Below are 72,089 nucleotides of genomic sequence, written 5' to 3'. Positions count from 1 at the left end.
TGTACCCCAATCTCGACCCTAGGCCTCACCGGGAACCGAACGCTAACGCTAGCTCCAACCCTGACCCTGAACCCTAAGCCTCACAGGAAGACTGAACCCTGAGGCCTACACTAACGATAAGCCGCGCCCTGCAATGCACACGCCCCCGAACACGTATCTGTACCCCAATCTCGACCCTAGGCCTCACCGGGAGCCTAACCCTAATCCGAGATCCAACCCTGAACTTGAAACCTAAGCCTCATCCGCAGCCTGAACCCTGAGGCATACTCTAACGATAAGACGAACCATGCAACTCACACGCCCCCTTACACGTATGCGTACCCCAATCTCGACCCTACGCCTCACCGGGAGCCTAACGCTAACCCTAGCTCCAACACTGACCCTGAACCCTAAGCCTAACCGGAAGACTGAACCCTGAGGCCTACCCTAATGATAAGCTGCGCCCTGCAACCCACACGCCCCCTAACACGAATCCGTACCCCAATCTCGACCGTAAACCTCACCGGGCGCCGAACGCTGAAGCTAGCTCCAACCCAGACACTAAACACTAAGCCTCACAGGAAAACTGAACCCTGAGACCTACACTAACTATAAGCCACGCCCTGCAACGCAAACGCCCCCTAACACGTATCCGCACCCCATTCTCGAACCTAGGCCTCACCGGGAGCCAAATCCCAAGCCTAGCTCCAACCTTGACCGTGAACCCTAAGCCGCATCCGCAGCCTTAACCCTGAGGCCAACCCTAACGATAATACGTGCCCTGCAACGCACACGCCCCCTAACACTTACCCGTACCCCAATCTCGACCCTAGGCCTCACTGGGAGCCTAACACTAACCCTAGCTGCAACCCAGACCCTGAACGCTAAGCCTCACCTGCAGCCTGAACCCTGAGGCCTATGCTAAGGATAAGCCACGCCGTGCAACGACAACGCCCCCTAACACATATCTGTACCCCAATCTCAAACCTAGGCCTCACTGGGAGCCTAACCCATACCCTAAGTCAAACCGTTACCCTGAAAACTAAGTCTCACCCGCAGCCTGAAACCTGAGGCCTACCCGAACGATAAGCCACGCCCTCCAACACACAAGCCCCCGAACAGGTATCCGTACCCCAGTCTCGACCATAAGCCTCACCGGGAAGCTAACCCTAACCGTAGCTCCAACCCTGACCCTGAAACGTAAGCCTCACCAGCAGCCTGAACCCTGAGGCCTACCCTAACAATAAGCCGCGCCCTGCAACTCACACACCCCCAAACACGTATCTGTACCCCAATCTCGACCCTAGGCCTCACCAGGAACCGAACGCTAACGCTAGCTCCAACCCTGACCCTGAACCCTAAGCCTCACAGAAAGACTGAACCCTGAGGCCTACCCTAACAATAAACCGCGCCCTGCAACAACAACGCCCCCTAACACATATCCGTACCCCAATCTCGACACTAGGCCTCAACGGGAGCCTAACCCTAACCCTAACTCCAACCCTTATCCTGAACATTAAGCCTCACCCGCAGCCACAACCCTGAGCCCTACCCTAACGATAAGCTGTGCCCTGCAACTCACACTCCCACTAACACGTATCCGTACCCCAATCTCGAACCTAGGCCTCAGAGGGAGCCTAAGCCTAACCCTAGTTCCAACCCTGACCCTGAAACCTAAACCTCATCCGCAGCCTGAACCCTGAGGCGTACCCTAACGATAAGCTGCGCCCTGCTTCGCACACGCCCCCTAACACGTATCAGCACCCCATTCTCAAACCTAGGCCTCACCGGGAACCAAATCCCAAGCCTAGCTCCAACCTTGACCCTGAACCCTAAGCCTCATCCGCAGCCTTAACCCTGAGGCCAACCCGAACGATAATACGTGCCCTGCAACGCACACGCCCCCTAACACTTACTCGTACCCCAATCTCGACCCTAGGCCTCACCGGGAGCCTGACACAAACCCTAGCTGCAACCCAGACCCTGAACGCTAAGCCTCACCCGCAGCCTGAAACCTGAGGCCTACCTGAACGATAAGCCGCGCCCTCCAACGCACACGCCCCCTAACACGTATCCGTACCCCAGTCTCGACCGTAAGCCTCACCGGGAAGCTAACCCTAACCGTAGCTCCAACCCTGACCCTGAAACGTAAGCCTCACCAACAGCCTGAACCCTGAGGCCTACACTAACAACAAGCCGCGCCCTGCACATCTCACGCCCCTAAACAAGTATCTGTACCCCAATCTCGACCTTAGGCCTCACCGGGAACCGAACGCTAACGCTAGCTCCAACCCTGACCCTGAACCCTAAGCCTCACAGGAAGACTGAACCCTGAGGCCTACACTAACGATAAGCCGCGCCCTGCAATGCACACGCCCCCGAACACGTATCCGTACCCCAATCTCGACCCTAGGCCTCACCGGGAGCCTAACCCTAATCCGAGATCCAACCCTGACCTTGAAACCTAAGCCTCATCCGCAGCCTGAACCCTGAGGCCTACTCTAACGATAAGACGCACCATGCAACTAACACGCCCCCTTACACGTATGCATACCCCAATCTCGACCCTACGCCTCACCGGGAGCCTAACGCTAACCCTAGCTCCAACACTGACCCTGAAGCCTAAGCCTAACCGGAAGACTGAACCCTGAGGCCTACCCTAACTATAAGCCACGCCCTGCAACGCACACGCCCCCCTAACACGTATCCGTACCCCAATCTCGACCCTAAGCCTCATCAGGAGCCTAACCATAACCCTAGGTCCAACCCTGACCCTGAACACTAAGCCTAACCCGCAGCCTGAACCCTGAGGCCTACCCTAACGATTATCCGCGCCCTGCAACGCACACGCCCCCTAACACGTATCTGTACCCCAATCTCTACCTTAAGCCTCAGCGGGAGCCTAACCCTAACCCTAGCTCCAACCCTGACCCTGAACCCTAAGCCTCACCCGCAGCCTGAACCCTGAGGCCTACCCTAACGATTATCCGCGCCCTGCAACGCACACGGCCCCTAACACGTATCTGTACCCCAATCTCTACCTTAAGCCTCAGCGGGAGCCTAACCCTAACCCTAGCTCCAACCCTGACCCTGAAATCTAAGACTCACACACAGCCTGAACCCTGAGGCCTACCCTAATGATCAGACGAACCCTGCAATGCACATGTGCCCTAAAACGTATCCGTATCCCAATCTCGATCCGAAGAGTCAACGGGAGCCTAAACCTAACCCTAGCTCCAACCCTGACCCTGAATCCTAAGCCTCACCCGCAGCCCGATACCTGAGGCCTAACTTAACGTCGGCCATGCCCTGCAACTCAAACGCCCCCTAACACTTCTCCGTACCCCAATCTCGACCCAAAGCCTCATGGGGAGCCTAAAGCTACACCTAGCTCCAAACCTGACCCTGAACCCTAAGTCTCAATCGCAGCCTGAACCCTGAGGACTACCCTAACGTTAAGCCGCGCCCTGCAAGGCACACGCCCCTAAACACGTATCCGTACCCCAAACTCGACCAAAAGCCTCACCGGGAGGCTAACCCTAACCCTAGCTCCAACCCTGACCGTGAACAATAAACCTCACCTGCAGCCTGAACCCTGAGGCCTACCCTAACGATAAACCGCACCCTGCAACAACAACGCCCCCTAACACATATCCGTACCACAATCTCGACACTAGGCCTCAACGGGAGCCTAACCCTAACCCTAAATCCAACCCTTATCTTGAACATTAAGCCTCACTCGCAGCCACAACCCTGAGCCCTACCCTACCGATAAGCTTTGCCCTGCAACTCACACTCCCACTAACACGTATCCGTACCCCAATCTCGAACCTAGGCCTCAGAGGGAGCCTAAGCCTAACCCTAGTTCCAACCCTGACCCTGAAACCTAAACCTCATCCACAGCCTGAACCCTGAGGCCTACCCTAACGATAAGCTACGCCCTGCAACGCACATGCCCCCTAACACGAATCCGTATCCCAATCTCGACCCTAAGCCTCACCAGGCGCTGAATGGTAAAGCTAGCTCCAACCCTGACCCTAAACACTAAGCTTCACAGGAAAACTGAACCCTGAGACCTACACTAACTATAAGACACGCCCTGCAACGCACACGCCCCCTAACACGTATCCGTACCCCAATCTTGACCCGAAGCCTCACCGGGAGCCTAAACCTAACCTTACCTTCAACTCTGACCCTGAACCCTAACCGTCACCCACAGCCTGAACCCTGAGGCCTCCCCGAAGGATAAGTCGCACCCTGCAACGCAAACGCCCCCTAACACGTATCCGCACCCCATTCTCGAACCTAGACCTCACCGGGAACCAAATCCCAAGCCTAGCTCCAACCTTGACCCTTAACCCTAAGCCTCATCCGCAGCCTTAACCCTGAGGCCAACCCTAACGATAATACGTGCCCTGCAACGCACATGCCCCCTAACACTTACCCGTACCCCAATCTCGACCCTAGGCCTCACCGGGAGCCCAACCCTAACCCTAGCTGCAACCCAGACCCTGAACGCTAAGCCTCACCCGCAGCCTGAAACCTGAGGCCTTCCCGAACGATAAGCCGCGCCCTCCAACGCACACGCCCCCTAACACGTATCCGTACCCCAGTCTCGACCGTAAGCCTCACCGGGAAGCTAACCCTAACCGTAGCTCCAACCCTGACCCTGAAACGTAAGCCTCACCAGCAGCCTGAACCCTGAGGCCTACCCTAACAATAAGCCGCGTCCTGCAACTCACACGCCCCCAAACACGTATCTGTACCCCAATCTCGACCCTAGGCCTCACCGGGAACCGAACGCTAACGCTAGCTCCAACCCTGACCCTGAACCCTAAGCCTCACAGGAAGACTGAACCCTGAGGCCTACACTAACGATAAGCCGCGCCCTGCAATGCACACGCCCCCGAACACGTATCTGTACCCCAATCTCGACCCTAGGCCTCACCGGGAGCCTAACCCTAATCCGAGATCCAACCCTGAACTTGAAACCTAAGCCTCATCCGCAGCCTGAACCCTGAGGCATACTCTAACGATAAGACGAACCATGCAACTCACACGCCCCCTTACACGTATGCGTACCCCAATCTCGACCCTACGCCTCACCGGGAGCCTAACGCTAACCCTAGCTCCAACACTGACCCTGAACCCTAAGCCTAACCGGAAGACTGAACCCTGAGGCCTACCCTAATGATAAGCTGCGCCCTGCAACCCACACGCCCCCTAACACGAATCCGTACCCCAATCTCGACCGTAAACCTCACCGGGCGCCGAACGCTGAAGCTAGCTCCAACCCAGACACTAAACACTAAGCCTCACAGGAAAACTGAACCCTGAGACCTACACTAACTATAAGCCACGCCCTGCAACGCAAACGCCCCCTAACACGTATCCGTACCCCAATCTCGAACCTAGGCCTCAGAGGGAGCCTAAGCCTTACCCTAGTTCCAACCCTGACCCTGAAACCTAAACCTCATCCGCAGCCAGAACCCTGAGGCCTACCCTAACGATAAGCTGCGCCCTGCTACGCACACGCCCCCTAACAAGTATCCGCACCCCATTCTCGAACGTAGGCCTCACCGGGAGCCAAATCCCAAGCCTAGCTCCAACCTTGACCCTTAACCCTAAGCCTCATTCGCAGCCTTAACCCTGAGGCCAACCCTAACGATAATACGTGCCCTGCAACGCGCACGCCCCCTAACACTTACCCGTACCCCAATCTCGACCCTAGGCCTCACCGGGAGCCAAACACTAACCCTAGCTGCAACCCAGACACTGAACGCTAAGCCTCACCTGCAGCCTGAACCCTGAGGCCTACGCTAAGGATAAGCCACGCCCTGCAACGACAACGCCCCCTAACACATATCCGTACCCCAATCTCAAACCTAGGCCGCACTGGGAGACTAACCCATACCCTAAGTCAAACCGTTACCCTGAAAACTAAGCCTCACTCGCAGCCTGAAACCTGAGGCCTACCCGAACGATAAGCCGCACCCTCCAACACACACGCCCCCGAACAGGTATCCGTACCCCAGTCTCGACCGTAAGCCTCACCGGGAAGCTAACCCTAACCGTAGCTCCAACCCTGACCCTGAAACGTAAGCCTCACCAGTAGCCTGAACCCTGAGGCCTACCCTAACAATAAGCCGCGCCCTGCAACTCACACACCCCCAAACACGTATCTGTACCCCAATCTCGACCCTAGGCCTCACCGGGAACCGAACGCTAACGCTAGCTCCAACCCTGACCCTGAACCCTAAGCCTCACAGGAAGACTGCAACATGAGGACTACACTAACGATAAGCCGCGCCCTGCAATGCACACGCCCCCGAACACGTATCCGTACCCCAATCTCGACCCTAGGCCTCACCGGGAGACTAACCCTAATCCGAGATCCAAAGCTGACCTTGAAACCTAAGCCTCATCCGCAGCCTGAACCCTGAGTCCTACTCTAACGATAAGACGCACCATGCAACTCACACGCCCCCTTACACGTATGCGTGCCCCAATCTCGAACCTACGCCTCAAGGGGAGCCTAAAGCTAACCCTAGCTCCAACACTGACCCTGAACCCTAAGCCTAACCGGAAGACTGAACCCTGAGGCCTACCCTAACTATAAGCCGCGCCCTGCAACGCACCCCCCCCTAACATGTATCCGTACCCCAATCTCGACCAGAAGCCTCACCGGGAGCCTAACCATAAACCTAGCTCCAACCCTGACCCTGAACCCTAAGCCTAACCCGCACCCTGAACCCTGAGGCCTACCCTAACGATTATCTGCGCCCTGCAATGCACACGCTCCCTAACACGTATCTGTACCCCAATCTCTACCTTAAGCCTCAGCGGGAGCCTAACCCTAACCCTAGCTCCAACACTGACCCTGAAATCTAAGACTCACACACAGCCTGAACCCTGAGGCCTACCCTAATGATCAGACGAGGCCTGCAATGCACACGCGCCCTAAAACGTATCCGTATCCCAATCTCGATCCGAAGAGTCAACGGGAGCCTAAACCTAACCCTAGCTCCAACCCTGACCCTGAATCCTAAGCCTCACCCGCAGCCCGATACCTGAGGCCTAACCTAACGTAGGCCGTGCCCTGCAACTCACATGCCCCCTAACACTTATCCGTACCCCAATCTCGACCCAAAGCCTCATGGGGAGCCTAAAGCTACACCTAGCTCCAAACCTGACCCTGAACCCTAAGTCTCACTCGCAGCCTGAACCCTGAGGACTACCCTAACGTTAAGCCGCGCCCTGCAAGGCACACGCCCCTTAACACGTATCCGTACCCCAATCTCGACCAAAAGCCGCACCGGGAGGCTAACCCTAACCCTAGCTCCAACCCTGACCGTGAACAATAAACCTCACCTGCAGCCTGAACCCTGAGGCCTACCCTAACGATAAACCGCGCCCTGCAACAACAACGCCCCCTAACACATATCCGTACCCCAATCTCGACACTAGGCCTCAACGGGAGCCTAACCCTAACCCTAACTCCAACCCTTATCCTGAACATTAAGCCTCACCCGCAGCCACAACCCTGAGCCCTACCCTAACGATAAGCTGTGCCCTGCAACTCACACTCCCACTAACACGTATCCGTACCCCAATCTCGAACCTAGGCCTCAGAGGGAGCCTAAGCCTAACCCTAGTTCCAACCCTGACCCTGAAACCTAAACCTCACCCGCAACCTGAACCCTGAGGCCTACCCTAACGATAAGCTGCGCCCTGCAACGCACACGCCCCCTAACACGTATCCGTACCCCAATCTCGACCGAAGCCTCACCGGGAGCCTAAACCTTACCCTAGCTTCAACTCTGACTACGAACCCTAACCGTCACCCACAGCCTAAACCATGAGGCCTCCCCTAAGGATAAGTCGCGCCCTGCAACGCAAACGCCCCCTAACACGTATCCGCACCCCATTCTCGAACCTAGGCCTCAACGGGAACCAAATCCCAAGCCTAGCTCCAACCTTGACCCTGAACCCTAAGCCTCATCCGCAGCCTTAACCCTGAGGCCAACCCTAACGATAATACGTGCCCTGCAACGCACACGCCCCCTAAAACTTACCCGTACCCCAATGTCGACCCTAGGCCTCACCGGGAGCCTAACACTAACCCTAGCTGCAACCCAGACCCTGAACGCTAAGCCTCACCCGCAGCCTTAAACCTGATGCCTACCCGAACGATAAGCGGCGCCCTCCAACGCACACGCCCCCTAACACGTATCCGTACCCCAGTCTCGACCGGCAGCCTCACCGGGAAGCTAACCCTAACCGTAGCTCCAACCCTGACGCTGAAATGTAAGCCTCACCAACAGCCTGAACCCTGAGGCCTACACTAACAACAAGCCGCGCCCTGCACATCACACGTCCCCAAACAAGTATCTGTACCCCAATCTCGACCTTAGGCCTCACCGGGAACCGAACGCTAACGCTAGCTCCAACCCTTACCCTGAACCCTAAGCCTCACAGGAAGACTGAACCCTGAGGCCTACACTAACGATAAGCCGCGCCCTGCAATGCACACGCCCCCGAACACGTATCCGTACCCCAATCTCGACCCTAGGCCTCACCGGGAGCCTAACCCTAATCCGAGATCCAACCCTGACCTGGAACCCTAAGCGTCATCCGCAGCCTGAACCCTGAGGCTTACTCTAACGATAAGACGCACCATGCAACTCACACGCCCCCTTACACGTATCCGTAACCCAATCTCGACCCTAGGCCTCACCGGGAGCCTAACCCTAATCCGAGATCCAACCCTGACCTTGAAACCTAAGCCTCATCCGCAGCCTGAACCCTGAGGCCTACTCTAACGATAAGACGCACCATGCAACTCACACGCCCCCTTACACGTATGCGTACCCCAATCTCGACCCTAAGCCTCACCCGGAGCCTAACCATAACCCTAGCTCCAACCCTGACCCTGAACCCTAAGCCTCACCCGCAGCCTGAACCCTGAGGCCTACCCTAACGATTATCTGTGCCCTGCAACGCACACGACCCCTAACACCTATCTGTACCCCAATCTCTACCTTAAGCCTCAGCGGGAGCCTAACCCTAACCCTAGCTCCAACCCTGACCCTGAAATCTAAGACTCACACACAGCCTGAACCCTGAGGCCTACCCTAATGATCAGACGAGCCCTGCAATGCACACGCGCCCTAAAACATATCCCTATCCCAATCTCGATCCGAAGAGTCAACGGGAGCCTAAACCTAACCCTAGATCCAACCCTGACCCTGAATCCTAAGCCTCACCCGCAGCCCGATACCTGAGGCCTAACCTAACGTAGGCCATGCCCTGCAACTCACACGCCCCCTAACAATTATCCAAACCACAATCTCGACCCAAAGCCTCATGGGGAGCCTAAAGCTACACCTAGCTCCAAACCTGACCCTGAACACTAAGTCTCACTCGCAGCCTGAACCCTGAGGACTACCCTAACGTTAAGCCACGCCCTGCAAGGCACACGCCCGTTATCACGTGTCCGTACCCCAATCTCGACCAAAAGCCTCACCGGGAGGCTAACCCTAACCCTAGCTCCAACCCTGACCGTGAACAATAAAACTCACCTGCAGCCTGAACCCTGAGGCCTACCCTAACGATAAACCGCGCCCTGTAACAACAACGCCCCCTAACACATATCCGTACCCCTATCTCGACACTAGGCCTCAACGGGAGCCGAAACCTAACCCTAAATCCAACCCTTATCCTGAACATTAAGCCTCACCCGCAGCCACAACCCTGAGCCCTACCCTAACGATAAGCTGTGCCCTGCAACTCACACTCCCACTAACACGTATCCGTACCCCAATCTCGAACCTAGGCCTCAGAGGGAGCCTAAGCCTAACCCTAGTTCCAACCCTGACCCTGAAACCTAAACCTCATCCGCAGCCTGAACCCTGAGGCCTACCCTAACGATAAGCTGCGCCCTGCTACGCACACGCCCCCTAACACGAATCCGTACCCCAATCTCGACCCTAAGCCTCACCGGGCGCCGAACGCTAAAGCTAGCTCCAACCCTGACCCTAAACACTAAGCCTCACAGGAAAACTGAACCCTGAGACCTGCACTAACTATAAGCCACGCCCTGCAATGCACACGCCCCCTAACACGTATCCGTACCCCAATCTCGACCCGAAGCCTCACCAGGAGCCTAAACCTAACCCTAGCTTCAACTCTGACCCTGAACCCTAACCGTCACCCACAGCCTGAACCCTGAGGCCTCCCCTAAGGATAAGTCACGCCCTCCAACGCACACGCCCCCTAACACGTATCCGCACCCCATTCTCGAACCTAGGCCTCACCGGGAGCCAAATCCCAAGCCTAGCTCCAACCTTGACCCTGAACGCTAAGCCTCATCTGCAGCCTTAACCCTGAGGCCAACCCTAACGATAATACGTGCCCTGCAACGCACACGACCCCTAACATTTACCCGTACCCCAATCTCGACCCTAGGCCTCACCGCGAGCCTAACACTAACCCTAGCTGCAACCCAGACCCTGAACGCTAAGCCTCACCTGCAGCCTGAACCCTGAGGCCTACGCTAAGGATAAGCCACGCCCTGCAACGAAAACGCCCCCTAACACATATCTGTACCCCAATCTCAAACCTAGGCCTCACTGGGAGCCTAACCCATACCCTAAGTCAAACCGTTACCCTGAAAACTAAGTCTCACCCGCAGCCTGAAACCTGAGGCCTACCCGAACGATAAGACGCGCCCTCCAACGCACAAGCCCCCGAACAGGTATCCGTACCCCAGTCTCAACCATAAGCCTCACCGGGAAGCTAACCCTAACCGTAGCTCCAACCCTGACCCTGAAACGTAAGCCTCACCAGCAGCCTGAACCCTGAGGCTGACCCTAACAATAAGCCGCGCCCTGCACCTCACACGCCCCCAAACACGTATCTGTACCCCAATCTCGACACTAGGCCTCACCGGGAACCGAACGCTAACGCTAGCTCCAACCCTGACCCTGAACCCTAAGCCTCACAGGAAGACTGAACCCTGAGGCCTACACTAACGATAAGCCGCTCCCTGCAATGCACACGCCCCCGAACACGTATCCGTAACCCAATCTCGACCCTAGGCCTCACCGGGAGCCTAACCCTAATCCGAGATCCAACCCTGACCTTGAAACCTAAGCCTCATCTGCAGCCTGAACCCTGAGGCCTACTCTAACGATAAGACTCACCATGCAACTCACACGCCCCCTTACACGTATGCGTACCCCAATCTCGACCCTACACCTCACCGGGAGCCTAACGCTAACCATAGCTCCAACACTGACACTGAACCCTAAGCCTAACCGGAAGACTGAACCCTGAGGCCTACCCTAAATATAAGCCGCGCCCTGCAACGCACACGCCCCCCTAACACGTATCCGTACCCCAATCTCGACCCTAAGCCTCACCCGGAGCCTAACCATAACCCTAGCTCCAACCCTGATCCTGAACCCTAAGCCTCACCCACAGCCTGAACCCTGAGGCCTACCCTAACGATTATCCACGCCCTGCAACCCACACGCCGCCTAACAAGTATCTGTACCCCAATCTCTACCTTAAGCCTCAGCGGGAGCCTAACCCTAACGCTAGCTCCAACCCTGATCCTGAAATCTAAGACTCACACACAGCCTGAACCCTGAGGCCTACCCTAATGATCAGACGAGCCCTGCAATGCACACGCGCCCTAAAACGTAACCGTATCCCAATCTCGATCCGAAGAGTCAACGGGAGCCTAAACTTAACCCTAGCTCCAACCCTGACCCTGAATCCTAAGCCTCACCCGCAGCCCGATACCTGAGGCCTAACCTAACGTAGGCCGTGCCCTGCAACTCACACGCCCCCTAACACTTATCCGTACCCCAATCTCGACCCAAAGCCTCATGGGGAGCCTAGAGCTACACCTAGCTACCAAACCTGACCCTGAACCCTAAGTCTCACTCACAGCCTGAACCCTGAGGACTACCCTAACGTTAAGCCGCGCCCTGCAAGGCACACGCCCGTTAACACGTATCCGTACCCCAATCTCGACCAAAAGCCTCACCGGGAGGCTAACACTAACCCTAGCTCTAACCCTGACCGTGAACAATAAACCTCACCTGCAGCCTGAACCCTGAGGCCTACCCTAACGATAAACCGCGCCCTGCAACAACAACGCCCCCTAACACATATCCTTACCCCAATCTCGACACTAGGCCTCAACGGGAGCCTAACCCTAACCCTACCTCCAACCCTTATCCTGAATATTAAGCCTCACCCGCAGCCACAACCCTGAGCCCTACCCTAACGATAAGCTGTGCCCTGCAACTCCCACTCCCACTAACACATATCCGTACCCCAATCTCGAACCTAGGCCTCAGAGGAAGCCTAAGCCTAACCCTAGTTCCAACCCTGACCCTGAAACCTAAACCTCATCCGCAGCCTGAACCCTGAGGCCTACCCTAAAGATAAGCTGCGCCCTGCTACGCACACGCCCCCTAACACGAATCCGTTCCCCAATCTCGACCCTAAGCCTCACCGGGCACCGAACGCTAAAGCTTGCTCCAACCCTGACCCTAAACAGTAAGCTTCACAGGAAAACTGAACCCTGAGACCTACACTAACTATAAGCCACGCCCTGCAACGCACACGCCCCCTAACACGAATCAATACCCCAATCTCGACCCTAAGCCTCACCGGGCGCCGAACGCTAAAGCTAGCTCCAACCCTGACCCTAAACACTAAGCCTCACAGGAAAACTGAACCCTGAGACCTACACTAACTATAAGCCACGCCCTGCAATGCACACGCCCCCTAACACGTATCCGTACCACAATCTCGACCCGAAGCCTAACAGGGAGCCTAAACCTAACCCTAGCTTCAACTCTGACCCTGAACGCTAACCGTCACCCACAGCCTGAACCCTGAGGCTTCCCCTAAGGATAAGTCGCGCCCTGCAACGCAAACGCCCCCTAACACGTATCCGCACCCCATTCTCGAACCTAGGCCTCACCGGGAGCCAAATCCCAAGCCTAGCTCCAACCTTGACCCTGAACCCTAAGCCTCATCCGCAGCCTTAACCCTGAGGCCAACCCTAACGATAATACGTGCCCTGCAACGCACACGCCCCCTAACACTTATCCGTACCCCAATCTCGACCCTAGGCCTCACCGGGAAACTAACACTAACCCTAGCTGCAACCCAGACCCGGAACGCTAAGCCTCACCTGCAGCCTGAACCCTGAGCCCTATGCTAAGGATAAGCCACGGCCTGCAACGACAACGCCCCCTAACACATATCCGTACCCCAATCTCGAACCTAGGCCTCAGAGGGAGCCTAAGCCTAACCCTAGTTCCAACCCTGACCCTGAAACCTAAACCTCATCCGCAACCTGAACCCTGAGGCCTACCCTAACGATAAGCTGCGCCCTGCAACGCACACGCCCTCTAACACGAATCCGTACCCCAATCTCGACCCTAAGCCTCACCGGGCGCCGAACGCTAAAGCTAGCTCGAACCCTGACCCTAAACACAAAGCCTCACAGGAAAACTGAACCCTGAGACCTACACTAACTATAAGCCACGCCCTGCAACGCACACGCCCCCTAACACGTATCCGTACCCCAATCTCGACCCGAAGCCTCACCGGGAGCCTAAACCTAACCCTAGCTTCAACTCTGACCCTGAACCCTAACCGTCACCCACAGCCTGAACCCTGAGGCCTCCCCGAAGGATAAGTCGCGCCCTGCAACGCAAACGCCCCCTAACACGTATCCGCACCCCATTCTCGAACCTAGGCCTCACCGGGAGCCAAATCCCAAGCCTAGCTCCAACCTTGACCCTGAACCCTAAGCCTCATCCGCAGACTTAACCCTGAGGCCAACCCTAACGATAATACGTGCCCTGCAATGCACACGCCCCCTAACACTTACCCGTACCCCAATCTCGACCCTAGGCCTCATCGGGAGCCTAACACTAACCCTAGCTGCAACCCAGACCCTGAACGCTAAGCCTCACGTGCAGCCTGAACCCTGAGGCCTACGCTAAGGATAAGCCACGCCCTGCAACGACAATGCCCCCTAACACGTATCCGTACCCCAGTCTCGACCGTAAGCCTCACCGGGAAGCTAACCCTAACCGTAGCTCCAACCCTGACCCTGAAATGTAAGCCTCACCAGCAGCCTGAACCCTGAGGCCTACGCTAACAATAAGCCGCGCCCTGCAACTCACACGCCCCCAAACACGTATCTGTAACCCAATCTCGACCCTAGGCCTCACTGGGAACCGAACGCTAACGCTAGCTCCAACCCTGACCCTGAACCCTAAGCCTCACAGGAAGACTTAACCCTGAGGCCTACACTAACGATAAGCCGCGCCCTGCAATGCACATGCCCCCGAACACGTATCCGTACCCCAATCTCGACCCTAGGCCTCACCGGGAGCCTAACTCTAATCCGAGATCCAACCCTGACCTTAAAACCTAAGCCTCATCCGCAGCCTGAACCCTGAGGCCTACTCTAACGATAAGACGCACCATGCAACTCACACGCCCCCTTACACGTATGCGTACCCCAATCTCGACCCTATGCCTCACCGGGAGCCTACCGCTAACCGTAGCTCCAACACTGACCCTGAACCCTAAGCCTAACTGGAAGACTGAACCCTGAGGCCTACCCTAACTGTAAGCCGCGCCCTGCAACGCACACGCCACCCTAACACGTATCCGTACCCCAATCTCGACCCTAAGCCTCAACCGGAGCCTAACCATAACTCTAGCTCCAACCCTGACCCTGAACCTAAGCCTCACCCGCAGCCTGAACCCTGAGGCCTACCCTAACGATTATCCGCGTCCTGCAACGCACACGCCCCCTAACACGTATCTGTACCCCAATCTCTACCTTAAGCCTCAGCGGGAGCCTAACCCTAACCCTAGCTCCAACCCTGACCCTGAAATCTAAGACTCACACACAGCCTGAACCCTGAGGCCTACCCTAATGATCAGACGAGCCCTGCAATGCACACGCGCCCTAAAACGTATCCATATCCCAATCTCGATCCGAAGAGTCAACGGGAGCCGAAACCTAACCCTAGCTCCAACCCTGACCCTGAATCCGAAGCCTCACCCGCAGCCCGACACCTGAGGCCTAACCTAACGTAGGCCGTGCCCTGCAACTCACACGCCCCCTAACACTTATCCGTACCCCAATCTCGACCCAAAGCCTCATGGGGAGCCTAAAGCTACACCTAGCTCCAAACCTGACCCTGAACCCTAAGTCTCACTCGCAGCCTGAACCCTGAGGACTACCCTAACGTTAAGCCACGCCCTGCAAGGCACACGCCCCTTAACACGTATCCGTACCCCAATCTCGACCAAAAGCCTCACCGGGAGGCTAACGCTAACCCTAGCTCCAACCCTGACCGTGAACAATAAACCTCACCTGCAGCCTGAACCCTGAGGCCTACCCTAACGATAAACCGCGCTCTGCAACAACAACGCCCCCAAACACATATCCGTACCCCAATCTCGACACTAGGCCTCAACGGGAGCCTAACCCTAACCCTAAATCCAACCCTTATCTTGAACATTAAGCCTCACCCGCAGCCACAACCCTGAGCCCTACCCTAACGATAAGCTGTGCCCTGCAACTCACACTCCCACTAACACGTATCCGTACCCCAATCTCGAACCTAGGCCTCAGAGGGAGCCTAAGCCTAACCCTAGTTCCAACCCTGACCCTGAAACCTAAACCTCATCTGCAGCCTGAACCCTGAGGCCTACCCTAACGATAAGCTGCGCCCTGCAATGCACACGCCCCCTAACACGAATCCGTACCCCAATCTCGACCCTAAGCCTCACCGGGCGCCGAACGCTAAAGATAGCTCCAACCCTGACTCTAAACACTAAGCCTCACAGGACAACTGAACCCTGAGACCTACACTAACTATAAGCCACGCCCTGCAACGCACACGCCCTCTAACACGTATCCGTACCCCAATCTCGACCCGAAGCCTCACCGGGAGCCTAAACCTAACCCTAGCTTCAACTCTGACCCTGAACCCTAACCGTCACCCACAGCCTGAACCCTGAGGCCTCCCCTAAGTATAAGTCGCGCCCTGCAACGCAAACGCCCCCGAACACGTATCCGCACCCCATTCTCGAACCTAGGCCTCACCTGGTGCCAAATCCCAAGCCTAGCTCCAACCTTGACCCTGAACCCTAAGCCTCATCCGCAGCCTTAACCCTGAGGCCAACCCTAACGATAATACGTGCCCTGCAACGCACACGCCCCCTAACACTTATCCGTACCCCAATCTCGACCCTAGGCCTCACCGGGAGACTAACACTAACCCTAGCTGCAACCCAGACCCTGAACGCTAAGCCTCACCTGCAGCCTGAACCCTGAGGCCTACCCTAAGGATAGGCCACGCCCTGCAACGACAACGCCCCCTAACATATCCGTACCCCAATCTCAAACCTAGGCCTCACTGGGAGCCTAACCCATACCCTAAGTCAAACCGTTACCCTGAAAACTAAGCCTCACCCGCAGCCTGAAACCTGAGGCTTACCCGAACGATAAGCCGCGCCCTCCAACGCACACGCCCCCGAACAGGTATCCGTACCCCAGTCTCGACCGTAAGCCTCACTGGGAAGCTAACCATAACCGTAGTTCCAACCCTGACCCTGAAACGTAAGCCTCACCAGCAGCCTGAACCCTGAGGCCTACCCTAACAATAAGCCGCGCCCTGCACCTCACACGCCCCCAAACACGTATCTGTACCCCAATCTCGACCCTAGGCCTCACCGGGAACCGAACGCTAACGCTAGCTCCAACCCTGACCCTGAACCCTAAGCCTCACAGGAAGACTGAACCCTGAGGCCTACACTAACGATAAGCTGCGCCCTGCAATGCACACGCCCCCGAACACGTATCCGAACCCAAATCTGGACCCTAGGCCTCACCGGGAGCCTAACCATAATCCGAGATCCAACCCTGACCTTGAAACCTAAGCCTCATCCGCAGCCTGAACCCTGAGGCCTACACTAACGATAAGCCGCGCCCTGCAACGCACACGCCCCCTAACACGTATCTGTACCCCAATCTCTACCTTAAGCCTCAGCGGGAGCCTAACCCTAACCCTAGCTCCAACCCTGACCCTGAAATCTAAGACTCACACACAGCCTGAACCCTGAGGCCTACCCTAATGATCAGACGAGCCCTGCAATGCACACGCGCCCTAAAACGTATCCGTATCCCAATCTCGATCCGAAGAGTCAACGGGAGCCTAAACCTAACCCTAGCTCCAACCCTGACCCTGAATCCTAAGCCTCACCCGCAGCCCGATACCTGAGGCCTAACCTAACGTAGGCCGTGCCCTGCAACTCACACGCCCCCTAACACTTATCCGTACCCCAATCTCGACCCAAAGCCTCATGGGGAGCCTAAAGCTACACCTAGCTCCAAACCTGACCCTGAACCCTAAGTCTCACTCGCAGCCTGAACCCTGAGGACTACCCTAACGTTAAGCCGCGCCCTGCAAGGCACACGCCCCTTAACACGTATCCGTACCCCAATCTCGAACAAAAGCCGCACCGGGAGGCTAACCCTAACCCTAGCTCCAACCCTGACCGTGAACAATAAACCTCACCTGCAGCCTGAACCCTGAGGCCTACCCTAACGATAAACCGCGCCCTGCAACAACAACGCCCCCTAACACATATCCGTACCCCAATCTCGACACTAGGCCTCAACGGGAGCCTAACCCTAACCCTAACTCCAACCCTTATCCTGAACATTAAGCCTCACCCGCAGCCACAACCCTGAGCCCTACCCTAACGATAAGCTGTGCCCTGCAACTCACACTCCCACTAACACGTATCCGTACCCCAATCTCGAACCTAGGCCTCAGAGGGAGCCTAAGCCTAACCCTAGTTCCAACCCTGACCCTGAAACCTAAACCTCATCCGCAGCCTGAACCCTGAGGCCTACCCTAACGATAAGCTGCGCCCTGCAACGCACATGCCCCCTAACACGAATCCGTACCCCAATCTCGACCCTAAGCCTCACCGGGCGCTGAATGGTAAAGCTAGCTCCAACCCTGACCCTAAACACTAAGCTTCACAGGAAAACTGAACCCTGAGACCTACACTAACTATAAGCCACGCCCTGCAACGCACACGCCCCCTAACACGTATCCGTACCCCAATCTTGACCCGAAGCCTCACCGGGAGCCTAAACCTAAACTTACCTTCAACTCTGACCCTGAACCCTAACCGTCACCCACAGCCTGAACCCTGAGGCCTCCCCTAAGGATAAGTCGCGCCCTGCAACGCAAACGCCCCCTAACACGTATCCGCACCCCATTCTCGAACCTAGACCTCACCGGGAACCAAATCCCAAGCCTAGCTCCAACCTTGACCCTTAACCCTAAGCCTCATCCGCAGCCTTAACCCTGAGGCCAACCCTAACGATAATACGTGCCCTGCAACGCACATGCCCCGTAACACTTACCCGTACCCCAATCTCGACCCTAGGCCTCACCGGGAGCCTAACCCTAACCCTAGCTGCAACCCAGACCCTGAACTCTAAGCCTCACCCGCAGCCTGAAACCTGAGGCCTTCCCGAACGATAAGCCGCGCCCTCCAACGCACACGCCCCCAAACATGTATCCGTACCCCAGTCTCGACCGTAAGCCTCACCGGGAAGCTAACCCTAACCGTAGCTCCAACCCTGACCCTGAAACATAAGCCTCACCAGCAGCCTGAACCCTGAGGCCTACCCTAACAATAAGCCGCGTCCTGCAACTCACACGCCCCCTAACAATTATCCATACCACAATCTCGACCCAAAGCCTCATGGGGAGCCTAAAGCTACACCTAGCTCCAAACCTGACCCTGAACCCTAAGTCTCACTCGCAGCCTGAACCCTGAGGACTACCCTAACGTTAAGCCACGCCCTGCAAGGCACACGCCCCTTAACACGTATCCGTACCCCAATCTCGACCAAAAGCCACACCGGGAGGCTAACCCTAACCCTAGCTCCAACCCTGACCGTGAACAATAAACCTCACCTGCAGCCTGAACCCTGAGGCCTACCCTAACGATAAACCGCGCCCTGCAACAACAACGCCCCCTAACACATATCCGTACCCCAATCTCGACACTAGGCCTCAACGGGAGCCTAACCCTAACCCTAACTCCAAACCTTATCCTGAACATTAAGCCTCACCCGCAGCCACAACCCTGAGCCCTACCCTAACGATAAGCTGTGCCCTGCAACTCACACTCCCACTAACACGTATCCGTACCCCAATCTCGAACCTAGGCCTCAGAGGGAGCCTAAGCCTAACCCTAGTTCCAACCCTGACCCTGAAACCTAAACCTCATCCGCAGCCAGAACCCTGAGGCCTACCCTAACGATAAGCTGCGCCCTGCTACGCACACGCCCCCTAACAAGTATCCGCACCCCATTCTCGAACCTAGGCCTCACCGGGAGCCAGATCCCAAGCCTAGCTCCAACCTTGACCCTTAACCCTAAGCCTCATCCGCAGCCTTAACCCTGAGGCCAACCCTAACGATAATACGTGCCCTGCAACGCGCACGCCCCCTAACACTTACCCGTACCCCAATCTCGACCCTAGGCCTCACCGGGAGCCAAACACTAACCCTAGCTGCAACCCAGACCCTGAACGCTAAGCCTCACCTGCAGCCTGAACCCTGAGGCCTACGCTAAGGATAAGCCACGCCCTGCAACGACAACGCCCCCTAACACATATCCGTACCCCAATCTCAAACCTAGGCCGCACTGGGAGACTAACCCATACCCTAAGTCAAACCGTTACCCTGAAAACTAAGCCTCACTCGCAGCCTGAAACCTGAGGCCTACCCGAACGATAAGCCGCACCCTCCAACACACACGCCTCCGAACAGGTATCCGTACCCCAGTCTCGACCGTAAGCCTCACCGGGAAGCTAACCCTAACAGTAGCTCCAACCCTGACCCTGAAATGTAAGCCTCACCAGTAGCCTGAACCCTGAGGCCTACCCTAACAATAAGCCGCGCCCTGCAACTCACACGCCCCCAAACACGTATCTGTACCCCAATCTCGACCCTAGGCCTCACCGGGAACCGAACGCTAACGCTAGCTCCAACCCTGACCCTGAACCCTAAGCCTCACAGGAAGACTGCAACCTGAGGACTACACTAACGATAAGCCGCGCCCTGCAATGCACACGCCCCCGAACACGTATCCGTACCCCAATCTCGACCCTAGGCCTCACCGGGAGACTAACCCTAATCCGAGATCCAACCCTGACCTTGAAACCTAAGCCTCATCCGCAGCCTGAACCCTGAGTCCTACTCTAACGATAAGACGCACCATGCAACTCACACGCCCCCTTACACGTATGCGTGCCCCAATCTCGACCCTACGCCTCACCGGGAGCCTAAAGCTAACCCTAGCTCCAACACTGACCCTAAACCCTAAGCCAAACCGGAAGACTGAACCCTGAGGCCTACCCTAACTATAAGCCGCGCCCTGCAACGCACACGCCCCCCTAACACGTATCCGTACCCCAATCTCGACCAGAAGCCTCACCCGGAGCCTAACCATAACCCTAGCTCCAACCCTGACCCTGAACACTAAGCCTAACCCGCAGCCTGAACCCTGAGGCCCACCCTAACGATTATCCGCGCCCTGCAACGCACACGCCCCCTAACACGTATCTGTACCCCAATCTCTACCTTAAGCCTTAGATGGAGCCTAACCCTAACCCTAGCTCCAGCCCTGACACTGAACCCTAAACCTCACCCACAGCCTGAACCCTGAAGCCTACCCTAACGATTATCTGTGCCCTGCAACGCACACGCCCCCTAACACGTATCTGTACCCCAATCTCTACCTTAAGCCTCAGCGGGAGCCTAAACCTCACCCTAGCTCCAACCCTGACCCTGAAATCTAAGACTCACACACAGCCTGAACCCTGAGGCCTACCCTAATGATCAAACGAGGCCTGCAATGCACACGCGCCCTAAAACGTATCCGTATCCCAATCTCGATCCGAAGAGTCAACGGGAGCCTAAACCTAACCCTAGCTCCAACCCTGACCCTGAATCCTAAGCCTCACCCGCAGCCCGATACCTGAGGCCTAACCTAACGTAGGCCGTGCCCTGCAACTCACATGCCCCCTAACACTTATCCGTACCCCAATCTCGACCCAAAGCCTCATGGGGAGCCTAAAGCTACACCTAGCTCCAAACCTGACCCTGAACCCTAAGTCTCACTCGCAGCCTGAACCCTGAGGACTACCCTAACGTTAAGCCGCGCCCTGCAAGGCACACGCCCCTTAACACGTATCCGTACCCCAATCTCGACCAAAAGCCGCACCGGGAGGCTAACCCTAACCCTAGCTCCAACCCTGACCGTGAACAATAAACCTCACCTGCAGCCTGAACCCTGAGGCCTACCCTAACGATAAACCGCGCCCTGCAACAACAACGCCCCCTAACACATATCCGTACCCCAATCTCGACACTAGGCCTCAACGGGAGCCTAACCCTAACCCTAACTCCAACCCTTATCCTGAACATTAAGGCTCACCCGAAGCCACAACCCTGAGCCCTACCCTAACGATAAGCTGTGCCCTGCAACTCACACTCCCATTAACACGTATCAGTACCCCAATATCGAACCTAGGCCTCAGAGGGAGCCTAAGCCTAACCCTAGTTCCAACCCTGAGCCTGAAACCTAAACCTCATCCACAACCTGAACACTGAGGCCTAACCTAACGATAAGCTGCGCCCTGCAACGCACACGCCCCCTAACACGTATCCGTACCCCAATGTCGACCGAAGCCTCACCGGTAGCCTAAACCTTACCCTAGCTTCAACTCTGACTATGAACCCTAACCGTCACCCACAGCCTGAACCCTGAGGCCTCCCCTAAGGATAAGTCGCGCCCTGCAACGCAAACGCCCCCTAACACGTATCCGCACCCCATTCTCGAACCTAGGCCTCAACGGGAACCAAATCCCAAGCCTAGCTCCAACCTTGACCCTGAACCCTAAGCCTCATCCGCAGCCTTAACCCTGAGGCCAACCCTAACGATAATACGTGCCCTGCAACGCACACGCCCCCTAAAACTTACCCGTACCCCAATGTCGACCCTAGGCCTCACCGGGAGCCTAACACTAACCCTAGCTGCAACCCAGACCCTGAACGCTAAGCCTCACCCGCAGCCTTAAACCTGAGGCCTACCCGAACGATAAGCCGCGCCCTCCAACGCACACGCCCCCTAACACGTATCCATACCACAGTCTCGACCGTAAGCCTCACCGGGAAGCTAACCCTAACCGTAGCTCCAACCCTGACCCTGAAACGTAAGCCTCACCAGCAGCCTGAACCCTGAGCCCTACCCTACCGATAAGCTGTGCCCTGCAACTCACACTCCCACTAACACGTATCCGTACCCCAATCTCGAACCTAGGCCTCAGAGGGAGCCTAAGCCTAACCCTAGTTCCAACCCTGACCCTGAAACCTAAACCTCATCCGTAGCCTGAACCCTGAGGCCTACCCTAACGATAAGCTGCGCCCTGCAACGCACATGCCCCCTAACACGAATCCGTACCCCAATCTCGACCCTAAGCCTCACCGGGCGCTGAACGGTAAAGCTAGCTCCAACCCTGACCCTAAACACTAAGCTTCACAGGAAAACTGAACCCTGAGACCTACACTAACTATAAGCCACGCCCTGCAACGCACACGCCCCCTAACACGTATCCGTACCCCAATCTTGACCCGAAGCCTCACCGGGAGCCTAAACCTAACCTTAGCTTCAACTCTGACCCTGAACCCTAACCGTCACCCACAGCCTGAACCCTGAGGCCTCCCCTAAGGATAAGTCACGCCCTGCAACGCAAACGCCCCCTAACACGTATCCGCACCCCATTCTCGAACCTAGACCTCACCGGGAACCAAATCCAAAGCCTAGCTCCAACCTTGACCCTTAACCCTAAGCCTCACCCGCAGCCTGAAACCTGAGGCCTACCCGAACGATAAGCCGCGCCCTCCAACGCACACGCCCCCTAACACGTATCCGTACCCCAGTCTCGACCGTAAGCCTCACCGGGAAGCTAACCCTAACCGTAGCTCCAACCCTGAACCTGAAACGTAAGCCTCACCAACAGCCTGAACCCTGAGGCCTACCCTAACAATACGCCGCGTCCTGCAACTCACACGCCCCCAAACACGTATCTGTACCCCAATCTCGACCCTAGGCCTCACCGGGAACCGAAGGCTAACGCTAGCTCCAACCCTGACCCTGAACCCTAAGCCTCACAGGAAGACTGAACCCTGAGGCCTACACTAACGATAAGCCGCGCCCTGCAATGCACACGCCCACGAACACGTATCTGTACCCCAATCTCGACCCTAGGCCTCACCGGGAGCCTAACCCTAATCCGAGATCCAACCCTGAACTTGAAACCTAAGCCTCATCCGCAGCCTGAACCCTGAGGCATACTCTAACGATAAGACGCACCATGCAACTCACACGCCCCCTTACACGTATGCGTACCCCAATCTCGACCCTACGCCTCACCGGGAGCCTAACGCTAACCCTAGCTCCAACACTGACCCTGAACCCTAAGCCTAACCGGAACACTGAACCCTGAGGCCTACCCTAATGATAAGGTTCGCCCTGCAACCCACACGCCCCCTAACACGAATCCGTACACCAATGTCGACCGTAAACCTCACCGGGCGCCGAACGCTGAAGCTAGCTCCAACCCTGACCCTAAACACTAAGCCTCACAGGAAAACTGAACCCTGAGACCTACACTAACTATAAGCCACGCCCTGCAACGCAAACGCCCCCTAACACGTATCCGCACCCCATTCTCGAATCTAAGCCTCACCGGGAGCCAAATCCCAAGCCTAGCTCCAACCTTGACCGTGAACACTAAGCCTCATCCGCAGCCTTAACCCTGAGGCCAACCCTAACGATAATACGTGCCCTGCAACGCACACGTCCCCTAACACTTACCAGTACACCAATCTCGACCCTAGGCCTCACCGGGAGCCTAACACTAACCCTAGCTGCAACCCAGACCCTAAACGCTAAGCCTCACCTGCAGCCTGAACCCTGAGGCCTACGCTAAGGATAAGCCACGCCCTGCAACGACAACGCCCCCTAACACATATCTGTACCCCAATCTCAAACCTAGGCCTCACTGGGAGCCTAACCCATACCCTAAGTCAAACCGTTACCCTGAAAACTAAGTCTCACCCGCAGCCTGAAACCTGAGGCCTACCCGAACGATAAGCCGCGCCCTCCTACGCACAAGCCCCCGATTAGGTATCCGTACCCCAGTCTCGACCATAAGCCTCACCGGGAAGCTAACCCTAACCGTAGCTCCAACCCTGACCCTGAAAAGTAAGCCTCACCAGCAGCCTGAACGCTGAGGCATACCCTAACAATAGGCCGCGCCCTGCAACTCACACGCCCCCAAACACGTATCTGTACCCCAATCTCGATCCTAGGCCTCACCGGGAACCGAACGCTAACGCTAGCTCCAACCCTGACCCTGAACCCTAAGCCTCACAGGAAGACTGAACCCTGAGGCCTACCCTAAGTATAAGCCGCGCCCTGCAACACACACGCCACCCTAACACGTTTCCGTACCCAAATCTCGACCCTAAGCGTCACCCGGAACCTAAACATAACCCTAGCTCCAACCCTGACCCTGAAAGCTAAGCCTCACCCGCAGCCTGAAACCTGAGGCCAACCCGAACGATAATACGTGCCCTGCAACGCACACGCCCCTAACACTTACCCGTACCCCAATCTCGACCCTAGGCCTCACCGGGAGCCTGACACTAACCCTAGCTGCAACCCAGACCCTGAACGCTAAGCCTCACCCGCAGCCTGAAACCTGAGGCCTACCCGAACGATAAGCCGCGCCCTCCAACGCACACGCCCCCTAACACGTATCCGTACCCCAGTCTCGACAGTAAGCCTCACCGGGAAGCTAACCCTAACCGTAGCTCCAACCCTGACCCTGAAACGTAAGCCTCACCAACAGCCTGAACCCTGAGGCCTACCCTAACAATACGCCGCATCCTGCAACTCACACGCCCCCAAACACGTATCTGTACCCCAATCTCGACCCTAGGCCTCACCGGGAACCGAAGGCTAACGCTAGCTCCAACACTGACCCTGAACCCTAAGCCTCTCAGGAAGACTGAACCCTGAGGCCTACACTAACGATAAGCCGCGCCCTGCAATGCACACGCCCCCGAACACGTGTCTGTACCCCAATCTCGACCCTAGGCCTCACCGGGAGCCTAACCCTAATCCGAGATCCAACCCTGAACTTGAAACCTAAGCCTCATCCGCAGCCTGAACCCTGAGGCATACTCTAACGATAAGACGCACCATGCAACTCACAAGCCCCCTTACACGTATGCGTACCCCAATCTCGACCGTACGCCTCACCGGGAGCCTAACGCTAACCCTAGCTCCAACCCTGACCCTGAATCCTAAGCATCACTTGCAGCCCGATACCTGAGACCTAACCTAACGTAGGCCGTGCCCTGCAACTCACACGCCCCCTAACACTTATCCGTACCCCAATCTCGACCCAAAGCCTCATGGGGAGCGTAAAGCTACACCTAGCTCCAAACCTGACCCTGAACCCTAAGTCTCACTCGCAGCCTGAACCCTGAGGTCTACCCTAACGTTAAGCCGCGCCCTGCAAGGCACACGCCCCTTAACACGTATCCGTACCCCAATCTCGTCCAAAAGCCTCACCGGGAGGCTAACCCTAACCCTAGCTCCAACCCTGACCGTGAACAATAAACCTCACCTGCAGCCTGAACCCTGAGGCCTACCCTAACGATAAACCGCGCCCTGCAAAAACAACGCCCCCTAACACATATCCGTACCCCAATCTCGACACTAGGCCTCAACGGGAGCCTAACCCTAACCCTAACTCCAACCCTTATCCTGAACATTAAGCATCACCCGCGGCCACAACCCTGATCCCTACCCTATCGATAAGCTGTGCCCTGCAACTCACACTCCCACTAACACGTATCCGTACCCCAATCTTGAATCTAGGCCTCAGAGGGAGCCTAAGCCTAACCCTAGTTCCAACCCTGACCCTGAAACCTAAACCTCATCCGCAGCCTGAACCCTGAGGCCTACCCTAACGATAAGATGCACCATGCAACTCACACGCCCCCTTACACGTATGCATACCCCAATCTCGACCCTACGCCTCACCGGGAGGCTAACCCTAACCCTAGCTCCAACCCTGACCGTGAACAATAAACCTCACCTGCAGCCTGAATCCTGAGGCCTACCCTAACGATAAACCGCGCCCTGCAACGCACACGCCCCCTAACACGAATCCGTACCCCAATCTCCACCGTAAACCTCACCGGGCGCCGAACGCTAAAGCTAGCTCCAACCCTGACCCTAAACACTAAGCCTCACAGGAAAACTGAACCCTGAGACCTACACTAACTATAAGCCACGCCCTGCAACGCAAACGCCCCCTAACACGTACCCGCCCACCATTCTCGAACCTAGGCCTCACCGGGAGCCAAATCCCAAGCCTAGCTCCAACCTTGACCCTGAACCCTAAGCCTCATCCGCAGCCTTAACCCTGAGGCCAACCCTAACGATAATACGTGCCCTGCAATGCGCACGCCCCCTAACACTTACCCGTACCCCAATCTCGACCCTAGGCCTCACCGGGAGCCAAACACTAACCCTAGCTGCAACCCAGACCCTGAACGCTAAGCCTCACCTGCAGCCTGAACCCTGAGGCCTACGCTAAGGATAAGCCACGCCCTGCAACGACAACGCCCCCTAACACATATCCGTACCCCAATCTCAAACCTAGGCCTCACTGGGAGCCTAACCCATGCCCTAAGTCAAACCGTTACCCTGAAAAGTAAGCCTCACCCGCAGCCTGAAACCTGAGGCCTACCCGAACGATAAGCCGTGCCCTCCAACACACACGCCCCCAAACAGGTATCCGTACCCCAGTCTCGACCGTAAGCCTCACCGGGAAGCTAACTCTAACCGTAGCTCCAACCCGACCCTGAAACGTAAGCCTCACCAGCAGGCTGAACCCTGAGGCCTACCCTAACAATAAGCCGCGCCCTGCAACGCACACTCCTCCAAACACGTATCTGTACCCCAATCTCTACCTTAAGCCTCAGCGGGAGCCTAACCCTAACCCTAGCTCCAACCCTGACCCTGAAATCTAAGACTCACACACAGCCTGAACCCTGAGGCCTACCCTAATGATCAAACGAGCCCTGCAATGCACACGCGCCCTAAAACGTATCCCTATCCCAATCTCGATCCGAAGAGTCAACGGGAGCCTAAACCTAACCCTAGCTCCAAACCTGACCCTGAATCCTAAGCCTCACCCGCAGCCCGATACCTGAGGCCTAACCTAACGTAGGCCGTGCCCTGCAACTCACACGCCCCCTAACACTTATCCGTACCCCAATCTCGACCCAAAGCCTCATGGGGAGCCTAAAGCTACACCTAGCTCCAAACCTGACCCTGAACCGTAAGTCTCACTCGCAGCCTGAACCCTGAGGACTACCCTAACGTTAAGCCGCGCCCTGCAAGGCACACGCCCCTTAACACGTATCCGTACCCCAATCTCGACCAAAAGCCTCACCAGGAGGCTAACCCTAAACCTAGCTCCAACCCTGACCGTGAACAATAAACCTCACCTGCAGCCTGAACCCTGAGGCCTACCCTAACGATAAACCGCACCCTGCAACAACAACGCCCCCTAACACATATCCGTACCCCAATCTCGACAATAGGCCTCAACGGGAGCCTAACACTAACCCTAACTCCAACCCTTATCCTGAACATTAAGCCTCACCCGCAGCCACAACCCTGAGCCCTACCCTAACGATAAGCTGTGCCCTGCAACTCACACTCCCACTAACACGTATCCGTACCCCAATCTCGAACCTAGGCCTCAGAGGGAGCCTAAGCCTAACCCTATTTCCAACCCTGACCCTGAAACCTAAACCACATCCGCAGCCTGAACCCTGAGGCCTACCCTAACGATAAGCTGCGCCCTGCAACGCACACGCCCCCTAACACGAATCCGTACCGCTTTCTCGACCCTAAGCCTCAACGGGCGCCGAACGCTAAAGCTAGCTCCAACCCTGAACCTAAACACTAAGCCTCACAGGAAAACTGAACCCTGAGACCTACACTAAGTATAAGCCACGCCCTGCAACGCACACGCCCCCTAACACGTATCCGTACCCCAATCTCCACCCGAAGCCTCACCGGGAGCCTAAACCTAACCCTAGCTTCAACTCTGACCCTGAACCCTAACCGTCACCCACAGCCTGAACCCTGAGGCCTCCCCTAAGGATAAGTCGCGCCCTGCAATGCAAACGCCCCCTAACACGTATCCGCACCCCATTCTCGAACCTAGGCCTCACCAGGGGCCCAATCCCAAGCCTAGCTCCAACCTTGACCCTGAACCCTAAGCCTCATCCGCAGCCTTAACCCTGAGGCCAACCCTAACGATAATACATGCCCTGCAACGCAGACGCCCCCTAACACTTACCCGTACCCCAATCTCGACCCTAGGCCTCACTGGGAGCCTAACACTAACCATAGCTGCAACCCAGACCCTGAACGCTAAGCCTCACCTGCAGCCTGAACCCTGAGGCCTACGCTATAGATAAGCCACGCCATGCAACGACAACGCCCCCTAACACATATCCGTACACCAATCTCAAACCTAGGCCTCACTGGGAGCCTAACCCATACCCTAAGTCAAACCGTTACCCTGAAAACTAAGCCTCACCTGCAGTCTGAAACCTGAGGCCTACCGGAACGATAAGCCGCGCCCTCCAACGCACACGCCCCCTAACACGTATCCGTACCCCAGTCTCGACCGTAAGCCTCACCGGGAAGCTAACCCTAACCGTAGCTCCAACCCTGAACCTGAAACGTAAGCCTCACCAGCAGCCTGAGTCCTGAGGCCTACCCTAGCAATAAGCCTCGCCCTGCAACTCACACGCCCCCAAACACGTATCTGTAACCCAATCTCGACCCTAGGCCTCACCGGGAACTGAACGCTAACGCTACTCCAACCCTGACCCTGAACACTAAGCCTCACAGGAAGACTGAACCCTGAGGCCTACACTAACGATAAGCCGCGCCCTGCAATGCACACGCCCCCGAACACGTATCCATACGCCAATCTCGACCCTAGGCCTCACCGGGAGCCTAACCCTAATCCGAGTTCCAACCCTGACCTTGAAACCTAAGCCTCATCCGCAGCCTGAACCCTGAGGCCTACTCTAACGATAAGACGCACCATGCAACTCGCACGCCCCCTAACACTTACCCGTACCCCAATCTCGACCCTAGGCCTCACCGGGAGCCTAACGCTAACCCTAGCTCCAAAACTGACCCTGAACCCTAAGCCTAACCGGAAGACTGATCCCTGAGGCCTACCCTAACTATAAGCCGCGCCCTGAAACGCACACGCCCCCTAACACGTATCTGTACCCCAATCTCTACCTGAAGCCTCAGCGGGAGCCTAACCCTCACCCTAGCTCCAACCCTGACCCTGAAATCTAAGACTCACACACAGCCTGAACCCTGAGGCCTACCCTAACGATCAGACAAGCCCTGCAATGCACACGCGCCCTAAAACGTATCCGTATGCCAATCTCGATCCGAAGAGTCAACGGGAGCCTAAACCTAACCCTAGCTCCAAACCTGACCCTGAATCCTAAGCCTCACCCACAGCCCGATACCTGAGGCCTAACCTAACGTAGGCCGTGCCCTGCAGCTCACACGCCCCCTAACACGTATCCGTACCCCAATCTCGACCCAAAGCCTCATGGGGAGCCTAAAGCTACACCTAGCTCCAAACCTGACCCTGAACCGTAAGTCTCACTCGCAGCCTGAACCCTGAGGACTACCCTAACGTTAAGCCGCGCACTGCAAGGCACACGCCCCTTAACACGTATCCATACCCCAATCTCGACCAAAAGCCTCACCGGGAGGCTCACCCTAACCCTAGCTCCAACCCTGACCGTGAACAATAAACCTCACCTGCAGCCTGAACCCTGAGGCCTACCCTAACGATAAACCGCGCCCTGCAACAACAACGCCCCCTAACACATATCCGTACCCCAATCTCGACACTAGGCCTCAACGGGATTCTAACCCTAACCATAACTCCAACCCTTACCCTGAACATTAAGCCTCACCCGCAGCCACAACCCTGAGCCCTACCCTAACGATAAGCTGTGCCCTGCAACTCACACTCCCACTAACACGTATCCGTACCCCAATCTCGAACCTAGGCCTCAGAGGGAGCCTAAGCCTAACCCTAGTTCCAACCCTGACCCTGAAACCTAAACCTCATCCGCAGCCTGAACCCTGAGGCCTACCCTAACGATAAGCTGCGCCCTGCAACGCACACGCCCCCTAACACGAATCCGTACACCAATCTCGACCCGAAGCCTCACCGGGAGCCTAACCATAACCCTAGCTCCCACCCTGACCCTGAACCCTACGCCTCACCCGCAACCTGAACCCTGAAGCCTACCCTAAGAGTAAGTCATGAAATGCAACGCAAACGTCCCCTAACTCGTATCCGTACAACATTCTCGAACCAAAGCCTCACCGGGAGCCTAACCCTAACCCTAGCTCCAACCCTGACCCTGAACAATAAACCTCACCTGCAGCCTGAACCCTGAGGCCTACCCTAACGATACCCCACGCCCTGCAACGAACACGCCCCCTAACACGTATCTGTACCCCAATCTCGGCCCAAAGCCTCACCGGAAGCCTAACCATAACCCTAGCTCCAACTCTCACCCTGAACACTAATCCTCACCCACAGCCTGAACCCTGAGGACTATCCTAACTATAAACCATGGCCTGCAGCAACAACGCCCCCTAACACATATCCGTACCCCAATCTCGACCCTAGGCCTCACCGGTAGCCGAACGCTAACGCTATCTCCAACCCTGACCCTGAACCCTAAGCGTCACAGGAAGACTGAACCCTGAAGCCTACGCTAACGATAAGATGCGCACTGCAACGCACACGCCCCCTAACACGTATCTGTACCCTTATCTCGACCCAATGCCTCACCGGGAGCCTAACCCTAACCCTAGCTCCAACCCTGACCCTGAACAATAAACCTAACCTGCAGCCTGAACCCTGAGGCCTACCCTAATGATAAACCGCGCCCTGCAACAACAACGCCCCCTAACACATATCCGTACCCCAATCTCGACCCTAGACCTCGCCGGGAGCCTAACACTAACCCTAGTTCCAACCCTGACCCTGAACCCTAAGCCTAACCGGAAGACTGAACCCTGAGGCCTACCCAAACTATAAGCAGCGCCCTGCAACCCACACGCCCCCTAACACGTATCCGTACCCCAATCTCGACCCTAAGCCTCACCGGGAGCCTAACCATAACCCGAACTCCAACCCTGACCCTGAACACTAAGCCTCACCCGCAGCCTGAACCCTGAGGCCTACCCTAAGGATAAGTCGCGCCCTGCAATGCAAACGCCCCCTAACACGTATCCGAAACCCATTCTCGAACCTAGGCCTCACCGGGAGCCTAAACCTAAACGTAGCTCCAACCCTGACCCTGCACCATAAGCCTCATCCGCAGCCTTAACCCTGAGGCCTACCCTAACGGTTATACGCGCCCTGCAACTCACACGCCCCCTAACACGTATCTGTACCCAAATCTCGACCGTAAGCCTCAGCGGGAGCCTAACCCTAACCCTAGCTCCAACTCTTTTTTTTTTAACATCTTTATTTGAGTATAACTGTTTTACAATAGTGTGTTAGTTTCTCTTTTACAACATAGTGAATCAGTTATACATATACATATGTTCCCATAACTCTTCCCTCTTTTGTCACCCTCCCTCCCACCCTCCCTATCCCACCGCTCTAGGAGGTCACTAAGTACAGAGTTGCACTCCCTGTGCTATGCTGTAGCTTCCCACTAGCTATCTAATTTACATTTGGTATTATGTATATGTCCCTGCCACTCTCTCACATCGTCACAGCTTACCCTTCCCCCTCCCCATATCCTCAAGTCCATGCTCTAGTAGGTCTGTGTTTTATTCCCATCCTACCCCTAATCTCTTCATGACTTTTTTTTTTTTTAGATTCCATATATATGTGTTAGCATACGGTATTTGTTTTTATCCTTCTGACTTACTTCACTCTTTATGACAGATTCCAGGTCTATCCACCTCATTACAAATAACTCAGTTTCATTTCTTTTTATGGCTGAGTAATATTCCATTGTATATATGTGCCACATCTTCCTTATCCATTCATCTGTTGATGGACACTTAGGTTGCTTCCATGTCCTGGTTATCGTAAATAGAGCTGCAATTAACATTTTGGTACATGACTCTTTTTGAATTATGGTTTTCTCAGGGTATATGCCCAGTAGTGGGATTGCTGGGTCATATGGTAGTTCTATTTGTAGTTTTTTAAGGAACCTCCATACTGTTCTCCATAGTGGCTGTATCATTTTACATTCCCACCAGCAGTGCAAGAGTGTTCCCTTTTCTCCACACCCTCTCCAGCATTTATTGTTTCTAGAGTTTTTGATGATGGCCAATCTGGCCGGTGTGAGATGATATCTCATTGTAGTTTTGATTTGCATTTCTCTAATGATTAATGATGTTGAGCATTCTTTCATGTGTTTGTTGGCTATCTGTATATCTTCTTTGGAGAAATGTCTATTTAGTTCTTCTGCCCATTTTTGGATTGGGCTGTTTGTTTTTTTGTTATTGAGCTGCATGAGTTGCTTATAAATTTTGGATATTAATCCTTTGTCAGTTGCTTCATTTGCAAATATTTTCTCCCATTCTGAGGGTTGCCTTTTGGTCTTGTTTATGGTATCCTTTGCTGTGCAAAAGCTTTTAAGTTTCATTAGATCCCATTTGTTTATTTTTTTTTATTTCCATTTCTCTAGGAGATGGGTCAAAAAGGATCTTGCTGTAATTGATGTCATAGAGTGTTCTGCCTATGTTTTCCTCTAAGAGTTTGATAGTGTCTGGCCTTACATTTAGGTCTTTAACCCATTTTGAGTTTATTTTTGTGTATGGTGTTAGGGAGTGTTCTAATTTCATACTTCTACAGGTAGCTGTCCAGTTTTCCCAGCACCACTTATTGAAGAGGCTGTCTTTTCTCCAATGTATATTCTTGCCTCCTTTATCAAAGATAAGATGACCATATGTGTGTGGGTTTATCTCTGGGCTTTCTATCCTGTTCCATTGATCTATATTTCTGTTTTTGTGCCAGTACCATACTGTCTTGATTACTGTGGCCTTGTAGTATAGTCTGAAGTCAGGGAGCCTGATTCCTCCAGCTCCATTTTTCGTTCTCAAGATTGCTTTGGCTATTCGGGGTCTTTTGTGTTTCCATACAAATTGTGAAATTCTTTTTTCTAGTTCTGTAAAAAATGCCAGTGGTAATTTGATAGGGATTGCATTGAATCTGTAGATTGCTTTGGGTAATACAGTCATTTTCACTATGTTGATTCTTCCAATCCAAGAACATGGTATATTTCTCCACCTATTTGTATCATCTTTAATTTCTTTCATCAGTGTCTTATAGTTTTCTGCATACAAGTCTTTTGTCTCCTTAGGTAGGTTTATTCCTAGATATTTTATTCTTTTTGTTGCGATGGTAAATGGGAGTGTTTTCTTAATTTCATTCTCAGATTTTTCATCATTAGTGTATAAGAATGCCAGAGATTTCTGTGCATTAACTTTGTATCCTGCTACTTTACCAAATTCATTGATTAGTTCTAGTAGTTTTCTGGTAGCATCCTTAGTATTCTCTATGTATAGTATCATGTCATCTGCAAACAGTGACAGCTTTACTTCTTCTTTTCCTATTTGGATTCCTTTTATTTCTTTATTTTCTCTAATTGCTGTGGCTAGAACTTCCAAAACTAGGTTGAATAAGAGTGGTGAGAGTGGGCAACCTTGTCTTGTTCCTGATCTTAGTGGAAATGGTTTCAGTTTTTCACCATTGAGAACAATGCTGGCTGTGGGTTTGTCGTATATTGCCTTTATTATATTGAGGAAAGTTCCCTCTATGCCTACTTTCTGCAGGGTTTTTATCATAAATGGGTGTTGAATTTTGTCAAAAGCTTTCTCTGCATCTATTGAGATGATCATATGGTTTTTCTCCTTCAGTTTGTTGATATGGTGTATCACGTTGATTGATTTGCGTATATTGAAGAATCCTTGCATTCCTGGAATAAACCCCACTTGATCATGGTGTATGATCCTTTTAATGTGCTGTTGGATTCTGTTTGCTAGTATTTTGTTGAGGATTTTTGCATCTATGTTCATCAGTGATATTGGCCTATAGTTTTCTTTCTTTGTGACGTCTTTGTCTGGTTTTGGTATCAGGGTGATGGTGGCCTCATAGAATGAGTTTGGGAGTGTTCCTTCCTCTGCTATCTGTTGGAAGAGTTTGAGAAGGATAGGAGTTAGCTCTTCTCTAAATGTTTGATAGAATTCACCTGTGAAGCCATCTGGTCCTGGGCTTTTGTTTGTTGGAAGATTTTTAATCACAGTTTCAATTTCAGTGCTTGTGATTGGTCTGTTCATGTTTTCTATTTCTTCCTGGTTCAGTCTTGGCAGGTTGTGCATTTCTAAGAATTTGTCCATTTCTTCCAGGTTGTCCATTTTATTGGCATAGAGTTGCTTGTAGTAGTCTCTTAGGATGCTTTGTATTTCTGTGGTGTCCGTTGTAACTTCTCCTTTTTCATTTCGAATTTTATTGATTTGAGTCCTCTCCCTCTTTTTCTTGATGAGTCTGGCTAATGGTTTATCAATTTTATTTATCTTCTCAAAGAACCAACTTTTACTTTTATTGATCTTTGCTATTGTTTCCTTCATTTCTTTTTCATTAATTTCTGATCTGATCTTTATGATTTCTTTCCTTCTGCTAAATTTGGGGTTTTTTTGTTCTTCCTTCTCTAATTGCTTTAGGTGCAAAGTTAAGTTGTTTATTCGAGATGCTTCCTGTTTCTTAAGGTATGATTGTATTGCTATAAACTTCCCTCTTAGAACTGCTTTTGCTGTATCCCATAGGTTTTGGGTCGTTGTGTCTCCATTGTCATTTGTTTCTAAGTACTTTTTGATTTCCTCTTTGATTTCTTCAGTGATCACTTCGTTATTAAGTAGTGTATTGTTTAGCCTCCATGTGTTTGTATTTTTTACAGGTCTTTTCCTGTAATTGATATCTAGTCTCATAGCGTTGTGGTCAGAAAAGATACTTGATACGATTTCAATTTTCTTAAATTTACCAAGGCTAGATTTGTGACCCAAGATATGATCTATCCTGGAGAATGTTCCATGGGCACTTGAGAAAAATGTGTATTCTGTTGTTTTTGGATGGAATGTCCTATAAATATCAAGTAAATCCATCTTGTATAATGTTTCATTTAAAGCTTGTGTTTCCTTATTTATTTTCATTTTGGATGATCTGTCCATTGGTGACAGGGGGTTGTTAAAGTCCCCTGCTATGATTGTGTTACTGTCGATTTCCCCTTTTATGGCTGTTAGTATTTGCCTTATGTATTGAGGTGCGCCTATGTTGGGTGCATAAATATTTACAATTGTTATATCTTCTTCATGGATCGATCCCTTGATCATTATATAGTGTCCCTCTTTGTCTCTTGTAATAGTTTTTATTTTAAAGTCTATTTTGTCTGATATGAGAATTGCTACTCCAGCTTTCTTCTGATTTCCATTTGCATGGAATATCTTTTCCCATCCCCTCACTTTCAGCCTGTAAGTGTCCCTAGGTCTGAAGTGGGTCTCTTGTAGACAGCATATATATGGGTCCTGTTTTTGTATTCATTCAGCCAGTCTGTGTCTTTTGGTGGGAGCATTTAATCCATTTACATTTAAGGTAATTATTGATATGTGCGTTCCTATTACCATTTACTTAATTGTTTCAGGTTGTTCTTGTAGGTCTTTTCCTTCTCTTATGTTTCTTGCTTAGAGAAGTTCCTTTAGCATTTGTTGTAAAGCTGGTTTGGTGGTGCTGTACTCTCTCAGCTTTTGCTTGTCTGTAAAGGTTTTAATCTCTCCATCAAATCTGAATGAGATCCTTGCTGGGTAGAGTAGTCTTGGTTGTAGGTTTTTTTCCTTCATCACTTTAAATATGTCCTGCCACTCCCTTCTGGCTTGTAGAGTTTCTGCTGAAAGATCAGATGTTAGCCTTATGGGGATTCCCTTGTGTGTTATTTGTTGTTTTTCCCTTGCTACTTTTAATATGTTTTCTTTGTATTTAATTTTTGACAGTTTGATTATTATGTGTCTTGGCATGTTTATCCTTGGGTTTATCCTGTATGGGACTCTCTGTGCTTCCTGGACTTGGTTGACTATTTCCTTTCCTATATTAGGGAAGTTTTCAACTATAATCTCTTCAAATATTTTCTCAGTCCCTTTCTTTTTCTCTTCTTCTTCTGGGACCCCTATGATTCGAATGTTGGTGCGTTTAATGTTGTCCCAGAGATCTCTGAGACTGTCCTCAGTTCTTTTCATTCTTTTATCTTTCTTCTGCTCTGCAGTAGTTATTTCCACTATTTTATCTTCCAGGTCACTTATCCGTCCTTCTGCCTCAGTTATTCTGCTACTGATCCCGTCTAGAGTATTTTTCATTTCATTTATTGTGTTGCTCATCGTTACTTGCTTCCTCTTTATTTCTTCTAGGTCCTTGTTAACTGTTTCTTGCAATTTGTCTATTCTATTTCCAAGATTTTGCATCATCTTCACCATCATTATTCTAAATTCTCTTTCAGGTAGATTGGCTATTACCTCTTCATCTGTTAGGTCTGGTGTGTTTTTATCTTGTTCCTTCATCTGCTGTGTGTTTTTCTGTCTTCTCATTTTGCTTATCTTACTGTGTTTGGGGTCTCCCTTTTGCAGGCTGCAGGTTCGTATTTCTATCTATTTTTGGTGGCTGTCCCCAGTGGCTGGGGTTGGTTCAGTGGGTTGAGCAGGTTTCCTGGTTGGGGGGACCAGTTCCCCTGTTCTGGTGGATGAGGCTGGATCCCGTCTCCCTGGTGGGTAGGTCCACGTCTGGGGGCGTGTATGGGGATGTCGGTAGCCTTACTGTGATTCTAGGCAGCCTCTCTGCTAATGGATGGGGACGTAGACCTGTCTCGCTCTTTGTTGGGTATAGGGTGTCCAGCACTGTTCGTTGCTGGTCCTTGAGTGAATCTGGGTCTTGGTGTTGAGATGGAGATCTCTGGGAGATTTTTGCCGTTTGATATTACGTGGAGCTGAGAGGTCTCTTGTGGACCAGTGTCCTGAGGTTAGTTCTCCCACCTCAGAGACACAGCCTTGACACCTGGCTGGAGTGCCAAGAGCCTTTAATCCACACGGCTCAAAACAAAAGGGAGAAAAAAGTAGAAAGTCAAGAAAGGAGGAAGGGAGGGAAGGAAGGAAGAAAGGAAGGGAGGGAGGAAGAAAGGAAGGGAGGAAGGAAGGAGGGAATAAAGAAAGGAAGGGAGGGAGGAAGAAAGGAAGGGAGGAAGGAAGGAGGGAATAAAAGGAAGGGAGGGAGGAAGAAAGGAAGGGAGGAAGGAAGGAGGGAATAAAGAAAGGAAGGGAGGGAGGAAGAAAGGAAGGGAGGAAGGAAGGAGGGAATAAAGAATGGAAGGGAGGGAGGAAGAAAGGAAGAGAGGGAGAAAGAAAGGAAGGGAGGAAGGAAGGAGGGAATAAAGAAAGGAAGGGAGGGAGGAAGGAAGGAGGGAATAAAGAAAGGAAGGGAGGGAGGAAGAAAGGAAGGGAGGAAGGAAGGAGGGAATAAAGGAAGGAAGGGAGGGAGGAAGAAAGGAAGGGAGGAAGGAAGGAGGGAATAAAGAATGGAAGGGAGGGAGGAAGAAAGGAAGAGAGGGAGGAAGAAAGGAAGGGAGGAAGGAAGGAGGGAATAAAGAAAGGAAGGGAGGGAGGAAGAAAGGAAGGGAGGAAGGAAGGAGGGAATAAAGAAAGGAAGGGAGGGAGGAAGAAAGGGAGGAAGAAAGGAAGGGAGGAAGGAAGGAGGGAATAAAGGAAGGAAGGGAGGAAGGAAGGAAGGAGGGAAATAAGAAAGAAAGGAGGGAAGAAAGGAAGAAAGAAAGGGGAGAAGACAAAATAAAGTAGGGTAAAATACAGTTATTAAAATAACAAAATAATTATTAAGAAGAAAAATTTCTATTAAAGAAAAAAAAAAGACCAAAAAAAAAGGTCGGTCTAACCCCAGGACAAATGGTGAAAACAAAGCTACACAGACAAAATCTCACACAGCAGCACCCACATACACACTCACAAAAAGAAAAAAGGGGAAAATAATAGTATATCTTGCTCCCAAAGTCCACTTCCTCAACCTGGGATATTTCGCTGTCTATTCAGGTTTTCCACAGATGCAGGGCACTTCAAGCTGACTGTGGAGCTTTAACCCGCTGTTTCTGAGGCTGCTGGGAGGGACCACCCCCTCTGTTTGTTCGCACAGCTCCTGGGGCTCAGCCCTGGACCTGGCCCCGCCTCTGTGCGCAGGTCATCCGAGGGCGTCTGCCCTTCGCTCAGAGAGGGCGGGGTCAAAGGAGCAGCATTAACGGGGCAGCTGATTCGTGGTCTCTGGCTCACTCAGGCGGTGGGTGGGGGGGCACGGATGTGGGGCGAGTCCGCGGCGGCAGAGGCCGGCGTGACGCTGCACCGGCCCGAGGCGCGCCACGCGTTTTCCCGGGGAAGCAGTCCCAGGATCCCGGGACCCCAGCACTGGCGGGCTGCACAGGCTCCCGGGAGGGGCGGTGTGGGGAGTGACCTGCGCTCGCACACAGGCCTCTTGGTGGCGGCAGTAGCAACCCTAGCGTCCCACACCCGTCTCTGTTGTCCGTGCCCGTTTCTGGAGCTCCTTTATGTGGTGCCCTTAATTCCCTTTCCTCGCGCCCCAGGAAGCGAAGAGGCAAGAAAAAGTCTCTTGTCTCTTCGGGAGCTCCGCGCCCCTTTCTGGAGCTCCTTTAAGCGGCGCGCTTAAACCCCTCTCCTCGCGCAGCAGGAGGTAAAGAGGGAAGAAAAGGTCTCTTGCCTCTTCGGCAGCTCCAGACTTCTCCCGAACTCCCTCCCGGCCAGCCTTGGTGCCCTAACCCCTTCAGGCTGTTTTCGCTCTGCCAACTCCAGACCTTTCCCTGGGATCCGCCCGAGGCTCAGTTCCCAGCCCCGCCCGCCGCGGCGGGTGAGCAGACAAGCCTCTCGGGCTGGTGAGTGCTGATCGGCACCGATCCTCCGTGCGGGAATCTCTCCACTTTGCCCTCCACACCCTGTTGGCTGAGGTCTCCTCCGCGGCTCTGAAGCTTCCCCCTCCGCCACCCACAGTCTCCGCCCGCGAAGGGGCTTCTAGTGTGTGGGAACCTTTCCTCCCTCTCGGCTCCCTCCCACTGGTGCAGGTCCCATCCCTATTCTTTTGTCTCTGTTTATTCTTTTTTCTTTTGCCCTACCCAGGTACGTGGGGGGGTTTCTTGCCTGAGATCTGAAGTCTGAGGTCTTCTGCCAGCATTCGGTGGGTGTTCTATAGGAGAAGTTCCACGTGTAGATGTATTTCTGATGTATCTGTGAGGAGGAAGAGTGATCCCCGCGTCTTACTCTTCCGCCATCTTCTCGCTCCCCCCCCCAGCTCCAACTTTTATCCTGAACACTAAGCCTCACCCGCAGCCACAACCCTGAGCCCTAACTTAACGATAAGCCGCGCCGTGCAACGGACACACCCCCTAACATGTATCTGTACTCCAATATCGAACCTATGCCTCAGAGGGAGCCTAACCCTAACCCTAGCTCCAACCATGACCCTGATACCTAAGCATCACCCGCAGCCTGAACCCTGAGGGCCACCCTAACAATAAGCCGCGCCCTCCAACGCACACGCCCCCAAACACGTATCTGTACCCCAATCTCGAACCTAGGCCTCACCGGGAGCCGAACGCTAACGCTAGCTCCAACCCTGACTCTGAACCCTAAGTCTCACTCGCAGCCTGAACCCTGAGGACTACCCTAACGTTAAGCCGCGCCCTGCAAGGCACACGCCCGTTATCACGTATCCGTACCCCAATCTCAACCAAAAGCCTCAACGGGAGCCTAAGCATAACCCGAACTCCAACCCTGACCCTGAACACTAAGCCTCACCCGCAACCTGAACCCTGAGGACTACCCTAACGATAAACCGCGCCCTGCAGCAACAACGCCCCCTAACACATATCCGTACCCAAATCTCGACCCTAGGCCTCACCGGGAGCCGAACGCTAACGCTAGCTCCAACCCTGACCCTGAACCCTAAGCGTCACAGGAAGACTGAACCCTGAGGCCTACGCTAATGATAAGCCACGCCCTGCAATGCACACGCCATCTAACACGCATCCGTACCCTACTGTCGACCCAATGCCTCACCGGGAGCCTAACACTAACCCTACCTCCAACCCTGACCCTGAACAATAAACCTAACCTGCAGCGTGAACCCTGAGGCCTAGCCTTACGATAAATCGCGCCCTGCAACAACAACGCCCCCAAACACATATCCGTACCCCAATCTCGACCCTAGGCCACACCAGGAGCCTAACACTAACCCTAGTTCCAACCCTGACCCTGAACCCTAAGCCTAACTGGAAGACTGAACCCTGAGGCCTACGCTAACTATAAGCACCGCCCTGCAACCCACACGCCCCCTAACATGTATCCGTACCGCAATCTCGACCCGAAGCCTCACCGGGAACCTAAACCTAACCCTAGCTCCAACTCTGACCATGAACCCTAAGCCTCACACACAGCCTGAACACTGAGGCCTACCCTAACGATTATCCGCGCCCTGCAACGCACACGACCCCTAACACGTATCTGTACACAATCTCGACCGTAAGCCTCAGCGAGAGCCTAACCCTACCCCTAGCTCCAAACCTGACCCTGAACACTAATTCTCACCCGCAGCCTGAACCCTGAGGCCTAAGCTAACGATAAGCAGCGCCCTGCAACGCACACACCCCCTAACAAGTGTCCGTACCCCAATTTCGACCCTAGGCCACACCGGGAACCTAATCCTAACCCTAACTCCAACCCTTATCCTGAAACCTAAGCCTCTCACGCAGCCAAAACCCTGAGCCCTACCCCAACGATAAGCCACGCCCTGCAATGCACACTCCCCCTAACACGTATCCGTACCCCAATCTCGAACCTAGGCCTCAGAGGGAGCCTAAGCCTAACCCTAGCTCCAACCATGACCCTGAAGCCTAATCCTCACCCACAGCCTGAACCGTGAGGCCTACCGTAACGATAACCTGCACCCGGCAACGCACATGCCCCCTAAAACGTATCCGAACCCCAATCTCGACCCTAAACCTCACCGGGAGCCGAACGCTAAAGCTAGCTCCAACCCTGACCCTAAACACTAAGCCTCACAGGAAGACTGAACCCTGAGGCCTACACTAACTATAAGCCATGCCCTGCAACGCACACGCCCCCTAACACGTATCCATACCCCAATCTCGACCCGAAGTCTCACCGGGAGCCTAAACCTAACCCTAGCTTCAACTCTGACCCTGAACGCTAAGCCTCACCCACAGCCTGATCCCTGAGGCTCACCCTAACGATAACCCACGCCCTGAAATGAACACGCCCCCTAACTCGTGTCCGTAACCCAATCTCGATCCAAAGCCTCACCAGAAGCCTAACCCTAATCCTAGCTCCAACTCTCACCCTGAACACTAAGCCACACCCGCAGCCTGAACCCTGAGGCCTAAGCTAACGATAAGTGGCGCCCTGCAATGCACACGCCCACTAACAAGTATCCGTACCCCAATCTCGACCCTAAGCCTCACCGGGAGCCTAACCATAACCCTAACTCCAACCCTTATCCTGAACACTAAGACTCACCCGCAGCCGCAACCCTGTGCCCTACCCTAACGATAAGCTGCGCCCTGCAACGCACATGCCCCCTAACAGGTATCCGTACACCAATATCGACCCTAGGCCTCACAGGGAGCTGAACGCTAACGCTAGTTCCAACCCTGACCCTGAACACTAAGCCTCACAGGAAGACTGAACCCTGAGGCCTACACAAACGATAAGCCACACCCTGCAACGGACACGCCCCCTAACACGTATCCGTACCCCAATCTCGACCCGATGCCTCACCGGGAACCTAAACCTAACCCTAGCTCCAACTCTGACACTGAACCCTAAGCCTCACCCGCAGCCGGAACCCTGAGGCCTACCCTAACGATAACCCACGCCCTGCAAAGAATACGCCCCCTAACATGTATCCGTACACCAATCTCGGCCCTTAGCCTCACCGGAAGCCCAACCCTAACCCTAGCTCCAAATCTCACCCTGAACACTAATCCTCAACCGCAGCCTGAACCCTGAGGCCAAACCTAATGATAAGCGGCGCCCTGCAACGCAAACGCCCCCTAACAAGTATCCGTCCCCAAATGTCGACCCTAGGCCTCACCGGGAGCTTAACCCTATCCCTAGCTCCAACCCTGACCCTGAACCCTAAGCTTCACCCGCAGCCTGAACCCTGAGGCCTACCCTAACGATTATCCGCGCCCTGCAACGCACACACCCCCTAACACGTATCTGTAACCCAATCTCGACCGTGAGCCTCAGCGGGGGCCAAACGCTAACCCTAGCTCCAACCCTGACCCTGAAACCTAAGCCTCACCCTCAGCCTGAACCCTGAGGCCTACCCTAACAATAAGCCATGCACTGCAAAGCACACGTCCCCTAACAGGTATCTGTACCCCAATCTCGACCCTAGGAATCATCAGGAGCCTAACCCTAAGTCCAAACGTTACCCTGAAGCCTAAACCTCACCCACAGCCTGAAAACTGAGTCCTTCCCTAACGATAAGCCGCGCCCTGCAAAAACAACGCCCCCTAACACATATCCGTTCCCCAATCTCGTGCCTAGGCCTCACCGGGGGCCTAACACTTACCGTAACCCCAACCTTTATCCTGAAACCTAAGCCTCACGCGCAGCCTGAACCCTGAGGCCTACCCTAACAATAAGCCGCGCCCTGCAATGCACACGCCCCCTAACACGTATCTGTACGCCAGTCTCGACCTTAGTCCTCAACGGGAGCCGAACGCTAACGCTAGCTCCAACCCTGACCCTGAATTCTAAGCCTCACAGGAAGACTGATCCCTGATGCCTACACTAACGATAAGCCGCGCCGTGCAACGCACCCGCCCCCTAACACATATACGTACCCCAATCTCGACCCGAAGCCTCACCGGGAACCTAAACCTAACCCTAGCTCCAAACTGACCCTGAACCCTAAGCCTCACCCGCAGCCTGAACCCTGAGGCCTGCCCTAATGATAACACACGCCCTGAAACGAAAACGCCCCCTAACACGTATCCATACACCAATCTCGGGCCTAAGCCTTACCAGAAGCCTAACCCTAACCCTACCTCCAACACTCACCCTGAACCCTAAGTCTCGCCCGCAGCCTGATCCCTGAGGCGTAACCTAATGATAAGCGGCGGCCTGAAACGCACACGCCCCCTAAAAATTATCCGTACCCCAATGTCGACCCTAGGCCTCACCGGGAGCCTAACCCTAACCCTAGCTCCAACCCTGACCCTGAACCCTAAGCCTCACATGCAGCCTGAACCCTGAGGCCAACCCTAACCATTATCCGCGCCATGCAATGCACACGACCCCTAACACGTATCTGTAACCCAATCTCAACCGTAAGCCTCAGCCGGAGCCTAACCCTAACCCTAGCTCCAACCCTGACCCGGAAACCTGAGAGTCACCCACAGCCTGAACTCTGAGGCATACCCTAATGATCAGCCGCGCCATGCAATGCACAAACCCCCTAACACGTATCCATACCCCAATCTCGAACCTAGTCCTCAGAGGGAGCCTAACCCTAACCCTAGTTCCAACCCTGACCCTGAACCCTAAGCCTCACACTCAGCCTGATCCCTGAGGCATACGCTAACGATTATCCGCGCCCTGCAACGCACACACCCCCTAACACGTATCTGTACACCAATCTCGACCGTATGCCTCAGCGGGAGCCTAACCCTAACCCTAGGTCCAACCCTGACCCGGAAACCTGAGACTCACCCACAGACTGAACCCTGAGACCTACCCTAATGATCAGCCGCGCCCTGCAATGCACACGCGCCTTAAAACGTATCCGTACCCCTATCTGGACCCGAAGCCTCAACGGGAGCCTAAACCTAAGCCTAGCTCCAACACTGACCCTGAATTCAAAGCCTCACCCGCAGCCCAATACCTGAGGCCTACCCTAACGTCAGCCGTGCCCTGCAACTCACACGCCCCCTAACAGGTTTCCATACCCCAATCTCGACCCAAAGCCTCAGGGGGAGCCTAAACGTACACCTAGTTCCAAACCTGACCGTGAACACTACGTCTCACTCGCAGCCTGAACCCTGAGGCCTACCCTAACGTTAAGCCGCGCCTTGCAAGGCACACGCCCCTTAACACGTATCCATACCCCAATCTCAACCCAAAGCCTCACCGGGAGCCTAACCCTAACCCTAGCACCAATCCCTGACCCTGAACAATAAACCTCACCTGCAGCCTGAACGCTGAGGCCTAACCTAACGATAAAAAGTGCCCTGCAACAACAACGCCCCCTAACACATATCCCTACTGCAATCTCGACCCTAGGCCTCAACGGGAGCCTAACCCTAACCCTAACTCCAACGCTTATGCTGAACTCTAAGCCTCACCTGCAGCCTGAACCCTGAGGCCTAGGCTAACGATAAGCCGCGCCCTGCAACTCACATGCCCCATCACATGTATCCATACCCCAATCGCGACCCGAGGCCTCACCGGGAGCAGAACGCTAACGCTAGCTCCAACCCTGACCCTGAACCCTAAGCCTACCGGACGACTGAACCCTGAGGCCTACCCTAACTATAAGCAGCGCTCTGCAATGCACACGCCCCCTAACACGTATCCGTACCCCAATTTCAACCCTAAGCCTCACCGGGAGCCTAACCCTAACCCGAACTCCAACCCTGACCCTGAACACTAAGCCTCACCCGCAGCCTGAACCCTGAGGCCTACCCTAAGGATAAGTCGCGCCCTGCAACGCAAACGCCCCCTAACACGTATCCGTACCCCATTCTCGAACCTAGGCCTCACCGGGAGCCAAATCCTAAGCCTAGCTCCAACCTTGACCCTGAACCCTAAGCCTCATCCGCAGCCTTAACCCTGAGGCCAACCCTAACGATAATACGTGCCCTGCAACGCACACACCCCCTAACACGTATCTGTACCCCAATCTCGACCATAGACCTCAGCTGGAGCCGAACGCTAAAGACTAGCTCCAACCCTGACCCTAAACCCTAAGCCTCACAGTCAGACTGAACCCTGAGGCCTACATTAACAATAAGCTGCGCCTTGCAACTAACACACCCCCTAACACGTATCCGTACCCCAATCTCGACCTGAAGCCTCACCGGGAACCTAAACCTAACCCTAGCTCCAACTCTGACCATGAACACTAAGCCTCACCCGCAGCCTGAACCCTGAGGCCTACACTAACGATAACCCACGCCCTGCAACGAACACACCCCCTAACACATATCCGTACCCCAATCTCGGCCCTAAGCCTCACCGGAAGCCTAAACCTAACCCTAGCTCCAACTTTCACCCTGAACACTAATCCGCACTGGCAGCCTGAACCGTGAGGCCTACCCTAACGATTATCCACGCCCTGCAACACACACGCCCCTAAACACGTATCTGTACCCCAATCTCGACCATAAGCCTCAGCGGGAGCCTAACCCTAACCCTAGCTCCAACCCCTACCCTGAAACCTAAGACTCACACACAGCCTGAACCCTGAGGCCTACCTTAATGATCAGCCGCGCCCTGCAATGCACACGCGCCCTAACACGTATACGTACCCCAATCTCGACCCGAAGCCTCAACGGGAGCCTAAACCTAACCCTAGCTCCAACACTGACACTGATCCTAAGCCTCACCTGCAGCCCGATACCTGAGGCCTACCCTAACGTCAGCTGTGCCCTGCAACTCACACGCCCCCTAACACGTATCTGTACCCCTATCTCGACCCAAAGCCTCACGGGGAGCCTAAACCTACCCCTAGCTCCAAACATGACCCTGAACACTAAGTTTCACCCGCAGCCTGAACCCTGAGGCCTACCCTAACATCAAGCCGCGCCCTGCAAGGCACACGCCCCTTAAAACGTTTCCGTACCCCAATCTCGACCCAAAGCGTCACCGGGAGCCTAACACTAACCTTAGCTCCAACCCTGACCCTGAACAATAAACCTCACCTGCAGCCTGAACCCTGAGGCCTACACGAACGATAAATGGCACCCTGCAACAACAAAGCCCCCTAACACATATCCCTACCCCAATCTCGACCCTAGGCCTCACTGGGAGCCAAACTCTAACCCTAACTCCAACAATTATCCTGAACACTAAGCCTCACCCGCAGCCACAACCCTGAGCCCTACCCTAACCATAAGCCGCCCCCTGCAACGCACACTCCCGCTAACACGTATCCGTACACCAATCTCGAACCTAGGCCTCAGAGGGAGCCGAAACCTAACCCTAGTTCCAACCCTGACACTGAACTCTAAGCCTCACCCGCAGCCTGAACCCTGAGGCCTACCCTAACCGTAAGCTGCGCCCTGCAAAGAAAACGCCCCTTAACACATGTCCTTACCCGAATCTCGACCCTAGGCCTCATCGGGAGCCTAAACCTATGTCGACCCGTTACCCTGAAGACTAAGCCTCACCAACAGCCTGAACCCTGACGCCTAACCTAACGATAAGCCACGCCCTGCAACAACAACGCCCCTTAACGCATATCCGATCCCCAATTTCGACCATAGGCCTCACCGGGAGCCTAAACCTAACCGTAACTGCAAACCTTATCCTAAACCCTAAGCCTCACCCGCAGCCACAACCCTGAGACCTCCCCTAACGATAAGCCACGCCCTCAAAGGCTCACTCTGCCTAACAAGTACCCGTACCCCAATCTCGAACCTAGGTCTCACCGGGAGCGTACACCTAACCTTAACTCCAAACCTGACCCTGAACCCTAAGCCTCAACCACTGTCTGTACCCGGAGGCCTACCCTAACGATTATCCATGCCCTGCAATGCACAGGCCCCCTAACATGTATCTGTACCCCAATCTCGACCGTAAGCCTCAGCGGGAGCCTAACCCTAACCCTAGCTCCAACCCTGACCCTGCAACCTACGACTTACCCACAGCCTGAACCCTGAGGCCTACCCTTATGATCAGCCGCGCTCTGCAATGCACACTCGCCCTAAAATGTATCCGTACCCCAATCTCGACCATAGGCCTAACCAGGAGCCGAACGCTAACGCTAGCTCCAACACTGACCCTGAAACCAAAGCCTCACAGCAAGACTGAACCCTGAGGCCTACACTAACGAAAAGCCACGCCCTGCAACGCACACGGCCCAAACACGTATCCGTACCCCAATCTCGACCCGAAGCCTCACCGGGAGCCTAAACCTAACCCTAGCTCCAACTCTGACCCTGAAACATAAACCACAGCCGCAGCCTGAACCCTGAGGCCGAGCCTAACGATAACGCAACGCCCTGCAACGAACAAGCCCCCTAACACGTATCCGTACCCCAATCTCTTCCCTAAACCTCACCAAAAGCCTAACCCTAACCCGAGCTCCAACCCTGACCCTGAAACCTAAGCCTCATCCGCAGCCTGAGCCCTGTGGCCTACTCTAACGATAAGCCACGCCGTGCAACTCACACGCCCCCTTAAACGTATCCATACACCAATCTTGACCCTAGGCCTCACCAGAAGCCTAACGTTAACCCTAGCTCCAACTCTCACCGTGAACACTAATCCTCACCATCAGCCTGAACCCTGAGGCCCACCCTAAGTATAAGTCACGACCAACAACGCAAACGTCCCCGAACTCGTATCCGTATCCCATTCTCGAACCTAGGCCTCACCGGGAGCCTAAACCTAACCCTACCTCCAACCCTGACCCTAAACACTAAGACTCACCCGCTGCCTGAACCCTGAGGCCTACCCTAACGATAAGCCGCGCCCTGCAAAGAAAACTCCCTGTAACACATATACGTACCCCAATCTCGACCCTAGGCCACATCGGGAGCCTAAACCTAAGTCCAGCAGCTACCCTGAACACTAAGCCTCACCCACAGCCTGAACACTGAGGCCTACCCTAACGATAAGCCATGTCCTGCAACAACAACGCTCCCTAACACATATCCAATCCCCAATCTCGACCCTAGGCCTCACCGGGAGCCTAACCCTAACCGTAACTCCAACCCTTATCCTGAACCCTAAGCCTCACCGGCAGCCTGAACCCTGGGGCCTAACCTAATGATAAGTCACGCCCTGCAACCCAAACGCCCCCTAACACGTTTCCGTACCCCAATCTCGACCATAGGCCTCACCGGGAGCCTAATCCTAACCCTAGATCCAACCCTGACCGTGAACGCTAAGCCTCACGTGCAGCCTGAACCCTGAGGCCTAGGCTAAGGATAAGCCACGCCATGCAACTCACACGCCCCCTTACACATATCTGTACCCCAATCTCGAACCTAGGACTCACCAGGAGCCTAACACTAACCCTAGCTCCAACCCTGACCCTGAAACCTAAGCCTAACAGGAAGACTGAACCCTGAGGCCTACCCGAACTAGAAGCCACACCCTGCAATGCACACGGCCCCTAACACGTATCCGTACCCCAATCTCGAAACGAAGCCTCACCGGTAGTCTAAATCTAACCGTAGCTCCAACCCTGACCCTGAACACTAAGCCTCACCCGCAGCCTGAACCCTGAGGCCTACAATAACGATAACCTGAGCCCCGCAATGCACAAGCACCCTTACAAGTATCCGAACCCCAATCTCGAACCTAAGCCTCACCGGGAGCCTAACCATAACCCTAGCTCCAACCCTGACCCTGAACCCTAAGCCTCACCCACAGCCTGAACCCTGAGGCCTACCCTACGGATAATTCGCGCCCTGCAACGCAAAGCCCCCTAACACGTATCCGTACCCCTATTTCAACCCGAAGCCTCACCGGGAGCCTAACCCTAAACCAAGTTCCAACCCTGACCCTGAACACTAAGTCTAACGGGAAGACTGAACCTTGAGGCCTACCCTAACTATAAGCCGCGCCCTGCAATGCACACGGCCCCTACCAGGTATCCGTACCCCAATCTCGACCCTAAGCCTCACCGGGTGCCTAACCATAACCCTAGCTCCAACCCAGACCCTGAACCCTAAGCCTCACCCGCAGCCTGAACTCTGATGCCTACCGTAACGATAAGCTACGCCCTGCAACGAACACGCCACCGAACAGGTGTCCGTACCCCAATCTCGACCCTAAGCCTCACCGGAAGCCTAACCCTAACCCTAGCTCCAATCCTGACCCTGGACACTAAGCCTCACCCGCAGCCTGAACCCTGAGGCCTACCCAAACGATAAGTCGCGCCCTGAAACGAAAACGCGCCCTAACACGATTCCGTACCCCAATCTCGACCCTACGCCTCACCGGGAGCCTCACACTAACCCTAGATCCAACCCTGACCCTGAACGCTAAGCCTCATCCGCAGCCTGAACCCTGAGGCCTACCCTAACGATTATCGGCACGCTGCAACGCACACTCCCCCTAACACGTATCTCCACCCCAATCTCGACCGTAAGCCTCAGCGGGAACCGAACCCTAATGCTAACTGCAACTCTTCTCCTGAACACTAAGACTCACCCACAGCCACAACCCTGAGCCCTACCCTAACGATAAGCCGCGCCCTGCAACGCTCACACCCCCTAACACGTATCCATACACGAATCGCGAACCTAGGCCTCAGAGGGAACCTAACCCTAACCCTATCTCCAACCATGACCTTGAAGCATAAGCCTCACCCGGAGCGTGAACTCTGAGGCCTACCGTAAAAATAATCCACGCCCTGCAACGCACACGCCCCAAAACACGTATCTGTACCCCAATCTCGACCCTAGGTCTCACCGGGAGCCGAACGCTAACGCTGGCTCCAACCCTAACGCTGAACCCTAAGCCTCACAGGAAGACTGAACCCTGAGGCCTACACTAACGATAAGCCACGCCCTGCAACGCACACGCCCCCTAACCCGTATCCGTACCCCAATTACGACCCGAAGCCTCACCGGGAACCTAAACATTACCCTAGCTCCAACTCTGACCATGAACCCTAAGCCTCACCCACAGCCTGAACCCTGAGCCATACCCTAACGATAACCTACGCCCTGCAACAAACACGCCCCCTAACACGTATCCGTACCCCATTCTCGGCCCTAAGCCTCACTGGAAGCCTAACCCTAACCCTAGTTCCAACTCGCACCGTGAACACTAATCCTCACCGGCAGTCTGAACCCTGAGGCCTATCCTAATGATTATCGGAGCGCTGCAACGCACACGCCCCTAACAAGTATCCGTACCCCAATCTAGACCCTAGGCCTCACCGGGAGTCGAACGCTAACACTACCTCCAAACATGACCATGAAACCTAAGCCTCAATCACAGTGTGAACCCTGAGGCCTATCCTAACGATCAGCCGTGCCCTGCAATGCACACGCCACCTAACACGTATCCTTATCACAATCTCGAACCTAGGCCTCACCGGGAGCCTAAACCTATCCTTAGCTCCAAACCTGACCCTGAAGCCTAAGCCTCAACCGCAGCCTGAACCCTGAGGCCTACACTAATGATCAGCTGTGCCGTGCAATGCACACGCCCCTAACACGTATCCATACCCCAAACTCAGCCATAGGCCTCAGCAATAGCCTAACCCAAACCAGAGCTCCAACCCTGACCCTGAACACTAAGCCTCACCTGCAGCCTGAACCCTGGGGCCCACATAACGATAAGCCGCGCCGTGGAACTCACACACACACTTACACGTATCCGTACCCCAATCTCGGCCCTAAGCCTCACTGGAAGCCTAAACCTAGCTCCAACTCTCACCCTGAACACTAATCCTCACCCACAGTAAGAACCCTGAGGCCTAACCTAATGATAAGTGGCACGCTGCAACACCCAAGGCCCCTAAAAAGTGTCCGTACCCCAATCTCGACCCTAGCCCTCACCGGAATAATAACCCTAACTTTAGCTCTAACCCTGACCCTGAACACTAAGCTTCACCCGCAGCCTGAACCCTGAGGCCTACCCTAACGATTATCCACGCCCTGCAACGCACATGCCCCCTAACACGTATCTGTACACCAATCTCGACCGTAAGCCTCAGCGGTAGCCTAAACCTAACCCTAGCTCCAACCGTTACCCTGAATCCTAACCCTCACCCGCAGCCCGATACCTGAGGCCTATCCTAACGTCAGCCGTTCCCTGCAACTCACACGCCCCCTAACATGTATCCGTACCCCAATCTCGACCAAAAGCCTCACGGGGACCCTAAAGCTATACCTGGCTCCAAACCTGACCCTGAACCCTAAGTCTGACTCGCAACATGAACCCTGAGGCCTACCCAAACGTTAAGCCGCGCCCTGCAAGGCACACTCCTTAACACGTATCCATACCCCAATCTCGACCCAAAGCCTCACCAGGAGCCTAACCCTAACCCTAGCTCCAACTCTGACCATGAACACTAAGCCTCACCCGCAGCCTGAACCTTGAGGCCTAACCTAACGATAACCCACGCCCTGCAACCAACACGCCCCTTAACACGTATCCGTACCCCAATCTCGGCCCTGATCCTCACCGGAAGCCTAACCCTAACCCTAGCTCCAACTCTCACCCTGAACACTAATCCTCACCCACAGTCTGAACCCTGAGGCCTAACCTAATGATAAGTGGAGCGATACAACGCCCACGCCCCATAACAAGTATCCGTACCCCAATCTGGACCCTAGGCCTCACCGGGATCCTAACCCTAACCCGAGCTCCAACCCTGACCCTGAATCCTAAGCCTCATCCGCAGCCTGAACCCTGAGGCCTACTCTAACGATAAGCCACGCCGTGCAACTCACACGCCCCCTTACATGTATCCGTACCCCAATCTCGACCCTAGGCCTCACCGGTAGCCTAACCCTAACCCTAGCTCCAACCCTGACCCTGAAACCTACGACTCACACACAGCCTGAACCCTGAGGCCTACCCTTAGGATCAGCCACGCTCTGCAATGCACACTCGCCCTAAAATGTATCCGTACCCCAATCTCGACCATAGGCCTCACCGGGAGCCGAACGCTAATGCTAGCTCCAACCCTGACCCTGAAACCTAAGCCTCACAGCAAGACTGAACCCTGAGGCCTACCCTAAGGATAAGTCGCGCCCTGCAACGCACGCGCCCCCAAACACGTATCTGTACCCCAATCTCGACCCGAAGCCTCACCGGGAGCCTAAACCTAACCCTAGCTCCAAATCTGACCCTGAAACCTAAACCTCACCCGCAGCCTGAACCCTGAGGCCGACCCTAACGATAACCCAACGCCCTGCAATGAACAAGCCCCCTAACACGTATCCGTACCAAAATCTCTTCCCTAAACCTCACCAGAAGCGTAACCCTAACCCGAGCTCCAACCCTGACCCTGAAACCTAAGCCTCATCCGCAGCCTGAACCCTGTGGCCTACTCTAACGATAAGCCACGCCGTGCAACTCACACGCCCCCTTAAACATATCCATACACCAATCTCGACCCTAGGCCTCACCGGAAGCCTAACGCTAACCCTAGCTCCAACTCTCACCGTGAACACTAATCCTCACCATCAGCCTGAACCCTGAGGCCCACCCTAAGTATAAGTCACGACCAACCACGCAAACGCCCCCAAACTCGTATCCGTACCCCATTCTGAACCTAGGCCTCAACGGGAGCCTAACCCTAACCCTACCTCCAACCCTGACCCTGAACACTAAGCCTCACCCGCCGCCTGAACCCTGAGGCCTACCCTAACGATAAGCCGCGCCCTGCAAAGAAAATTCCCTGTAACACATATATGTACCCCAATCTCGACCCTAGGCCACATCGGGAGCCTAAACCTAAGTCCAACCGTTACTCTGAACACTAAGCCTCACCCGGAGCCTGAACACTGAGGCCTACCCTAACGATAAGCCGTGTCCTGCAACAACAACGCTCCCTAACACATATCCGATCCCCAATCTCGACCCTAGGCCTCACCGGGAGCCTAACCCTAACCGTAACTCCAACCCTTATCCTGAACCCTAAGCCTCACCGGCAGCCTGAACCCTGGGGCCTACCCTAACGATAAGTCGCGCCCTGCAACCCAAACGCCACCTAACAACTTTCCGTACCCCAATCTCGACCATAGGCCTCACCGGGAGCCTAACCCTAACCCTAGATCCAACCCTGACCGTGAACACTAAGCCTCACGTGCAGCCTGAACCCTGAGGCCTAGGCTAAGGATAAGCCACCCCATGCAACTCACACGCCCCCTTACACATATCTGTACCCCAATCTCGAACCTAGGACTCACCAGGAGCCGAACACTAACCCTAGCTCCAACCCTGACCCTGAAACCTAAGCCTAACCGGAAGACTGAACTCTGAGGCCTACCCGAACTAGAAGCCACACCCTGCAATGCACACAGCTCCTAACACGTATCCGTACCCCAATCTCGAAACGAAGCCTCACCGGTACTCCAAATCTAACTGTAGCTCCAACCCTGACCCTGAACACTAAGCCTCACCCGCAGCCAGAACCCTGAGTCCTACCCTAACGATAAGCCGCGCCCTGCAAAGAAAACGCCCCTTAACACATGTCCGTACCCCAATCTCGACCCCAGGCCTTATCGGGATCCTAACGCTAAGTCCAACCGTTACCCTGATGCCTAAGACTCACCCACAGCCTGAACCCTGAGGCCTAACCTAACGATAAGCGGCGCCCTGCAACGCACACGCGCCCTAAAAAGTATCCGTACGCCATTCTCGACCCTAGGCCTCACCGGGAGCCTAACCCTAACCCGAGCTCCAACCCTGACACTGAAACCGAAGCCTCATCCGCAGCCTGAACCCTGAGGCCTACTCTAACGATAAGACGCGCCGTGCAACTCACACGCCCCTTTACACGTATCCGTACCCCAATCTCGACCCTAGGCCTCACCGGGAGCCTAACACTAATACTAGCTCCAACACTGACCCTGAACCCTAAGCCTAATCGGAAGACTGAACCCTGAGTCCTACCCTAACTATAAGCTGCGCCCTGCAATTCACACGCCCCCTAACACGTATCCGTACCCCAATCTCGACCCGTAGCCTCACTGGGAGCCTAAACCTAACCCTAGCTCCAACTCTGACACTGAACCTTAAGCCTCACCCGCAGCCTGAACCCCGAGGCCTACCATAACGTTAACCCGCGCCACGCAACGCACACGCACCGTAACACGTATCCATACCCCAATCTCGAACCTAAGCCTCACCGGGAGCCTAACCCTAACCCTAGCTCCATCCCTGTCCCTGAACTCTAAGCATCACCCGCAGCCTGAACCCTGAGGCCTACCCTAACTGTAAGCCGGGCCCTGCAAAGAAAACGCCCCGTAACATAATCGCCCCTTACCCGAATCTCGACCCTAGGCCTCATCGGGAGACTAAACCTAAGACGACCCGTTACCCTGAAGACTAAGCCTCACCAACAGCCTGAACCCTGACGCCTAACCTAACGATAAGCCGCGCCCTGCAACAACAACGCCCCTTAACGCATATCCGATCCCCAATTTCGACCCTAGACCTCACCGGGAGCCTAAACCTAACCGTAACTGCAACCCTTATCCTAAACCCTAAGCCTCACCCGCAGCCACAACCCTGAGCCCTCCCCTAACGATAAGCCACGCCCTCAAAGGCCCACTCCGCCTAACAAGTATCCGTACCCCAATCTCGAACCTAGGCCTCACCGGGAGCCTACACCTAACCTTATCTCCAAACCTGACCCTGAATCCTAAGCCTCAACCACAGTCTGTACCCGGAGGCCTACCCTAACGATTATCCGTGCCCAGCAACGCACACGCCCCCTAACATGTATCTGTACCCCAATCTCGACCGTAAGCCTCAGCGGGAGCCTAACCCTAACCCTAGCTCCAACCCTGACCCTGAAACCTACGACTCACACACAGCCTGAACCCTGAGGCCTACCCTTATGATCAGCCGCGCTCCGCAATGCACACTCGCCCTAAAATGTATCCGTACCCCAATCTCGACCATAGGCCTCACCGGGAGCCAAACGCTAACGCTAGCTCCAACCCTGACCCTGAAACCTAAGCCTCACAGCAAGACTGAACCCTGAGGCCTACACTAACGAAAAGCCGCGCCCTGCAACGCACACGCCCCCAAACACGTATCCGTACCCCAATCTCGACCCAAAGCCTCACCGGGAGCCTAAACCTAACCCTAGCTCCAACTCTGACCCTGAAAACTAAACCTCACACGCAGCCTGAACCCTGAGGCCGACCCTAACGATAAGCTGTGTCCTGCAACAACAACGCTCTCTAACACATATCCGATCCCCAATCTCGACCCTAGGCCTCACCGGGAGCCTAACCCTAACCGTAACTCCAACCCTTATCCTGAACCCTAAGCCTCACTGGCAGCCTGAACCCTGGGGCCTACCCTAACGATAAGTCGCGCCCTGCAACCCAAACGCCCCCTAACACGTTTCCATACCCCAATCTCGACCATAGGCCTCACCGGGAGCCTAACCCTAACCCTAGATCCAACCCTGACCGTGAACGCTAAGCCTCACGTGCAGCCTGAACCTTGAGGCCTAGGCTAAGGATAAGCCACGCCATGCAACTCACACGCACCCTTACACATATCTGTACCCCAATCTCGAACCTAGGACTCACCAGGAGCCTAACACTAACCCTAGCTCCAACCCTGACCCTGAAACCTAAGCCTAACCGGAAGACTGAACCCTGAGGCCTACCCGAACTAGAAGCCACACCCTGCAATGCACACGGCCCCTAACACGTATCCGTACCCCAATCTCGAAACGAAGCCTCACCGGTAGTCTAAATCTAACCGTAGCTCCAACCGTGACCCTGAACTCTAAGCCTCACCCGCAGCCTGAACCCTGAGGCCTACAATAACGATAACCCGAGCCCCGTAACGCACAAGCGCCCTAACAAGTATCCGAACCCCAATCTCGAACCTAAGCCTCACCGGGAACCTAACCATAACCCTAACTCCAACCCTGACCCTGAACCCTAAGCCTCACCCAAAGTCTGAACCCTGAGGCCTACCCTAAGGATAAGTCGCGCCCTGCAACGCAAAGCCCCCTAACATGTATCCGTAGCCCTATTTCAACCCGAAGCCTCACCGGGAGCCTAACCCTAAACCAACTTCCAACCCTGACCCTGAACACTAAGTCTAACGGGAAGACTGAACCTTGAGGCCTACCCTAACTATAAGCCGCGCCCTGCAACGCACACGGCCCCTACCAGGTATCCGTACCCCAATCTCGACCCTAAGCCTCACCGGGTGCCTAAGCATAACCCTAGCTCCAACCCTGACCCTGAACCCTAAGCCTCACCCGCAGCCTGAACTCTGATGCCTACCGTAACGATAAGCTACACCCTGCAACGAACAGGCCACCTAACAGGTGTCCGTACCCCAATCTCGACCCTAAGCCTCACCGGAAGCCTAACTCTAAACCTAGCTCCAATCCTGACCCTGAACACTAAGCCTCACCCGCAGCCTGAACCCTGAGGCCTACCCAAACGAAAAGTCGCGCCCTGAAACGAATACGCGCCCTAACACGATTCTGTACCCCAATCTCGACCCTAGGCCTCACCGGGAGCCTCACACTAACCCTAGATCCAACCCTGACCCTGAACGCTAAGCCTCATCCGCAGCCTGAACCCTGAGGCCTACCCTAACGATTATCGGCACGCTGCCACGCACACTCCCCCTAACACGTATTTCCACCCCAATCTCGACCGTAAGCCTCAGCGGGAACCAAACCCAAATCCTATCTCCATCTCGTCTCCTGAACACTAAGCCTCACCCATAGCCACAACCCTGACCCCTACCCTAATGATAAGCCGCGCCCTGCAACGCTCACACCCCCTAACACGTATCCATACACGAATCGCGAACCTAGGCCTCAGAGGGAACCTAACCCTAACCCTACATCCAACCATGACCTTGAAACATAAGCCTCACCCGGAGCCTGAACCCTGAGGCCTACCGTAACAATAAGCCACGCCCTGCAACACACACGCCCCCAAACACGTATCTGTACCCCAATCTCGACCCTAGGTCTCACCGGGAGCCGAACGCTAACGCTGGCTCCAACCCTGACGCTGAACCCTAAGCCTCACAGGAAGACTGAACCGTTAAGCCTACACTAACGATAAGCCGCGCCCTGCAACGCACACGACCCCTAACCCGTATCCGTACCCTAATCACGACCCGAAGCCTCACCGGGAACCTAAACCTTACCCTAGCTCCAACTCTGACCATGAACCCTAAGCCTCACCCACAGCCTGAACCCTGAGGCATACCCTAACGATAACCTACGCCCTGCAACAAACACGCCCCCTAACACGTATCCGTACCCCATTCTTGGCCCTAAGCCTCACTGGAAGCCTAACCCTAACCCTAGCTCCAACTCGCACCCTGAACACTAATCCTCACCCGCAGTCTGAACCCTGAGGCCTAACCTAACGATTAGCGGAGCGCTGCAACGCACACGCCCCTAACAAGTATCCGTACCCCAATCTCGACCCTAGGCCTCACCGGGAGTCGAACGCTAACACTACCTCCAAACCTGACCATGAAACCTAAGACTCAATCACAGCGTGAACCCTGAGGCCTATCCTAACGATCAGCCTTGCCCTGCAATGCACACGCCACCTAACACATATCCTTATCACAATCTCGAACCTAGGCCTCACCGGGATCCTAAACCTATCCTTAGCACCAAACCTGACCCTGAAGCCTAAGCCTCAACCGCAGCCTGAACCCTGAGGCCTACACTAACGATCAGCCGTGCCCTGCAATGCACACGCCCCTAACACGTATCCATACCCCAATCTCAGCCATAGGCCTCAGCGATAGCCTAACCCAAACCAGAGCTCCAACCCTGACCCTGAACACTAAGCCTCACCCGCAGCCTGAACCCTGGGGCCCCTAACGATAAGTCGAGCCCTGCATCGCAAACGCTCCCTAACATGTTTCCGTAACCCAATCTCGACCATAGGCCTCACCGCGTGCCTAACCCTTACCTTAGCTCCAACCCTGACCCTGAACGCTAAGCCTCACCTGCAGCCTTAACGCTGAGGCCTAGGCTAAGGATAAGCCGTGCCGTGCAACTCACACGCCCCCTTACACGTATCCGTACCCCAATCTCGGCCCTAGGCCTCACCGGGTGCCTAACGCTAACCATAGCTCCAACACTGACTCTGAACCCTAAGCCTTACCGGAAGACTGAATCCTGAGGCCCACCCTAACCATAGGCCGCGCCCTGCAAACCACACGCCCCCTAACACGTATGCGTACCCCATTCTCAACCCTAGGCATCACCGGGTGCCAAAACCTAACCTTAGCTCCAAACCTGACCCTGAAACCTAAACCTCAGCTGCAGCCTGATCCCTGAGGCCTGCCCTAACGATCAGCCGTGCTCTGCAATGCACAAGCCCCCTAACACATATCCGTAACGCAATCTCGGCCGTAGGGCTCAGCGAGAGCCTAAACCTAACCCTAGCTCGAATCCTGACCCTGAACGCTAAGACTCACCTGCAGCCTGAACCCTGAGGCCTACCCAAACGATAAGTTGCACCCTGAAACGAAAACGCGCCCTAACAGATTTCCGTACTCCAATCTCGACCCTAGGCCTCACCGGGAGCCGAACACTAACCCTAAGTCCAACCGTTACCCTGAACCCTAAGCCTTACCCGCAGCCTGAACGCTGAGGCCTACCCTAACGATAAGCCGCGCCCTCCAACGCACACGACCCCTAACACTTATCCATACCCCAATCTCGACCCGAAGCCTCACCGGGATCCTAAACCTAACCCTAGCTCCAACTCTGACCCTGAAACCTAAGCCTCACCTGCAGCCTGAACCCTGAGTCCTACCATAACGATAACTCACTCCCTGTAACGAACTCGCCCCCAAACAAGTATCCGTACCCCAATCTCGGCCCTAAGCCTTACCGTAAGCCTAACCCTAACCCGAGGTCCAACTCTCACCGGGAACACTAATCCTCACCCTCAGCCTGAACCGTGGCGCCTAACCTAACGATAAGCGGCGCCCTGCAAAGCACACGCTCCCTAACAAGTATCCGTACTGCAATCTCGACCCGAAGAGTCAACGAGAGCCTAACCCTACCCGTAGCTCCAACCCTGACCCTGAACAATAAACCTCATCTGCAGCCTGAACCCTGAGGCTTAACCTAACGATAAACCGCGCCCTGCAACAGCAACGCCCCCTAACACATATCCGTACCCCAATCTCGACCCTTCGCCTCACCGGGAGCCTAACACTAACCCTAACTCCTACCCTTATTCTGAACACTAAGCCTCACTCGCAGCCACAACCCTGAGCCCTACCCTAACGATAAGCCGCGCCCTGCAACGCACACTCCCGCTAACACGTATACGTACCCCAATCTCGAACGTAGGACTCAGAGGGAGCCGAACCCGAACCCTAGTTCGAACCCTGACACTGATCCCTAAGCCTCAACCGCAGCCTGAACCCTGAGGCCTACCCTAACGATAAGTCGCGCCCTGCTACGCACACGCCCCCTAACACGTATCCGTACCCCAATCTGGACGCGAAGCCTCACCGGGAGCCTAAACTAACCCTACCTCCAACTCTGACCCTGAACACTAACACTAACCCGCAGGCTGAACCCTGAGCGCTACTCTAACCATAACCCACGCATTGCAACGAACACGCCCCCTAACACGTATCCGTACCCCAATGTCGGCCCTAAGCCTCACCGTAAGCATAACCCTAACCCTAGCTCCAACTCTCACCCTGAACACTAATCCTCACCCTCAGCCTGAACCCTGAGGCCTACCCTAACGATTATACACGCCCTGCAACGCACACACCCCCTAACACGTATCTGTATCCCAATCTCGAACGTAAGCCTCAGCGGGAGCCTAACCCTAACCCGAGCTCCAACCTTGACCCTGAATCCTAAGCCTCACCCGCAGCCCGATACCTGAGGCCTACCCTAACGTCAGTCGTGCCCTGCAACTCACATGCCCCCTAACACGTATCCGTACCCCAATCTCGACCAAAAGCTTCACGGGGAGCCTAAAGCTACACCTAGCTCCAAACCTAACCCTGAACACTGAGTCTCACTCGCAGCCTGAAACCTGAGGCCTACCCTAACGTTAAGCCGCGCCCTGCAAGGCACGCGCCTTAACAATTATCCGTACCCCAATCTCGACCCAAAGCCTCACCGGGAGCCAAACCCTAACCCTAGCTCCAACCCTGACCCTGAACAATAAACCTCACCTGCAGCCTGAACTCTGAGGCCTACCCTAATGATCAGCCACGCCCTGCAATGCACACTCCCCCTAACACGTATCCATACCCCAATCTCGAACCTAGGCCTCAGAGGGAGCCTAACCCTAAACCCAGCTCCAACCATGATCCTGAGCCCTCAGCCTCACCCGCAGCCTGAACCTTGAGGCCTACCCTAACAATAAGCCACGTCCTGCAACTCACACACCCCCAAACACGTATCTGTACCCCAATCTCGACCCTAGGACTCACCGGGAGCCGAACGCTAACGCTAGCTCCAACCCTGACCCTGAACACTAAGCCTCACCGGAAGACTGAACCCTGAGGCCTACACTAACGATAATCCACGCCCTGCAAAGCACACGCCCCCTAACACGTATCCGTACCCCAATCTCGACCCGAAGCCTCACCGGAAACCTAAACCTAACGCTACCTCCAACTCTGACCATGAAACCTAAGCCTCACCTGCAGGCTGAACCCTGAGGCCTACCCTAACCATAACCCACGCCCTGCAACGAACACGCCCCCTATCACGTATCAGTACCCTAATCTCAGCCCTAAGCCTTACCGGAAGCCTAACCCTAACCCTAGCTCCAACTCCCACCCTGAACACTAATCCTCACCCACAGTCTGAACCCTGAAGCCTAACCGAATGATAAGCGGCGCACTGCAACGGCCAGGCTCCCTAACAAGTATCCGTAGCCCAATCTCGAACCTAGGCCTCACCGGGAGCCCAAACATAACCCCAGCTCCAACCCTGAATCTGAAAACTAAGCCTCACCTGCAGCCTGATCCCTGAGGCCTACCCTAATGATTATCCGCGCCCTGCAACCCACACGCCCCCTAACACGTATCTGTACCCCAATCTTGACCATAAACCTCAGCGGGAGCCTAACCCTAACCCTAACTCCAACACATACCCTGAACCCGATGCCTCACCCGCAGCCACAACCCTGAACCCTACCCTAACCATAAGCCGCGCCCTGCAACGCACACTCCCGCTAACACGTATCCGTACCCCAATCTCGAACCTACGCCTCAGAGGGAGCCGAAACCTAACCCTAGTTCCAAACCTGACATTGAACTCTAAGCCTCACCTGCAGCCTGAACCCTGAGGCCTACCCTAACGATAAGCCGCGCCCTGCAACGCACACGCCCCCTAACACGTTTCCGTACCCCAATCTCGACCCGAAGCCTCACCGGGAGCCGAATCCTAACCCTATCTCCAACTCTGACCCTGAAACCTAAGCCTAACTCACAGCCTGAACCCTGAGGCCTACCCTAACCGTAATCAACGCCCTGCCACGAACACGCCCCCTAACACGTATCCGTACACCAATCTCGGCCCAAAGCCGCACCGTAAGCCTAAACCTACCCATAGCTCCAACTCTCACCGTGAACACTAATCCTCACCATCAGCCTGAACCCTGAGGCCTAACCTAACGATAAGCGGCACCCTGCAAAGCACACGCGCCCTAACAAGTATCACTACCCCAATCTCGACCCGAAGAGTCAACGGGAGCCTAACCCTAACCGTAGCTCCAACCCTGACCCTGAACACTAAGCCTCACCCTCAGCCTGAACCCTGAGGCCTACTTAACGATAAGCCGCACCGTGGAACTCACACACACCCTTACACGTATCCGTACCCCAAGCTCGGCCCTAAGCCTCACTGGAAGCCTAACCCTAGCTCCAACTCTCACCCTGAACACTAATCCTCACCCACAGTAAGAACCCTGAGGCCTAACCTAATGATAAGTGGCGCGCTGCAACGCCCACGGCCCCTAACAAGTATCCGTACCCCAATCACGACCCTAGCCCTCACCAGAATAATAACCCTAACCCTAGCTCCAACCCTGACCCTGAACACTAAGCTTCACCCGCAGCCTGAACCCTGAGGCCTACCCTAACGATTATCCACGCCCTGCAAGGCACACGCCCCCTAACACGTATCTGTAACCCAATCTCGACCGTAAGCCTCAGCGGGAGCCTAAAACTAACCCTCGCTCCAACCGTTACCCCGAATCCTAAGCCTCACCCACAGCCCGATACCTGAGGCCTACCCTAATGTCAGCCGTTCCCTGCAACTCACAAGCCCCCTAACATGTATCCGTACCCCAATTTCGACCAAAAGCCTCACGGGGACCCTAAAGCTACACCTAGCTCCAAACCTGACCCTGAACCCTAAGTCTGACTCGCAACCTGAACCCTGAGGTCTACCCTAACGTTAAGCCGCGCCCTGCAAGGCACACTCCTTAACACGTATCCATACCCCAATCTCGACCCAAAGCCTCACCAGGAGCCTAACCCTAACCCTAGCTCCAACTCTGACCATGAACACTAAGCCTCACCCGCAGCCTGAACCCTGAGGCCTAACCTAACGATAACCCACGCCCTGCAACGAACACGCCCCTTAACACGTATGCGTACCCCAATCTCGGCCCTGATCCTCACCGGAAGCGTAACCCTAAGCCTAGCTCCAACTCTCACACTGAACACTAATCCTCACCCACAGTCTGAACCCTGAGGCCTAACCTAATGATAAGCGGAGCGCTACAACGCCGACGCCCCATAACAAGTATCCATACCCCAATCTGGACCCTAGGCCTCACAGGGATCCTAACCCTAACCCGAGCTCGAACCCTGACCCTGAATCCTAAGCCTCATCCGCAGCCTGTACCCTGAGGCCTACTCTAACGATAAGCTACGCCGTGCAACTCACACGCCCCCTGACATGTATCCGTACCCCAATCTCGACCTTAGGCCTCACCGGTAGCCTAACCCTAACCCTAGATCCAACACTGATCCTAAACCCTAAGCCTAACCGGAAGACTGAACCCTGAGGCCTACCCTAACTATAAGCCGCGCCCTGCAACGCACACGCCCCCCTAACAGGTATCCGTACCCCAATCTCGACCAGAAGCCTCACCCGGAGCCTAACCATAACCCTAGCTCCAACCCTGACCCTGAACCCTAAGCCTCACCCGCAGCCTGAACCCTGAGGCCTACCCTAACGATTATCCGCGCCCTGCAACGCACACACCCCCTAACAGGTATCTGTACCCCAATCTCTACATCAAGCCTCATCGGGAGCCTAACCCTAACCCTAGCTCCAACCCTGACGCTGAAATTTAAGACTCACACACAGCCTGAACCCTCAGGCCTGCCCTAATGATCAGACGAGCCCTGCAATGCACACGCGCCCTAAAACGTATCCCTATCCCAATCTCGATCCGAACAGTCAATGGGAGCCTAAACCTACCCCTAGCTCCAAGCCTGACCCTGAATCCTAAGCCTCACCTGCAGCCCGATACCTGAGGCCTAACCTAACGTAGGCCGTGCCCTGCAACTCACACGACCCCTAACACTTATCCGTACCCCAATCTCGACCCAAAGCCTCATGGGGAGCCTAAAGCTACACCTAGCTCCAAACCTGACCCTGAACCCTAAGTCTCACTCGCAGCCTGAACCCTGAGGACTACCCTAACGTTAAGCCGCGCCCTGCAAGGCACACGCCCGTTAACACGTATCCGTACCCCAATCTCGACCAAAAGCCTCACCGGGAGGCTAACCCTAACCCTAGCTCCAACCCTGACCGTGAACAATAAACCTCACCTGCAGCCTGAACCCTGAGGCCTACCCTAACGATAAACCACGCCCTGCAACAACAACGCCCCCTAACACATATCCGTACCCCAATCTTGACACTAGGCCTCAAAGGGAGCCTAACCCTAACCCTAACTCCAACCCTTATCCTGAACATTAAGCCTCACCCGCAGCCACAACCCTGAGCCCTACCCTAACGATAAGCTGTGTCCTGCAACTCACACTCCCACTAACACGTATCCGTACCCCAATCTCGAACCTAGGCCTCAGAGGGAGCCTAAGCCTAACCCTAGTTCCAACCCTGACCCTGAAACCTAAACCTCATCCACAACCTGAACCCTGAGGCCTACCCTAACGATAAGCTGCGCCCTGCAACGCACACGCCCCCTAACACAAATCCGTACCCCAATCTCGACCCAAAGCCTCACCGGGCGCCGAACGCCAAGGCTAGCTCCAACCCTGACCCTAAACACTAAGCCTCACAGGAAAACTGAACCCTGAGACCTACACTAACTATAAGCCACGCCCTGCAACGCACACGCCCCCTAACACGTATCCGTACCCCAATCTCGACCCGAAGCCTCACCGGGAGCCTAAACCTAACCCTTGCTTCAACTCTGACCCTGAACCCTAACCGTCACCCACAGCCTGAACCCTGAGGCCTCCCCGAAGGATAAGTCGCGCCCTGCAACGCAAACGCCCCCTAACACGTATCCGCACCCCATTCTCGAACCTAGGCCTCACCGGGAGCCAAATCCCAAGCCGAGCTCCAACCTTGACCCTGAACCCTATGCCTCATCCGCAGCCTTAACCCTGAGGCCAACCCTAACGATAATACGTGCCCTGCAACGCGCACGCCCCCTAACACTTACCCGTACCCCAATCTCGACCCTAGGCCTCACCGGGAGCCTAACACTAACCCTAGCTGCAACCCAGACCCTGAACGCTAAGCCTCACCTGCAGCCTGAACCCTGAGGCCTACGCTAAGGATAAGCCACGCCCTGCAACGACAACGCCCCCAACACATATCCGTACCCCAATCTTAAACCTAGGCCTCACTGGGAGCCTAACCCATACCCTAAGTCAAACCGTTACCCTGAAAACTAAGCCTCACCCACAGCCTGAAACCTGAGGCCTACCCGAACGATAAGCCGCGCCCTCCAATGCACACGCCCCCTAACAGGTATCCGTACCCCAGTCTCGACCCTAAGCCTCACCGGGAAGCTAACCCTAACCGTAGCTCTAACCCTGACCCTGAAACGTAAGCCTCACCAGCAGCCTGAACCCTGAGGCCTACCCTAACAATAAGCCGCGCCCTGCAACTCACACGCCCCCAAACACGTATCTGTACCCCAATCTCGACCCTAGGCCTCACCGGGAACCGAACGCTAACGCTAGCTCCAACCCTGACCCTGAACCCTAAGCCTAACAGGAAGACTGAAACCTGAGGCCTACCCTAAGTATAAGCCGCGCCCTGCAACGCACACGCCCCCCTAACACGTATCCGTACCCCAATCTCGACCCTAAGCCTCACCCGGAGCCTAAACATAACCCTAGCTCCAACCCTGACCCTGAACCCTAAGCCTCACCCGCAGCCTGAACCCTGAGGCCTACCCTAACGATTATCTGCGCCCTGCAACGCACACGCCCCCTAACACGTATCTGTACCACAATCTCTACCTTAAGCCTCAGCGGGAGCCTAACCCTAACCCTAGCTCCAACCCTGACCCTGAAATCTAAGACTCACACACAGCCTGAACCCTGAGGCCTACCCTCATGATCAGACGAGCCCTGCAATGCACACGCGCCCTAAAACGTATCCCTATCCCAATCTCGATCCGAAGATTCAACGGGAGCCTAAACCTAACCCTAGCTCCAACCCTGACCCTGAATCCTAAGCCTCACCCGCAGCCCGATACCTGAGGCCTAACCTAACGTAGGCCGTGCCCTGCAACTCACACGCCCCCTAACACTTATCCGTACCCCAATCTCGACCCTAAGCCTCATGGGGAACGTAAAGCTACACCTAGCTCCAAACCTGACCCTGAACCCTAAGTCTCACTCGCAGCCTGAACCCTGAGAACTACCCTAACGTTAAGCCGCGCCCTGCAAGGCACACGCCCCGTAACACGTATCCGCACCCCAATCTCGACCAAAAGCCTCACCGGGAGGCTAACCCTAACCCTAGCTCCAACCCTGACCGTGAACAATAAACCTCACCTGCAGCCTGAACCCTGAGGCCTACCCTAACGATAAACCGCGCCCTGCAACAACAACGCCCCCTACCACATATCCGTACCCCAATCTCGACACTAGGCCTCAACGGGAGCCTAACCCTAACCCTAAATCCAACCCTTATCCTGAACATTAAGCCTCACCCGGAGCCACAACCCTGAGCCCTACCCTAAAGATAAGCTGTGCCCTGCAAATCACACTCCCACTAACACATATCCGTACCCCAATCTGGAACCTAGGCCTCAGAGGGAGCCTAAGCCTAACCCTAGTTCCAACCCTGACCCTGAAACCTAAACCTCATCCGCAACCTGAAACCTGAGGCCTACCCTAACGATAAGCTGCGCCCTGCAACGCACACGCCCCCTAACACGAATCCATACCCCAATCTCGACCCTAAGCCTCACCGGGCGCCGAACGCTAAAGCTAGCTCCAACCCTGACCCTAAACACTAAGCCTCACAGGAAAACTGAACCCTGAGACCTACACTAACTATAAGCCACGCCCTGCAACGCACACGCCCCCTAACACGTATCCGTACCCCAATCTCGACCCGAAGCCTCACCGGGAGCCTAAACCTAACCCTAGCTTCAACTCTGACCCTGAACCCTAACCGTCACCCACAGCCTGAACCCTGAGGCCTCCCCGAAGGATAAGTCGCGCCCTGCAACGCAAACGCCCCCTAACACGTATCCGCACCCCATTCTCGAACCTAGGCCTCACCGGGAGCCAAATCCCAAGCCTAGCTCCAACCTTGACCCTGAACCCTAAGCCTCACAGGAAGACTGAACCCTGAGGCCTACACTAACGATAAGCCGTGCCCTGCAATGCACACGCCCCCGAACACGTATCCGTACCCCAATCTCGACCCTAGGCCTCACCGGGAGCCTAACCCTAATCCGAGATCCAACCCTGACCTTGAAACCTAAGCCTCATCCGCAGCCTGAACCCTGAGGCCTACTCTAACGATAAGACGCACCATGCAACTCACATGCCCCCTTACATGTATGTGTACCCCAATCTCGACCCTACGCCTCACCGGTAGCCTACCGCTAACCCTAGCTCCAACACTGACCCTGAACCCTAAGCCTAACCGGAAGACTGAACCCTGAGGCCTACCCTAACTGTAAGACGTGCCCTGCAACGCACACGCCACCCTAACACGTATCCGTGCCCCAATCTCGACCCTAAGCCTCACCGGAGCCTAACCATAACCCTAGCTCCAACCCTGACCCTGAACCCTAAGCCTCACCCGCAGCCTGAACCCTGAGGCCTACCCTAACGATTATCCGCGCCCTGCAACGCACACGCCCCCTAACACGTATCTGTACCCCAATCTCTACCTTAAGCATCAGCGGGAGCCTAACCCTAACCCTAGCTCCAACCCTGACCCTGAAATCTAAGACTCACACACAGCCTGAACCCTGAGGCCTACCCTAATGATCAGACGAGCCCTGCAATGCGCACGCGCCCTAAAACGTATCCGTATCCCAATCTCGATCCGAAGAGTCAACGGGAGCCTAAACCTAACCCTAGCTCCAACCCTGACCCTGAATCCTAAGCCTCACCCGCAGCCCGATACCTGAGGCTTAACCTAACGTAGGCCGTGCCCTGCAACTCACACGCCCCCTAACACTTATCTGTACCCCAATCTCGACCCAAAGCCTCATGGGGAGGCTAAAGCTACACCTAACTCCAAACCTGACCCTGAACCCTAAGTCTCACTCGCAGCCTGAACCCTGAGGACTACCCTAACGTGAATCCGCGCCCTGCAAGGCACACGCCCCTTAACACGTATCCGTACCCCAATCTCGACACTAGGCCTCAACGGGAGCCTAACCCTAACCCTAAATCCAACCCTTATCCTGAACATTAAGCCTCACCCACAGCCAAAACCCTGAGCCCTACCCTAACGATAAGCTGTTCCCTGCAACTCACACTCCCACTAACAAGTATCCGTACCCCAATCTCGAACCTAGGCCTCAGAGGGAGCCTAAGCCTAACCCTAGTTCCAACCCTGACCCTGAAACCTAAACCTCATCTGCAAACTGAACCCTGAGGCCTACCCTAACGATAAGCTGCGCCCTGCTACGCACACGCCCCCTAACACGAATCCGTACCCCAATCTCGACTCTAAGCCTCACCGGGCGCCGAACGCTAAAGCTAGCTCCAACCCTGACCCTAAACACTAAGCCTCACAGGAAAACTGAACCCTGAGACCTACACTAACTATAAGCCACGGCCTGCAACGCACACGCCCCCTAACATGAATCCGTACCCCAATCTCGACCCTAAGCCTCACCGGGCGCCGAACGCTAAAGCTAGCTCCAACCCTGACCCTAAACACTAAGCCTCACAGGAAAACTGAACCCTGAGACCTACACTAACTATAAGCCACGCCCTGCAACGCACACGCCCCCTAACACGTATCCGTACCCCAATCTCGACCCGAAGCCTCACCGGGAGCCTAAACCTAACCATAGCTTCAACTCTGACCCTGAACCCTAAGCCTAACCGGAAGACTGAACCCTGAGGCCTACCCTAAATATAAGCCGCACCCTGCAACGCACACGCCCCCCTAACACGTATCCGTACCCCAATCTCGACCCTAAGCCTCACCAGGAGCCTAACCATAACCCTAGCTCTAACCCTGACCCTGAACCCTAAGCCTCACCCGCAGCCTGAACCCTGAGGCGTACCCTAACGATTATCCACGCCCTGCAACGCACACGCCCCCTAACACGTATCTGTACCCCAATCTCTACCTTAATCCTCAGCAGGAGACTAATCCTAACCCTAGCTCCAACCCTGACCATGAAATCTAAGACTCACACACAGGCTGAACCCTGAGGCCTACCCTAATGATCAGACGAGCCCTGCAATGCACACGCGCCCTAAAACGTATCCGTATCCCAATCTCGATCCGAAGAGTCAATGGGAGCCTAAACCTAACCCTAGCTCCAACCATGACCCTGAATCCTAAGCCTCACCCGCAGCCCGATACCTGAGGCCTAACCTAACGTAGGCCGTGTCCTGCAACTCACACGCCCCTTAACACTTATCCGTACCCCAAACTCGAAACAAAGCCTCATGGGGAGTCTAAAGCTACACCTAGCACCAAACCTGACCCTGAACCCTAAGTCTCACTCGCAGCCTGAACCCTGAGGACTACCCTAAAGTTAAGCCGCACCCTGCAAGGCACACGCCCCTTAACACGTATCCATACCCCAATCGCGACCAAAAGCCTCACCGGGAGGCTAACCCTAACCCTAGCTCCAATCCTGACCGTGAACAATAAACCTCACCTGCAGCCTGAATCCTGAGGCCTACCCTAACGATAAACCGCGCCCTGCAACGCACACGCCCCCTAACACGAATCCGTACCCCAATCTCCACCGTAAACCTCACCGGGCGCCAAACGCTAAAGCTAGCTCCAACCCTGACCCTAAACACTAAGCCTCACAGGAAAACTGAACCCTGAGACCTACACTAACTATAAGCCACGCCCTGCAACGCAAACGCCCCCTAACACGTACCCGCACCCCATTCTCGAACCTAGGCCTCACCGGGAGCCAAATCCCAAGCCTAGCTCCAACCTTAACCCTGAACCCTAAGCCTCATCCGCAGCCTTAACCCTGAGGCCAACCCTAACGATAATACGTGCCCTGCAACGCGCACGCCCCCTAACACTTACCCGTACCCCAATCTCGAACCTAGGCCTCACCGGGAGCCTAACAATAACCCTAGCTGCAACCCAGACCCTGAACGCTAAGCCTCAACTGCAGCCTGAACCCTGAGGCCTACGCTAAGGATAAGCCACGCCCTGCAACGACAACGCCCCCTAACACATATCCGTACCCCAATCTCAAACCAAGGCCTCACTGGGAGCCTAACCCATACCCTAAGTCAAACCGTTACCCTGAAAACTAAGCCTCACCCGCAGCCTGAAACCTGAGGCCTACCCGAACGATAAGCCGCGCCCTCCAACACACACGCCACCGAACAGCTATCCGTACCCCAGTCTCGACCGTAAGCCTCACCGGGAAGCTAACCCTAACCGTAGCACCAACCCTGACCCTGAAACGTAAGCCTCACCAGCAGGCTGAACCCTGAGGCCTACCCTAACAATAAGCCGCGCCCTGCAACTCACACGCCTCCAAACACGTATCTGTACCCCAATCTCGACCCTAGGCCTCACCGGGAACCGAACGCTAACCCTAGCTCCAACCCTGACCCTGAACCCTAAGCCTCACAGGAAGACTGAACCCTGAGGCCTACCCTAACTATAAGCCGCGCCCTGCAACGCACATGCCCCCCTAACACGTATCCGTACCCCAATCTCGACCCTAAGCCTCACCCGGAGCCTAAACATAACCCTAGCTCCAACCCTGACCCTGAACCCTAAGCCTCACCCACAGCCTGAACCCTGAGTCCTACCGTAACGATTATCCGCGCCCTGCAACTCACACGCCCCCTAACACGTATCTGTACCCCAATCTCTACACTTAGGCCTCAGCGGGAGCCTAACCCTAACCCTAGCTCCAACCCTGACCCTGAAATCTAAGACTCACACACAGCCTCAACCCTGAGGCCTACCCTAATGATCAGACGAGCCCTGCAATGCACACGCGCCCTAAAACGTATCCGTATCCCAATCTCGATCCGAAGAGTCAACGGGAGCCTAAACCTAACCCTAGCTCCAACCCTGACCCTGAATCCTAAGCCGCACTTGCAGCCCGATACCTGAGGCCTAACCTAACGTAGGACGTGCCCTGCAACTCACACGCCCCCTAACACTTATCCGTACCCCAATCTCGAACCAAAGCCTCATGGGGAGCCTAAAGCTACACCTAGCTCCAAACCTGACCCTGAACCCTAAGTCTCACTCGCAGCCTGAACCCTGAGGCCTACCCTAACGATAAACCGCGCCCTGCAACAACAACGCCCCCTAACACATATCCGTACCCCAATCTCGACACTAGGCCTCAACGGGAGCCTAACCCTAACCCTAGCTCCAACCGTTATCCTGAACATTAAGCCTCACCTGCAGCCACAACCCTGAGCCCAACCCTAACGATAAGCTGTGCCCTGCAACTCACATTCCCACTAACACGTATCCGTACCCCAATCTCCAACCTAGGCCTCTGAGGGAGCCTAAGCCTAACCCTAGTTCCAACCCTGACCCTGAACCCTAAGCCTCACAGGAAGACTGAACCCTGAGGCCTACACTAACGATAAGCCGTGCCCTGCAATGCACACGCCCCCGAACACGTATCCGTACCCCAATCTCGACCCTAGGCCTCACCGGGAGCCTAACCCTAATACGAGATCCAACCCTGACCTTGAAACCTAAGCCTCATCCGCAGCCTGAACCCTGAGGCCTACTCTAACGATAAGACGCACCATGCAACTCACACGCCCCCTTACATGTATGTGTACCCCAATCTCGACCCTACGCCTCACCGGGAGCCTACCGCTAACCCTAGCTCCAACACTGACCCTGAACCCTAAGCCTAACCGGAAGACTGAACCCTGAGGCCTACCCTAACTGTAAGACGTGCCCTGCAACGCACACGCCACCCTAACACGTATCCGTACCCCAATCTCGACCCTAAGCCTCACCGGAGCCTAACCATAACCCTAGCTCCAACCCTGACCCTGAACCCTAAGCCTCACCCGCAGCCTGAACCCTGAGGCCTAC

This window comes from Kogia breviceps, chromosome 7, assembly GCF_026419965.1.
Source record: "Kogia breviceps isolate mKogBre1 chromosome 7, mKogBre1 haplotype 1, whole genome shotgun sequence".
Taxonomy (NCBI): Eukaryota; Metazoa; Chordata; class Mammalia; order Artiodactyla; family Physeteridae; genus Kogia; species Kogia breviceps.
The sequence above is the reverse complement of the archived record's forward strand: the minus strand, read 5'-3'. Positions refer to the sequence as shown.